The 72,089-nt window shown below is 36.9% G+C and overlaps 2 protein-coding genes and 1 long non-coding RNA gene across 3 annotated transcripts; 1 reads left to right on the forward strand and 2 right to left on the reverse strand.

Annotated features, from left to right (window-relative positions):
- Window positions 1–25,571: 25,571 nt before the first annotated feature.
- LOC112194597 (transcription factor MYB3R-5-like) lies at window positions 25,572–46,742 on the forward strand (the record flags this gene model as incomplete). Its single annotated transcript, XM_024334815.1, has 4 exons — window positions 25,572–25,628; window positions 28,174–28,191; window positions 39,045–39,087; window positions 46,603–46,742. Coding segments are annotated over 4 exons (258 nt in total), but the record flags the coding sequence as incomplete, so codon positions are not given.
- A 4,149-nt stretch (window positions 46,743–50,891) lies between these two features.
- LOC112191623 (glycosyltransferase BC10) lies at window positions 50,892–52,347 on the reverse strand. The gene is made up of 2 exons (XM_024331006.2): window positions 51,682–52,347; window positions 50,892–51,582 (listed from the first exon to the last, which is right to left on the reverse strand). The coding sequence occupies exons 1-2, from the start codon at window positions 52,324–52,326 to the stop codon at window positions 50,938–50,940; spliced, it is 1,290 nt and encodes a 429-aa protein (XP_024186774.1). The 5' UTR covers window positions 52,327–52,347; the 3' UTR covers window positions 50,892–50,937.
- A 13,895-nt stretch (window positions 52,348–66,242) lies between these two features.
- LOC121052092 lies at window positions 66,243–67,595 on the reverse strand. Its single transcript, XR_005807967.1, has 2 exons — window positions 67,560–67,595; window positions 66,243–66,748 (listed from the first exon to the last, which is right to left on the reverse strand). It is a non-coding gene; the product is annotated as an uncharacterized LOC121052092 (long non-coding RNA).
- Between the last annotated feature and the right edge of the window lie 4,494 nt (window positions 67,596–72,089).

The raw sequence follows: 72,089 nt of genomic DNA on the forward strand, positions 1-72,089 counted from the left end.
AGCTGAAATTTAAGAAATTCACTTGCTTCTTTGAATCCTGCTGATGAAAGGACTGCAACTATATATATATATATATATATATATAAAGATATATTTTAATCATGCTGGTAAATAGTTTCTCTCTCTCTCTACTCAAAAGTTTAAAATTTGAGTTTAGTTGTTTTGGGGCGAGAGGAATTTGTTGATGTATTGTTGGAAATCTGAGTTTAATGGAAAAAATATATAGAATGGGATTGTGTGACTACTATTCTCTTGTATTATTTACTGTTGTGGTATTTAATGAATATTGAATTTTTTTTTTTTTGCCTAGTTTTGCAATTATTCCCCATTAGGGAGGGGGAAGCCAAAAGAAATAAAAATTCTCCCAATGGGCACACATAGCTAAAGTGTCCCCAATAGGTGTAGTGTATTTGTACAAATATATGGTATTTATACTATATTTGTAGTTTGAGAAACCATGGGTCCCACTTTGTTATTTAGGGACACATAAGTTATTTGTTCCATTTAGCAATAGGAACATTAACAATAGGCACAAATGACGGTGTCCCCTTTGCATCAATGGGTACACATATATGTCCTTATAGGCACCAATAGGCACACATATGATGTGTCCCCTTAGGTCCTTTTTCTAGTAGTGATCTTCTAAGGGGATCAATCAAAGAACTTAAACATAAAGCATCAATTCAAATAATGAATAAGCAGTCATCATAAAGAAACTATAAATCCATCAATAAAACATCAAAGTACATAAACAATCATGATAGGGCATCATCCTAACCATAGAAAAGGTTTAACAAAAGATAACTAAGTAAAACATAGGAAAAACATAAAAAGAATGGAAAGGAAAAAGAAAGGGAAAGATGGATGAGTCGTCTCCGCTCCATAGGCATTTACATTGTGCTCCCGAGACTCCTTCTCATGTAAATTCGTGCTCTCTTATATAGGGAAGATTTCTGCTCTTCTTTGGCTTCATGTTTCCTTGTAAAACTTGGGTTTAGATACCTTTCTTCATTTGGAATGGGAAAACCTTGAAATATTTCTTGTAGAAGTAGGAATAAGTTCATCATTGAATCCTCATCTGAATTGACTTACTTGAAACATTACGATTGCCGATCTTGTGCCATGTAACTTGAGTTCTCCAAGAATGGTTGTAAATTCCTGAGCAGATTTCCTCTTCTGAACTATCTTTACTCACATAATCATAACTTTCTCCAAAAGTATCGAAATTGAGATCCGTAAAATTCTACAGAAAGTAGACATCCATAGCTTTCCAATGATATAGGGCTCATTGTCTGATTCGATCTAGTACTTTCTGTCATGCCCCGAATTTTGAATAAAGAAAATTCAAATCCGAAACGCAAGAACAAACACAAGAAAACACACCTAGAAAATTTTTCATTAAAACTAAGCAACAAACAAACTGAACTCACAATGTCAACACCGACTCGTTCTCTAGAGTCAAATATCACATCACCAAGTGTTTACAAATTAAACCAAATAATAATTCAATAAGTAAACGCACCCACCACAACTCACTACACAGCGGAAGACTTAAAACTAAGAGTACCACTCGACGTCCACGCTATCCAACATACACCTCAGCTTCGATGACCATTAATCGATATTCTAACCTGCACAAAAACCCCTACACCATAGAATAGTGCACCGGGATTGAACAAAACAAACCCGGTAAGCTTTTCAGCCCGTATGAGTAAACTCAATTAAAGTGACTCACGTCACGCATGTTTATAATTTCTCAATTCGTGAGATGAATTAACGCAACAATATTTAATTCCACAACACAACCAAACATCAAGTTCATATCATATCATATCATCACAATGACAAATCACACTCACTTCCTTTCAACATAAAGCATTTGTCAAAATGATGACCTCACAACTCATTTCCCAATCACTACAGATCACAACCCACAACTGTACCCATAATAAGAATTAAGCAAAATCACAACCCAATTCCGTGGAGATTCAATTGAAGGAAGAAAGGAGAAGAAAGTGCGCAAACTGACAAAAAATGGGTCAACGCCGGATTCTGGACATTTCCGGCCGAGTTGGCTGGCCGAGAACATGTGTGGAGGACAAGGAAGAGCTTACTAAGGTTAGAGACTTTAGGTGAGAAGACTTTAGGTCTAGGTTATTTTGAAATTCAAATTTTGAAAGATGACAAATGGTCCCATTCTAACACCTTACACCTTTGTCTCCCATTTATTACATTGTTCCCCTACACAATGACATGTTCACCCTTAATTTTTCTCCTCCATCAAAATACCTATGGGCTTTCTAGGTCATTTATATGTGGAGTTAAAGCTAGATCCACATTTGCGCTTACACATTTGTCAATCACATCTAGCCCTTCATTTCCTTTGATCTCCACCCTTCATTCATTACTTTTGGCCTATAAAAACACCCTTCCCTCACTTTGGACTTCTTTCATGTCTTCCTTCATCCATTTCATCTCCTTTCTCTATCCATTTCCTCTCCATTTTCCATAATTCTTCATCATGTAGTTCATATTTCTTAGCTTTTGTGTAGAGAAAAGTGTATAGCTTCTTGGGTTTTGTTCTAAAACTGAAGAGTCTATACATCTTTGATCAATCACACCCTAGTTTCCCTATATACAAGCCTTTTTCTTCATAGCTTCTAAGAGTTTTGTGGATTTGTATGGAAATTTGGGTTTGAGAAAACCGAAATTTCCATACTTTGTCTCACTAGTTTTGCATCAAGGAGAGCTAGTTTGGTAACCAACCATTTTCTCCACTATTCCTCTTTTTTGCTTGATGTTATTATGTTTATGGGTTTGATGTATGTAACTATGGGTTGTAAGTAGAATAAATTTAGGCTAGGCCTTAGCCCTAGCCAAACTCATGTATAAAATAGTGTGGATGCCATGTTTTTTATGAATATGCATGTTTTAAATCCTTTAGCTACTTTACTTTAATGCTTTCTTACATGTGTTTTTTGATTTGTCACCTAGAAGCATATTGCAGGAATTAATGAAATTGGAAACTTAAGCTTGACATTCTTTTGTAACCGACGAGCATGTGTAGCTAATAGGATGGTGATCTAGCTTATTCTTACAGGAAGAACTAGATTGCTTGGGTCCTTACCTTAAAATTAATGCTTGTGCCATGAGTTTAAGAGTCGAGATTCCTTAGGCTTTACGACATCAAAACCCTTTTATGTTTTTGCGAATGTAAATGGGACTAAGGTTGTGTCTAGCTTTGCTCTAGCGACATGGTTAGGTTGCATGATTAGTTGGTATCTCGCTTTCTCTAGCAAAAACCTAGGGGGAATTTATCAAAGCATGTTGTTATTAGAAAATAGGTTACATTATATGCATAAGGGACGCAAGGTGCAAAAACCTATGCTCTTATTTATCTCATTGATCGAAATCTCTTCTTTTTTTTTATTAGCTTAGTTTATTTTTGTGCAACTTATTTTACTTTATAGAAATTAAAATCAACAAAGCCGATTCACAACTTTACTATTGTAAATATCATTATTGATAGTTTTGGTTTCCAAAGGGCCGAGACTATTAATTTGTAAAAAGATAGACTCACATGTGTTTTCTAGGTTTTATTTTCACGGTAATCTAGTTAGGGTAGAGTTACTCAATCCCTTGGGTACGATACTCTTACTTTTCCCTTTTACTAAAACTTGACCTCCATACTTGGGAGTAGGAGATATCATTTTTGAACATATTTTTCTACTCAATGATGTCCCCAACAATAAAAAAAAAACAATAATTGTTCCAAAAAAAATACAAAATAACAATTAGGGGTTCAAGATTTGGGGTTTAGGGTTTAGGGTTTGAGGTTTGGGTTTGGGTTTGGGGTTTGAATTAAAAATAAAAAACAAAAAAAGATTTAAGTTTGCTGCCACTAAAATTCTTCCTGCTGCGTCAAATATTTGATCATCCTGGCCATATCCCTAAAATTGTGGATCCTCTACACACTACTCTTCTACTACCTCTACCGATGAAACTCCAATAAACCTAAAAGATCTAAAATTTCACGGCTTCTCTTTCATCGCCTATCATACTCTCTCTCTCTGTCTCTCTCTCTCTCTCTCTCTCTCTCGTAATTCTCTCTCTCTCTCTCGTAATTCTTCTTTTTCCCCTCTTATTCTCTGTCTCTTAACTTCTTATTCTTCTATATCTTCTGGTTAATCCTCGCTCTAATCCTCTTGGTCTTTCTTTGCAAGGGTTTCTCCATTCCAGATCTGCTCGGAAACAAAAATTGAAAGAAGTTTGGCAGTTGGGCAATAGTAGTAGAGCCTTGTTTCGATTCTATGATTGGTTTTGTTAAGGATTTGAGATGAGTGAGTTCTCTTTTCTTTACATTTTGACCTAAATCTGGTTTTGGGTGTCTAGGTCCAAGGCGGTGGGGTTTTGGGATCTTGGAGTAAATTTGGGGCCCTGTTTAGGTTTTTTGGTTTTAGGGGATAGCATTTGAGAGTTTTTGTTATGTATCTATTATGTTTGTGTTTCTAGTTTGTTGATTTTAGAGGTAATGTTGGTACTGCATATAAGTATATTGTTTCTATCCTACATTTAGGACAAGGAGAGATTACCATATGATTGTTCCTTTATTCTTGTCTCTTGGTGTTGGAGGTGAAAAATTCCGTAAAGGAGTTTGACCCAACAATTAATGCGGACTGGAGCGGGAGCTGACCGGGAACAATCGAGAAGCTTCTCTCGAGCGTTGACCTAGAGTTTGACCGTCAGCTCGGGGAGAAGGGGGGTACCTGCAGAAAACTCTCCGATGCCTAAGTCAGTACGTTTCTTAATTGTGGAGTAGAGATAGTCAGAATCAGATGGATTACCTCGATGTCGAGCAGCCTATTTATAGGTGTACTTCGGCGTGGGCTGCAAGTAAACTTGCACAGCAAGTCACAGCGACTTGAGTGGCACACCACCATTAAGGCCATATTCACTCCTGCAATAACCGTCACTTATTGGCGGCCATGATTGCCATACTGAATGTCGCATTTATCGTCATATTTACAGCTACATCAATTGTTGCATTTACTGTTGCCATTACTTCTCTTTAATTGCCTTGATTGCAGGGTCAAATTTATTGACCACCCCCACAATGCCCCCAAATTTTCTCCTTGGGAATTCATCCCAAGAGAAAATTTCCAAAGCACAAATTTCTCTATGGGCTCCACATCTTTATACTTCTTTTTGGGCATCCTTCTTTGAAATTCATCTAGGCCTTCCTCGTGTTGAAGATGTAGAGGCTCGTATAAGAAGATCCTCGTTCCTTGTTTAGAGTCGGCATCTCATCTCGTCGACGACGCCGACGTCGACGTGCCCAAATCAGGACTTAGATCCGCCTTTGTCTTGCAGCCATTCTAGTGTCAAGTCTCCGCGTCATTGACTTGTCTGCTTGTGGAGTCTCTAGTTCCTCGCCCCCAGCGCCAAAGCCTAGTTTCTAGTCTCGCCTGCGTTCGGTGCCCCCACTGCGCTACCTCGTTCCTAAGCCGTGCCCCCAGCGCAGTTCAAACCAGACTCCGAGCCTGAGGTACCCTGCTGTGAAACTCTTCCTCTTTTCCCTTCGTAGTCACCTAACATTCTGTGACGTCGGCCTCGACGTCATGACATCTCCTTCACAATGACCACGATGTCGACGTCGACGTAGGCGTTGATGATGTCTTCTTTAATGTTTGCGGCGTCAACCTCGACGGTGGTGACTTTTCCTCAATAACCTCGACACCAGCCTCGACGTCGGTGACATCCTTCTCAATAACTACGATGCCATCCTCGACGTCGATGATGTCGCTCTCAATAATCTAGGCGCTAACCTCGACGTCGGCGACGTTTTTCTCAATAACCTCTGCGTCAACCTCGACGTCGACGACGTCTTTCGCATAACCTTAGTGTCGACTTCTACGTTGGCGTCTCGTCGTCTGCGTCTCGTTGTCAGAGTAGGCATTTTTCTCAATAACCTCACCTCAGCGCCGACCTCGACCTCGATGTCGGTGTCAACCTCGACGTTCGCGTCTCGATCTCGATGTTGCTGACATCTTTCTTAATGCCTTTAGTGCCAATCTCTATACTGGTGTTCACTTCGACGAGGGTGCCTTGACGTTGAGGGCGTCAACCTCGGGTCGGCGAAGGAGTCCACTTTGATGAAGGCATGGGCGTCTCAACGTCGGTGTAGGTGTCCACTTCGACAAGGGTGCCTCAACGTCGGCGTCCATTTCGATAAGGTTGCCTTGATGTCGGGGTCCATTTCGACAAGGGTGCCTCCAAATCGAAGTCTATTTCGACGAGGGTGTCTCGAAATCAAAATCTATTTCGACGAGGGTGCCTCGAAATTGACTCTATTTCGGCGAGGATGCCTCGAAATCGAAGTCTATTTCGACGAGGGTGTCTCGAAATCGACTCTCCTATGCGCCCCGAAATTGGCGTCTATTTGGGCGATGATGCCTCGAAATCGGCGTCTATTTCGACGAGGATGCTCCGAAATCGGGGTCTATTTCGGCGAGCTCGCCTCGAAATCGGGGTCTATTTCAGCGAGGTCGGCTCGAAATCGGGGTCTATTTCGGCGAGGCCGCCTCGAAATTGGGGTCTATTTCATCGAGGTCGCCTCAAAATCGAAGTCTATTTCGACGAGGGTGTCTCGAAATCGACTCTCCTATGCACCCCAAAATCGGAGTCTATTTCAGCGATGATGCCTCGAAATTGGCGTCTATTTCGACTAGGTTGCCTCGAAATCGAAGTCTATTTCGGTGAGGTCGCCTCGAAATCTGAGTCTATTTCGGCGAGGGCGTCTCGAAATCGGAGTCTATTTCGGCAAGGCCGCCTCGAAATCAGAGTCTATTTCAGCGAGGCCACCTCGAAATCAGAGTCTATGTTTACGAGGAAGCCTCGTAATATTCGAAATCATCAATCTTAACGTCAGACTACGTAACGACGTCGGCCCTCGCAACGACCGTCATGGCTTCGATACATACTCCGTAATCTTCGAAATCATCAATCTTAACGTCAAACTACCTAACGACGTCGGCCCTCACAACGACTGTGATGGCTTCGATACATACTCCGTATTCCTTTCTCCTATTAGCCCCCCTGTTTTTCTTAGCTGTGCACGCAAACGCTCAGAAAGAAAAACAAAACAAACGTAAAATATTCGAGACAGGGAGCCAAGAAAAACAATAAAAGAATCGAAACCAAACCAGAATGGAGGATCTATCTGTCTCGCATTGCGTCTTAACAACATCTGGGGATAGGATTGCCCCCAATTCTTGGACAGGACCGGTTACACACCCCATATCCTGCATGATTAAAATCTGTCACGCCATCCCACCCCCGCCTGCAACGAGGGTGTGGTCCATCATCCCACCCCCGCCTTCAGCGAGGGGTGAGGCACGCCATCCCACCCCGCCTGCAGCGAGGGTGTGGTCCATCATCCTACCCCCGCCCTCGGCGAGGGGTGAGGCCCGCCATCCCACCCTCGCCTGCAGCGACGGCGTGGTCCATCATCCCACCCCCGCCCTCGGCGAGGGGTGAGGCATGCCATCCCACCCTGGCCTGCAGTGAGGGCGTGGTCCATCATCCCACCCCCGCCCTCAGCGAGGGGTGAGGCACGCCATCCCACCCCCGCCTGCAGTGAGGGTGTGGTCCTTCATCCCACCCCCGCCCTCGGCGAGGGGTGAGGCACGCCATCCCACCACCGCCTGTAGCGAGGGCGTGGTCCATCATCCCACCCCCGCCCGCAACGAGGGTGTGGTCCATCATCCCACCCTCGCCGCCGGCGAGGGTGAGGTACGGCATCCTCCCCGAAGCATTAAGGTAACTGTCCTACTCGAGGAACCAGGTCCTATAAATCAAATGTTATTGTCCTACTCGAGGAACCAGTTTCGAACCATTAAGGCAACTGTCCTACTCGAAGAACCAGCTCCTATGAATCAAATCAACTGTCCTACTCGAGGAACCAGTTCCGAACCATTTAGGCAACTGTCCTACTCGAGGAACCAGCTCCTACGAATCAAACGTAACTGTCCTACTCGAGGAACCAGTTTCGAACCATTAAGGCAACTGTCCTACTCGAGGAACCAGCTCCTATGAATCAAATCAATTGTCTTACTTGAGGAACCAGTTTCTACAAATTGAATGCAACTGTCCTACTCGAGGAACCAGTCCCAGTGATACTATTCACGCAAAAAATACAAAATACATAATTTCAATAGTCTCTTGAATGAGATATCAACACGCGCAAAAATCACTTAAACTCTTTTATGCTTCTTACCTGAGTTTTACGAGTTGTGCCATCTTTTGATCAAAATGAAGTCACCATATTATCGTACCTTCTCCATTACTCGAGATGAATTTCGATGCGTGGACTTTTCCATGAACCCTCTGATTGCCTTAATTTATATCATTTTATACTGAAGGAGTTTACCAGCCTTCATTGCTGTAACGATTGCTGGTCACACTCCCTGACACTAGGGGTCATCATTTGGCCCGCGGGCCTAAAAGCCCATGGGCGCCCGCCCGGCCCAGTGGGCAAAAGCCCGGCCCGGCCCGCAGAAAAGCCCATCTCGGCCCTGCCCATTGGGCACGAGGCAGGGCTAGGGCGGAGGGTTCAAAGCCCAGGCCCGGCCCGCGGCCCGGCCCATTATATGCCCATTAAAGCCCGCCCGGCCCGGCCTTATAAGCCCGCCCAAAAGCCCATTCAATTTTTGTATTAATATATTTTTATGTAGTTATATTGAACTAATTATTGCATTAGGCCATATGTTTTTTTAATTTTGTATTTTATTTTGTTCAATAATTAACATATCATCATTTTTTCATAGGTTTTTGTATTTTTTTAACAAAATATTATGACATATAAATATAATGGGCTCGGCCCTGCCCACCCAAAAAAGCCCGGCCCGGCCAGGCCCTAAAAAGCCCGTAAGGCCCTGGGCCTTGATTTTTAAGAGAAGCCCGGCCCGGCCCGGCCCGAAAAATAAAAAAAATATGTCTTGGCCCGGCCCGGGCCCATTAATTTTGGGCAGGGCCGGCCCTGCTCTGCCCATTGACGACCCCTACCTGACACTTATATATTCCGTGCCCCCTTGTCTCGTGGAGCGGGCAGTATCGACTTCTTTCAACCTCGTCACTAGCCTTTGGTTGGGGGGCGGCTTTTCAAATATTCCTTCATGACTGTGTCTTTTGTATATGGTCACGGGGTGAATCGTAAACCATTCTTCAAGGGGATAATCTTGAGGCTTCCCTCCTTTATCACTCTAAATGTCATTCTTTGTGTTATTCCATTCAACTTCTCTCGAGGTGACAACGGCAGTGAGTTGGGCTTCGCGTGCTTCTTTGGCTTTTTCAATTCTGATCTCCCCCTGAACCCTTGTGATAACGTCATCCATGTCTTTCGGCGGATCCCGCAACAAACTTTTGTATAATGGTGTCCCCAAAAGCAACCCCTCTTGGAAGGCGATCGCAGCAAACTGGAGATCACAGTTAACATGGCGCATTTCGGCTTTAAACCTTTCGAAAAATTTCCCTACTTTTTCTCCCAGCTTTTGCTTGGTACTAAACAGAGTCGCCATATCCTTCTTTTGCTTGTGATTGCAGAAGTATTGTGCAATGAAAGCGCGGCTCAATGTGTCGAAATCTAGTATGGAATGCGGCTTGAGGTCTTGAAACCATGTTGACGCCGGCCCCGTGAGACTAGAAGGGAAGATCTTGCACATTAGTTTCTCGTCGGTTGTCTCGATGGACATCTGTTGCTTGTACCCCTTGATATGGTCTACCGGATCGGTCGTTCCGTCGTATTTGTGGAATAACGGCGTGGTAAACCGGCGGGGTTTTGCCGTGTTTAAAATGTCGTCGGTAAACGGCTATTTACCAACGTCTCTTGCGATTTATGCCGCCAGCTCTCGAGGGCCAGCTCGTTTGCATGCATCAATCATTTTTTCCATCTTTTCGCGCCACGATTCATTGCGCGCCCTTTTGGATTGGCCTACTCCAGCTCCGTTCTGCCTCCCATTTTCCATGCCTCCCACCCCCTCGACGAGGGGTCCACCAGAGATTCCTCCCACTACGCCGCTGGAGCCTGCGTTTGCTACTCCGTTGTTAGTTAGATGGAGGTCGCCGACGGCGTCGTCGTCTGACGAATCACTGTCGAGTTGTAGGAACCTTTCAAGTTTTCGTCGTCGACGAGCCTCGCGGTCCTGCTTTTCCCTCCTCAATTGCTCGAGTTCCTGCCTTAGCCCTTGCATTTCATCAGCCGGAGGCAAGTTCAGGTCGCCGATGGGACTTGGGATGGACCCGTTCAGAGGCTGGCGGGTAGGAATTTCGTCACTACCAGTCCTCAGTGACAGAAATGGAATCCCGTCAAGGGCAGCTCCCGCCATCACTTTTTAGGAAAAAGTGTTTCCCATAGACGGCGCTGGTGTCGCTTTTAGGAAGCGACCAATTTAACCCTGAAATGTCATTAGTAGTATAAAGTAAATAGGGATCGTTCTATTCCGGGGATTGAGGGTACACCTGTCATTATCAAACAATTAAACAATTAAAATTAAAACAAAGTATAATATTTACAAAAATATAACAAAATATATACATATTTACGAAATTAGGGGGATTTTTGGTTTTGATTTTCGGAAATTAAACTAAGTAAAGAAAATAATTAAAAACGCAAAAACATAAAAATATAAATGGAATGTAAGAACAAAGATCAAAGTCGAAACTCATGATTAAAATTGATTCAAGTTCATCATTGTTCATCATAGTCATGCAAGAGGAGTTGATCATGTGAAACGTTCAAAAGCAAACAATTTCCCATATTTTACTTTCAATGCTAATTAACCTAAGCGAAAGCACCTAGATTAATTCTATCAAACATGCAATCAAGCCCTAGAAAGCTAGTCAATCATGTCATGATTAATGCATTAAGCACCTAGAAAGGCTATCAACTCAAATGTGCAACTTAGTATGAAAAAGTCCACCTAATTGCAATCTTCTTTGATTAAATTCGGTTTTTGTACAAAACCTTTACTACTTATCGATTCAAGAACACAAAACCAAAAAGTTGATCCATGTTCTCAAATTCGTAGCAACAATCACATAAGAACCCTAAATGTTTCGAACCATTCAAGATAATCATACAAAAGATTTCTATCATGCAAATTTAATCAAACACTCACACAAAAGCAACCATAAATCGCAATATATGAATCTGAAAATTAACAATTCATCATAAAATTTCAGAAAACAATACTTGTTCATACATATGTGTCAACTAAGGCATAACCAATGAAAATACAAAGCAAAGGTACAAGGAGAATCGGATTACACCGTGATGAAGATGAGATGAATGAAGTGATGATGTGGTCTCTTGAATTTCGAAAGCAATCTTCAAGGTGGAGGGTGGATGGTGTGCACGGCTTGTCTTCTTCTTCCTTGGCCTTGCTTGCACTTCGTGGTTGCCCTAGAGGATGGAGAAGAACACGGCTAAGCTAGAGAGAGTTTTCTGATTTTTTTCTCAAAGTATAAACGTAAAGAATGGAACTCCTGAACGTTGAGAGAAGAGATGAATATATAGGGGACGGCTTCCTTTGTTCTCCAAGCCGTGTAACCCTAATGAAACTCACGGCACAATGATATAACTCCACATAATTTCCTCCAATGCTTGCTTGCCACATAAGCCCTATGAGGTGGTGCAACCAATCACAAAATTCCAATATAAATTCCCTAAATAATCTTGCCGAAATATAAAGAGATATTTTCTGATTTCCTTCACCAATTTCGGCAACAATATATTTAGAGAATAAAGGGGGACGAACCTAGACTCCTTTGAGAGCTTTTTGTGTTCAACACATATTCTTTTCCTTTAAAAGCTCCCTAAGAAATCTCCACGAAATATCTCTTGAATTTCTGATTTTCCACACGGCAAAACCCTAGTTTCTCTCTTCATTATCCCTTGGCCGAATTCTCTAGGGTTTCTCTTTTATTTTGCACGGCCTCCCCTTGTTTTCCTCTTGGCTTGGACGGCTAGGAGTCTCTAGGGTTTTATCTCTTGATTTATTTCCATAAAAATAACCCTAGAAAATCTCCTTTTAATTTCTGATTTTCTTGGACGCCACCTCCTTGTTTATCTCTTGAAAATTCACGGCAACAACAACTTAAAGGGTTAGGGTTTGCGTCACAAACCCTAATGTCACGGGCTTTGATGGGCCTTTATCCAATTTGCCGAAAATCCAAAGAGTTCTTGGGCCTCGTTGCTTCATCTTCAAGCCTTCTCATTTTCCAACGCAAAACACATTATTTTTCCATTTCTTTTCATGGTTGCGTTGGAAACTTCATTGGTGGGCCTTTCCTCCTTTTCGCAGGGTTTCCTGGTTGGACCAGGAAAGCTTATTTCTTCATTTCTGCTCAAATGTGTGGGCCATTTTCTCTCATGTTCGTTCGTCTTGATGTTCGCAAGCTCCTCTTTCCATTCGTGCGTTCATTTCCACTTTCTAGCTCGGAGGTCCTGAAAATAGAAACTAGTAAGAAAAATAGAAACTTTCCTAAAATGAAAAGTGGCAACTTTCCTAAACTGAAAATGGGAAACTTTCTAAAAAATGAAAAATAGAAACTACTGAAAATGGAAACTTACTAAAAATGATAAATAGAAACTACAAAAATAGAAACTTTCTACAAATAGGAACTTTCCCAATCAAAGAATGGAAACTTTCCTAAACAGAGTTTTATTAAGGAAATAACGCAGAAAATGTAGGGAAATGCAGTTAAAATGTCGCATTAAAATGCTCCTATCAAATTCCCCCACACTTAGCTTTTGCTAGTCCCTTAGCAAAATCACACTAAGACTCAACGAAAATCAAAGACTTGACACAAAACAGACTCTATAGCCCTTCAACTTTTTGTCTCAGCAATCTCTTACTTTCACAACACCAAGATTAGCACTTCACCAAGAATAAATGTTTAGGCATTCGAGAGTTAATTGAAACACATAATCTTCACATACACAAGTAGGACTTGGTTGTAACAATGGTGATGGGTTCTGTTAAGCATGTTTCAAACAAGTTTGATTCAAATCCTCACAAGGTATATCCACTCTTTCTTCTCTCAGAATTCAGGGCAATGCTTAAAAGCTTATACACTCAAGTATATGTGAAAGATAGCAAGTATATCACATAATGTAAGAAACGAAAGCACATGTATAATTTTCTTTAAAAGATCTCATGAAGGATATCAACTACTTGCACAGATGGACCCAAGCCATAGGTTCAACTCTTGTAACTCATCTCCACATCAAGGGCTGTCCCATCTTAAGGATCAAGAAGGTCTTCTTAAAGGTTGTAATGGGGCCAAGGCTCAAGGTTTTAAGAAATGAAGGGTAAGGATTTATCAAAGTGTCCTAAAAACCTAGCAGAGCACATGTAGATGTAGAGACCTCAAGAAATCCACCAAGGCATTGCAAAAACGTCACTTTCCCTAGAGGTAACATAAAAGGGGCCTAATGTCTTCATGTTGGGCCCAATCTTCATTGTAAACTTCCCTTGAACTCTAGTGAAATGGACAAAGGCCAAATTTTTCTTTAGTGGGCCTTCATTTCAAAGCAGACTCCAAAATCACTAAGTATGGGGGACTAAAATCCATAAATATTTCTTTCTTTTCTTTTCTAGCCGTTCATTCTTTTCTTTTCATTTTTCACGGCTTTCACATATTTTTTTCTTTATGGACAAGTCTACCCCCACACTTGAACTTTCACCTCTTCTCAATTTTCATCCTTAGCACCAAACCCACGTAGTATGTCTCGAAAGATAGCTCCACTAAGTTCTTAGAACAAAGGGTAGGGTTGTAACTATACTAAGCTTCATGGTTAAGGATTTTAGGGTGATGAACGAAAAGGCTTAATGTAGGCTCAAAGGGGCTTATCTAGGGGAGTCCCACGACGGGCACAATTGGGGACACAAGTTCATATGGCAATGGTGGTAATTCCTAGGGTGCCTCTATCCTTTCCAGAATCAGGGCCATGTATTAACAAACGTCTCAACAAGCACAAGAGCGAATTCTAGCATTCTCTAGTCCATCAAACTTAATCTATGGCAAGTAGTCAATCAAATGAAAGAATAATGAGATCATCAAAACATCGCCAAGAAATTAAGAATATATATTTCATTTTCACTCCAAGAAAAAGGGACATGGCTCAAATATCTCACATGGGCTTTATGAATCAAAACTTATCTTAACATGCTCATATTTTCTGTACCAAAGTTTCGAAATCCATATCCACTACAAGGCACATATTTTTCATATATCTCAATTAACCAAAGAATACCATGTTTAAAAATCATCTCAATCTTGTGATCCTCTTTTAGTCATGATTTCAGAGATATAGAATCATCCTAGACAGTTGAAAGGGCATCCTAAGACTCAAAACAAAAACAAAAGCACCGAAATTTTTTTTTTTAAATTTTTGACATTTTTCAATTTTTTTGTATTTTTCAATATATACGACTCAAAATAAAAGACTAAAAATATAAATCCCTTCCCCCACACTTAAATATTGCATTGTCCTCAATGTAATCAATTAAAAGCATGCAATGAAACACTTAAGTATATAGGAAAAAGATTTACGAAAATACTGACTAAGTACAAAGAGAATTTGAGGAGTAAAAGGGAAAAATAAAACAAATCTGCGTTGATGACTCCTCCACAGCAACTTCTGAATTGGGTTGCCTCCCAAGCAGCGCTTAATGTTTATAGTCTTTCAGCCTAGACTTGTACCTCCATTTAATCCTCAGGGTTTGGAACGTTTTGGAGGGGTACAACCTCCACTTCATGTTCCACAAATGCCTCATAGTAAGGCTTCAAGCGGTGGCCATTCACCTTGAACTCGTTATTTGTATGTTCACTCTTTATCTGCACAGCTCCATGAGGAAACACATGAGTGATAACAAAAGGCCCAATCCAACGAGAACGAAGCTTACCTGGGAAGAGTTTGAGACGAGAATGGAAAAGAAGAACTTTTTGACCCACAACAAAAGTCTTCCTTCAAATCATTTTGTCATGGAATGCCTTAGTCTTGTCCTTGTAAATCTTAGCACTTTCGAAGGCATCATTCCTAATCTCCTCTAACTCTTGCAATTGCAACTTCCTATGAAGCCCAGCTACATCCATATCCATGTTGAACTGCTTCACAGCCCACCAAGCTTTGTGCTCCAACTCCACAGGTAAATGGCAAGGTTTGCCATAGATAATTCGATATGGTGACATACCTATGGGAGTTTTGTATGCAGTTCTGTAGGCCCACAAAGCATCCTCTAGACGCAAGGACCAGTCCTTCCTGTTGGGGTTCACAGTCTTCTCCAATATCCCCTTAATCTGACGATTAGAGACCTCAGCCTGCCCACTAGTTTGTGGGTGATAAGGTGTAGAAACCTTATGTGTGACATCATATCTCTTCAAGAGAGCCTCAATCGTCCGATTGCAAAAATGGGATCCTCCATCACTAATGAGAACTCTAGGCATTCCAAACCTGCTAAAGATGTTAGACTTGATAAAATCTGCAACAACCTTAGAGTCATTAGTTCTAGTGGCCTTTGCTTCCACCCATTTGGAAACATAGTCCACTGCAAGTAAGATATAGAGAAACCCAAAAGATGAAGGGAAAGGTCCCATGAAATCTATACCCCAGACATCAAATATTTCAACAGTTATTATATTGGACAATGGCATTTGATCTCTAGGACCTAGATTTCCTGTTCTTTGGCACTTATCACAAGTTAAACAATAGGCATGTGCATCGCTAAATAATGTTGGCCAATAGAACCCAGACTCTAGCACCTTAAACGCAGTCTTCTTAGACCCAAAGTGTCCCCCACATGCTTTAGAGTGGCAAAAAGAAAGTATAGCATTATGTTCATGTTCAGGCACACATCTCCTAATCAATTGATCAGAGCAATACTTCCACAAATAAGGTTCATCCCAAACATATTGCTTAACAGTTTTCTTAAGCCTATCCCTATGAGCACGTGACATGGTATCAGGAATCTTTCTAGACACAATATAATTCACAATGTCTGCATACCATGGTTCACTTACCTGAAGTCCAAAGAGTTGCTCGTCTGGAAATGTCTCCACCAGAGGGAGATAATCTTCTGCATGCACTAAGCGACTCAAGTGGTCAGCTACCACGTTCTCACTACCCTTCTTGTCCTTGATTTCCACGTCGAATTCTTGCAAGAGTAGGATCCATCTGATGAGCCTTGGTTTCGCCTCCTTCTTGGTCATCAAGTATTTCAAAGCTGCATGATCAGTAAAGATAGTAACTTTGGTACCAAGTAAATAAGAGCGAAACTTCTCAAGGGCAAAGACAACTGCAAGGAGCTCTTTCTCTGTGGTGGAGTAGTTCATTTGTGCATCATTGAGAGTCCTTGAGGCGTAGTAGATGGCATAGGGTAGCTTTTCCTTCCTTTGTCCCAAAACGGCTCCAACTGCGTAGTCAGAGGCATCACACATTAACTCAAAGGGCAAGGACCAGTCTGGAGGTAACATGATGGGGGCAGATGTCAACAACTCCTTAAGCTTGTCAAAAGCTTCTTGACACTCCTTGTCAAAGTGAAAGGGCACATCCTTCTGGAGTAGTTGACATAAGGGTCTCGAAATTTTAGAGAAGTCCTTGATGAACCTCCTGTAAAAACCTGCATGACCAAGGAAAGAACGAATCTCTCTCACAGAAGTGGGAGAGGGTAAGTGACGCACAATATCAACCTTGGCTTTATCAACCTCTATACCCCTAGCAGAGACAATATGTCCTAGAACTATTCCTTGTTTAACCATAAAATGGCATTTTTCCCAGTTTAAGACAAGGTTAGTTTCCATGCAACGTTTCAGAATTATCTCCAGATTATTAAGACAATCATCAAAATTCTTTCCAAAAACTGAAAAGTCATCCATGAATACCTCTATGATTTTCTCAATATAATCTGAAAAGATACTTACCATACACCTCTGAAAGGTACCTGGAGCGTTGCAAAGTCCGAAGGGCATACGTCTATAGGCAAACGTTCCAAAGGGGCAAGTGAAGGTTGTCTTCTCTTGATCTTCATTTGCAATTGCAATCTGGTTGTAACCAGAGTATCCATCCAGGAAGCAGTAGTAGTCATGTCCAGCTAGGCGCTCAAGCATCTGGTCAATGAATGGCAGAGGAAAGTGGTCTTTCCTTGTGGTTGCGTTGAGCCTCCTATAGTCAATGCATACTCTGTGGCCTGTTACTGTCCTTTGGGGCACCAGTTCGTTATCAGCATTCTTTACCACAGTGATCCCAGACTTCTTGGGCACGACCTGAACTGGAGAGACCCACTTGGAGTCAGAAATAGGGTAGATTACCCCACAATCAAGGAGTTTGATAACCTCCTTCTTCACTACTTCCATCATTGGAGGGTTGAGACGACGTTGAGCCTCTCTAGTAGGTTTAGACCCCTCCTCCAGAAGTATCCTCTGGACGCAAGTTGTAGGGCTGATTCCCTTGATGTCCGCCAATGTCCATCCTATGGCGGTCTTGTGTTGCTTCAACATTTCCACCAACTTCTCTTCTTGTGGAGTCGTTAGTGCAGAGGACACAATCACTGGTAAGGTCTCCTTGTCCCCTAAGTAGACATACTTCAAATGGTCTGGAAGAGGTTTTAGCTCCAGTTCTGGGGCCTGGACCACTGAAGGTAACGTCTTGTTAGTGGATAACTGAATGGACAAGGGAGACACAGACTTACCTATAAAGGGTGATGCCTCAAGGAAGGAGACGTTTTCAATGATTTTCTCCTCACAAGTGTCTTTCAACTTGTCCTCTGAGATGGTGACGCCTTCCCTTGTATAGCCTACCCCACTCTCAAGGGTAGTGACTAGGGTATCCTCATGCATAACATCAAACATTTTCTGCGCAAGGTCATCCAAAATGTCAGCAGAAAAACAATCATTAACCTCTAGGGGATACCTCATGGCTTCAAAGATGTTAAAGCCAATAATGTCACCATCGAACTCCATTGTAAGAGAGCCTTCATACACATCAATCTTCGTCCTAGCTGTCCTTAAGAAAGGACGTCCCAAAAGCAATGGAGTGGAACTTACAGGGGAGTCCTCCATTTCCAGTACATAAAAATCAGCTGGGAAGATAAGATGGTTAACCTGTACAAGCACATCCTCCAACAAACCTCTAGGGTATGCATTGGATCTGTCAGCTAACTGAATGATAACATTGTCAGATTTAAGTTCCCCTAGACCTAGGGTTTCATAAACAGAGTAGGGCATAACATTAACAGATGCACCTAGGTCTAGCATGGCATTCTTAAATCTAGAGTTACCAATAGTACAAGGAATGGTAAAGCTTCCAGGATCCTTACACTTTGGAGGGATCTTCCTCTGAATTAGGGCAGAGACATTCTCACTTACCTTTACCACCTCCTTTTCACGGTTTACTCTCCTAGTAGTGCAAAGCTCTTTGAGGAACTTGGCATACTTAGGGACTTGCTTGATGGCCTCTAGGAGGGGTAGGTTTACTTGCACCTTCTTGAAAGTTTCCAAGATAGCTTGGTCACTTTCATCCTTCTTAGATTGGGCAAACCTGCGTGGGAAGGGCATGCAAGAAGAAGAAGGGTTAGCAATAACCGAATTCGATAAGTTAGAATTATTACCTTTGATTTCCGGTTTTGCCTTTAAAGATGAGGATGCCTTGGTCTCTTCCTTTGACGTTGCAGGGTCCTTCTCAATACCCAACTTGGTGGGTTCTTGGTCTTCCTCAATCTCTATGCTCATTTGGACCTTCTTGGGTTGCTTGGGTGGATCCACAAATGGTCTTCCACTCCTCGTAGTCACAACTGATGCATTCTCCACATTACCCTTAGGGTTAGGTATTGTGCCACTAGGAAGCTTCCCAGTCTCATGAATCTTGCTCATGAAGTCCACAACTTGGCCCATCTGTTTCTTAAGATCTGCAATATCCTTAGTGTGGGTCTGTTGTCCTTGAATCAAAGCTTGAGTAGAGTTTGTCAAGGCCTGGGTGGAACTAGTCAAGGCTTCCAACGTTTTGTCATAGTGAGACATTGAAGGTCCTGAGTTCTGTTGAGGAGGAGGCATGTAGGGCCTTTGAAAAGATGATCCTTGGAATGAAGGCCCTTGAGGACGTTGGAAGTTCCCACCAAGAGGATTCTGAACGTTATCATTGTTGGTCCACTTGAAGTTGGGATGGTCCCTCCATCCTGGGTTGTACGTATTGGAGTAAGGGTCATGTCTAGGACGTTGAGGTCCTCCTTGGTATCCTCCTTGATATCCTCCAATAGCATTTGCAGATTCCCATCCTCCATTCTCATTAAGTTGAGGGCACTGATCTGTAACATGCCCTTGCATAGAGCATACCCCACAAGCTATTGTTGCACTTGGTCCCTTGGAACTTACCACTTGATTCATGAGTAGAGTAAGCTTATTCAGTTGGTCCTCAATTGCAGTATTCTTGCTCATCTCATGCACCCTACGAGTAGAGTGTCCTACCCCCTCATATTGTTGAGAGTTCAAGGCACGATTAGCTATCAGCTCCTTCCCAACTGTAGGGGACTTATCCACAAAAGCTCCTCTAGCTGCAGCATCCAACATTTGCCTTTCCAAGGGTAAGAGTCCTTCATAGAAACATGTGAGTAGGGTCTCATCCTTCATCTGATGTTGAGGACATTGTGCAAGTAAGGAATTGAACCTCTCATAGTAAGCAGCATAGGACTCATCATGGGCTTGCTCTATTCCACTGAGCTTCTTCCTAAGTGTGATGACCTTAGAAGCTGGGAAGTATTTCTCCAAGAAGGCCTTTCTCATTGTCTCCCATGAAGTGATACGTCCTGCAGGAAGTTCATATAGCCAATCCTTGGCTCTATCAGCTAGAGAGAATGGAAATGCTCTCATCTTCAGAAGGTTCTCATCTGCCCCTTGTGGTTGCATGTTTGCACAAACAGATTGAAATTCTCGAACATGCTTGTTAGCATCCTCCATATTAAGTCCATGGAAGATAGGGAGCTTGTGCAACAAACCACTTTTTAGCTCAAACTCTGCTTGTCTTCCAGCTGCAGGGGGAGGGTATACTATGCCTGTAGGGGGTCCTCCTTCAACAGTTGCGGTGGAGAGTTCCCTAATAGATGCTATTCTCTCTTCTTCAGCTTCTTCAGGTGGTGGTGAAGGTGGTGGTGTAGAGTTGGACGAAATCACAGGTGAAGGTGAACGTGAAGGAGGAGATGGACTTGGTGTAGGTGATGTAGACTCCTCAGAAAAGTAAGTCCGCTTCCCTTGCTCGTTAAATGTGTACTCTTTGTATGTTGAAGGGGAAGGGCTTGTATGCTCAAGAAGTGAAGGACCTTTCAAGCGAGCGAGCCTTGCTTCAATTTCCTTTAGTGTAGAGGATCTAGAAGGCTCGGTCATTCATAGGAATCCTGAACATCATCAAAATTCAAAGAAGTTAGCAAAGTATAAAGTGAGTTAATTACAAATTAGTGATTTTTACATCAACCTTACTATTCACGAGTCACTATTCACAAGTTACTATTCACGACTTTACTATTTATGATTTATACAAGTATAAAGAGAAGTATAAATTACAAACTATCCACAATCTTTTCACAAATAAACCACAAAAGAAATTTATACAAGTATAAAATGTACAAAACAACACAATTTACAAGTGGAGGTTATGTTCAAGTATCTTATTATCTTTACAAAATAAAGTTAATATCTCAATTGATTACAAGTTGTAAGTCGAGCCCAATAGAAACCACTACTATTGGTGAGCTACGATCTAGGGATAGTCGCCTAGACATAAGTCACTTTCCTTTGTTTCAGAAGGCTAGATGGCCAGATTAAGAGGTAAGTGAGAGGGAGGACTCATTTTGGTGACACTACGGAGGCTACTCCCTCATTGAGGTTTAGGCCCCTATTGGCTACTCCCACATTGTGGTTTACGCACGGTCTATAGTATCTCTGAGATCCAATTGAACCCATCACCCAGGGTCTCAACCTAAGACACCACCTATATGCCCCTTACTCAGCTTGAAAAGAACTCATGTGTTAGACAGTTCTCCAAATGCTAATAAAAGCCGCCCTCAACCTCATAAGACCTCAGAAAGGCACTAATGAAGGGTTAAGGCCAATATTAACAAAAGGGCCCTTATCTACTCATACGATTTTACACACTTATAATAAATCAAGAATTTAACAATATTTATAATTAATTCTTTACATTTCCTTTGTTTAACAAGATTAGACACCATTTACACAAAACTTTCACACAAACAAACAAAACGTCACTATTCACATCTAATTATCTTCTTTTTTTTTTTTTTATGAAATTAAGTAAAATTACTTCTATTCTTTCCTTTTCTTTACAATTATTTTCAACACTTAGGTACGGGAACAGGGAGTCTCGATGTGCAATGGGACTGAAACAGCTACCCTTCTCAAGACTATGTTTAATCCAATATACCTTAGTGAATCACAATATTTTCATTTGTTATATATATCATTGATTTCAAATTAAATTCCAAGCGGTAATTCAAGAGGACGTGCGGCCCAAGTATAGTCGTCAAGACACTAAGTCCCTCCTACATCCTTTGGGCAACCTTACTGAAATGGCCAGGTAGGGGAGGACGAACACAAGAGGTAGGATCCATTTTGGCATAGGCTACTCCCTCATTGAGGTTTACGCCCATTTGTAAGCACTTCTGAATCCAAGAACCAGTCATGAGCGTTGTCCCCTTCCTAGACACCATCCCACATAGGCTATACTTACTTGGATATAAAAGGTCCTAAGTGTGAAGACAGTTCAATGAATGTTAATAAAGGCCGCCCTCAACCTTAAGGGACCTGGACTAGGTACCAATAAGGGGTTTAGGCCAATATTAATAAACACGACTTCACCTATTCCATCTTTAATTTACAACCTACAATTAAAATTCGTATTCAACAATATAAATAACAACCTAAGTAATTAATTAACTAAATTTCGACAATTACAAAATAAACAAGTAAAATTTTTTTTTTTTTTTTTTCGGTCACAATATAAACAAAACACATATTATTCACAAAGTGACAAATGATTTTTCAATCCCCGGCAACGGCGCCAAAAATTGGTGTCGCTTTTAGGAAGCGACCAATTTAACCCTGAAATGTCATTAGTAGTATAAAGTAAATAGGGATCGTTCTATTCCGGGGATTGAGGGTACACCTGTCATTATCAAACAATTAAACAATTAAAATTAAAACAAAGTATAATATTTACAAAAATATAACAAAATATATACATATTTACGAAATTAGGGGGATTTTTGGTTTTGATTTTCGGAAATTAAACTAAGTAAAGAAAATAATTAAAAACGCAAAAACATAAAAATATAAATGGAATGTAAGAACAAAGATCAAAGTCGAAACTCATGATTAAAATTGATTCAAGTTCATCATTGTTCATCATAGTCATGCAAGAGGAGTTGATCATGTGAAACGTTCAAAAGCAAACAATTTCCCATATTTTACTTTCAATGCTAATTAACCTAAGCGAAAGCACCTAGATTAATTCTATCAAACATGCAATCAAGCCCTAGAAAGCTAGTCAATCATGTCATGATTAATGCATTAAGCACCTAGAAAGGCTATCAACTCAAATGTGCAACTTAGTATGAAAAAGTCCACCTAATTGCAATCTTCTTTGATTAAATTCGGTTTTTGTACAAAACCTTTACTACTTATCGATTCAAGAACACAAAACCAAAAAGTTGATCCATGTTCTCAAATTCGTAGCAACAATCACATAAGAACCCTAAATGTTTCGAACCATTCAAGATAATCATACAAAAGATTTCTATCATGCAAATTTAATCAAACACTCACACAAAAGCAACCATAAATCGCAATATATGAATCTGAAAATTAACAATTCATCATAAAATTTCAGAAAACAATACTTGTTCATACATATGTGTCAACTAAGGCATAACCAACGAAAATACAAAGCAAAGGTACAAGGAGAATCGGATTACACCGTGATGAAGATGAGATGAATGAAGTGATGATGTGGTCTCTTGAATTTCGAAAGCAATCTTCAAGGTGGAGGGTGGATGGTGTGCACGGCTTGTCTTCTTCTTCCTTGGCCTTGCTTGCACTTCGTGGTTGCCCTAGAGGATGGAGAAGAACACGGCTAAGCTAGAGAGAGTTTTCTGATTTTTTTCTCAAAGTATAAACGTAAAGAATGGAACTCCTGAACGTTGAGAGAAGAGATGAATATATAGGGGACGGCTTCCTTTGTTCTCCAAGCCGTGTAACCCTAATGAAACTCACGGCACAATGATATAACTCCACATAATTTCCTCCAATGCTTGCTTGCCACATAAGCCCTATGAGGTGGTGCAACCAATCACAAAATTCCAATATAAATTCCCTAAATAATCTTGCCGAAATATAAAGAGATATTTTCTGATTTCCTTCACCAATTTCGGCAACAATATATTTAGAGAATAAAGGGGGACGAACCTAGACTCCTTTGAGAGCTTTTTGTGTTCAACACATATTCTTTTCCTTTAAAAGCTCCCTAAGAAATCTCCACGAAATATCTCTTGAATTTCTGATTTTCCACACGGCAAAACCCTAGTTTCTCTCTTCATTATCCCTTGGCCGAATTCTCTAGGGTTTCTCTTTTATTTTGCACGGCCTCCCCTTGTTTTCCTCTTGGCTTGGACGGCTAGGAGTCTCTAGGGTTTTATCTCTTGATTTATTTCCATAAAAATAACCCTAGAAAATCTCCTTTTAATTTCTGATTTTCTTGGACGCCACCTCCTTTTTTATCTCTTGAAAATTCACGGCAACAACAACTTAAAGGGTTAGGGTTTGCGTCACAAACCCTAATGTCACGGGCTTTGATGGGCCTTTATCCAATTTGCCGAAAATCCAAAGAGTTCTTGGGCCTCGTTGCTTCATCTTCAAGCCTTCTCATTTTCCAACGCAAAACACATTATTTTTCCATTTCTTTTTCATGGTTGCGTTGGAAACTTCATTGGTGGGCCTTTCCTCCTTTTCGCAGGGTTTCCTGGTTGGACCAGGAAAGCTTATTTCTTCATTTCTGCTCAAATGTGTGGGCCATTTTCTCTCATGTTCGTTCGTCTTGATGTTCGCAAGCTCCTCTTTCCATTCGTGCGTTCATTTCCACTTTCTAGCTCGGAGGTCCTGAAAATAGAAACTAGTAAGAAAAATAGAAACTTTCCTAAAATGAAAAGTGGCAACTTTCCTAAACTGAAAATGGGAAACTTTCTAAAAAATGAAAAATAGAAACTACTGAAAATGGAAACTTACTAAAAATGATAAATAGAAACTACAAAAATAGAAACTTTCTACAAATAGGAACTTTCCCAATCAAAGAATGGAAACTTTCCTAAACAGAGTTTTATTAAGGAAATAACGCAGAAAATGTAGGGAAATGCAGTTAAAATGTCGCATTAAAATGCTCCTATCAGGCGCCACTTGTTGGAGGTGAAAAATTCCGTAAAGGAGTTTGACCCTACAATTAATGCGGACTGGAGCGGGAGCTGACCGGGAACAATCGAGAAGCTTCTCTCGAGCGTTGACCTGGAGTTTGACCGTCAACTCGGGGAGAAGGGGGGTACCTGCAGAAAACTCTCCGATGCCTAAGTCAGTACGTTTCTTAATTGTGGAGTAGAGATAGTCAGAATCAGATGGATTACCTCGATGTCGAGCAGCCTATTTATAGGTGTACTTCGGCGTGGGCTGCAAGTAAACTTGCACAGCAAGTCACAGCGACTTGAGCGGCACACCACCATTAAGGCCTTATTCACTCCTGCAATAACCGTCACTTATTGGCGGCCATGATTGCCATACTGAATGTCGCATTTATCGTCATATTTACAGCTACATCAATTGTTGCATTTACTGTTGCCATTACTTCTCTTTAATTGCCTTGATTGCAGGGTCAAATTTATTGACCACCCCCACACTTGGTAAATTGAAAGTTGAAATAATTGGAGTGATGTTATTTTCTTTTGGAGTTTTTTCTTGTGAAAGGAATTTTACCATGACATTCTTTTCTTCTTTGTTGAAGACTATTGAACTTAACTGCTTAGAACTTAATGTCAGAGACCGAAACTAGAAGAAAGATAAGGAACTAAAAGGAATTTGGGATTTTGGTGATTGTTTTGTAGCAGGGAAGAAGTGAAGTTCCAATAGAGGAGTATTGCCTTGTGAATAAGCAATCCATGGCTGCATTGAGCCCGATTCTGAAGGAAATGAGAGTCCTGTCCTTAAGTCCCTGTCCCCGGGGATTGGCAGCAGCCCAACAGAGGCTTCTCCAGTTAACAAGTACTATCCTTCGAGTCCTTAATAGCTGCCATTTTAGTTGTAAATTTGTTTTAATCCTGTTAGTTATATGCATTGGATCTTTGGATTTTTGTATAGTGGAGAATCCATGTGCTACTTTAATTTGCCTCATGACTATTTTCCTTTTGCTTTTCTATTTTTCGTCAATGCTATGGGAAGTCAGTGAGCTGAATTATGTGTAAACTTTACTTTGCAGGAGGATTACTGGTCCTATTAGGCGAGCAAAGGGTGGTTGGACTCCACGGGAGGTTAGCATTTCATCTTTAGGCATCTGTTCACTTGTTTGTATTAACTGCTAGGAACACGAATGTTTTCCCGTATTTACCAAGCATATTGAGGGACAGGTCCATTACTGTTAGTCATTAAGTCATCTAAAATGGAATGGCTTGACACTGTCATGTAGTGTAGAATTAATGGTTTTATTACTTGCGGTATTAATAATGTGCAACAAAGTATCTGAGAGTACTATGGTCAATGGCTTTAGCTTATGATATGATAGCATTGACCCATTTTATATGTACTGATACGCTCAAAGCAAGCATATAATTTAACCCTAGAAATATCATTAGTAGTATAAGCAAGTAGGGATCGTTCTATTCTGGGGATTGAGGGTACACTTGTCAATGTAAGACAATTTAAACAATTAAAATAAAACAAAGTATAATATTCACACATATAAACACTATTCATGAAATTAGGGGGTTTTAGGTTTTGGTTTTCGAAAATTAAAAGAAAGAATAAAAACTAAGTATACAAGAATGAAATGTAAGAAACAATGATTAAAACCAAGTTCATGATTAAATTCGAATTAACCTTATAGTTGTTCTTCCAAGTCATGTGAAAAGAGTTGATCATGTGAAACATTAGAAAGCAAACGATTTCCCATATTTTACTTTCAACGCTAATTAATCTAAGCGAAAGCACAAAGACTAATCCTATCAAACATGCATTCAAGCTCTAGAAAGCTAGACAATCATACATATTCAACGCATGAAGTACATAGAAAGGCTATCAACTCAAGTGTACGACTTAGTATGAAAAAGTTCATCTAATTGCAATCCTCTTCAATTAAATTCGACCTTTGTCCAAAGCCTTTACTACTTTTGATTTAAGTTCATAACACAAAAAGTTGAATCATGTTCTTAAATCTAGCACCACTCATACATAAACCCTAAAAGTTTCGAACCAATTAAGATTAACATACAAGAGATATCAATTAAGCAAATTCAATCGAACAATCACACATAAGCAACGTTGGAATCACAAAATAAGAATCGAAATCTTCATTCAATCATAGAATTTCAGAATTTAAACGTTATTCAAACATCAATGTTAACTAGAACAATCTTTAACGAAATCAAACAAGGAGAATCAAAAGTGATTACAAGAAAGAAGGTTGAATTACACCGTGAATGGAGATGGTGATGTAAAACTCGAATGATGAACTAATGAAACTCGAAAGCAAGCTTCAAAATGGCACGGCTTCAAGGTGGAATGATGGAGATGACACGGCTTCTTCTTGCTTCTTCCTCCCATGCTTGAAAACGCAGAAGATGAACTAGAGAATGGAGAGAGCTTTCGCGTAGAGAGAATTTTCTGAATTATGTGGTGACATTGAGACGTCTAGGGTGCATAGTATATATAGGGAACGGCAATGCTTGGCCTCCAAGTCGTGTATTTTCTGTTTATTTCCCAAGGAATTAATTTAATAATTCCACATAGCTTCCACCAATGAGAAATTGCCAAGTAAGCCCTAGTGTGTCATCCAACCAATCACAAAACTCCAAGATGATTCCCTAATATATTCTTGCCGAAATTCCTTGAATATATTTCTGATTTTCTTCTCATATTTCGGCCAAAATATCCTTAGGGTTTCTAGGAATGCATCTAGACGCCATTTGAACCTTTTCTTGATTTCTTTCCTTAAACTCCACCCTAGAAAATCTCTTGGCGTAATCTTTTATTTTCTTCTTGATTTTTCATGCCACTTTCTCTCTTCCTTTTGGTTTTCACGGCAAAGCATCCCTAGGGTTTAGGTTGTGCGTCACAAACCCTAATTTCATGGGCTTTCATGGGCCTTGATCCATTTTGCCGAAAATCCAACTCAAATCCATAGAGTTCTTGGGCCTTGTTGCTTCAACTTCAAGCCTTTTCATCCTCCAACATCAAGACACTTCAATTTTCCATTTCTTTTTCATGGTTGCGTTGGAAACTTACTTGGTAAGCCTTCCTCCATTTCGCAGGGTTTCCTGGTTGGAACAGGAAAGCTTATTTCTTCATTTCTGCTCAATTGTGTGGCCCTTTTCGTCTCATATTCTCTCGTCTTGATGTTCACAAGCTCCTCTTTCCATTCGTGAATTCATTTCCACTTTTTAGCTCGGAGGTCCTGAAAATAGACACTATTACTGAAAATAGAAACTTTCCTAAAACGAAAAATAGAATTTTTCTAAAAATGAAAAATAGAAACTTACTAAAAATGAAAAATAGAAACTTACTAAGATTGAAAAATAGAAACTTTCCTAAACTAAGAATGGAAACTTGCCAAAAATGAGAAATAGAAACTACAGAAATGGAAACTTTCTACAATAAGGAACTTTCCCAATCAAAGAATGGAAACTTTCCCAAACAGGGATTTTTCAAGGAAATGGCGCAGAAAATGTAGGGAAAAACAGTTAAAACGTCGCATTAAAATGCTCCTATCATGTACTACTGTTAAACATGCTGTATTTGTTTTCTTTTTCAAACCTCCTGTGAGATATTATAGTAATTTGCAACATGTTGGATTGGCTACAGGACGATACATTGAGGAATGTGATCAGAGCACAAAGTGTGACATTTTTAATATGTATTTTCCCTCATTTGGCTAAGTTATTCTCTTAAAATTAATAATTATAACATAGTTTATGTTTTTAGGTATTTCAAGGACTGAACTGGAGAAAACAGGCGAAAAAGAGCAGAAATGAGCATAAATTAAGGACAAGTCATTTTAGAAACTTTCCTCTTTCATTTTAGGAAATATTTCCTATTTTGTTTTAGGAAACTTTCTTCATTTGAACTTTTCTATTTCTGATTTTTATATTTTAATGAGAGTCCATCACATTAAGAACTCTTGACTGATGAATTCAAGGAAAACTTAAAACAAAAATCATGAAGAATTCAAGGAGATAAAAGGGAGTGTTTATAATCAATATTTATTCTTGATTATCTTATTTACTATTGATTATAACACTAATTAAATTCTGATTTTTCTTGATTGTAGGAGTTCATTATGTGCACAATTGGAAGAAGAAATTAGTGCAAATCAAAGGAGAGGAATAAGGGATGTATCTGGTCACTATTCAAGGAATATACAATGAGTCATTAAGGGGAAAAGAGATCAGAAAAATCAAGACTTTGTCATGAGAAAATCAAGCAAATTTGGAGGAGAAATCATCTCAAGATGATTGGCCAAGATTGCATCACAAGAGATGAGAATTCCACTATAAATAGCAGCCATTCTCTACTCCAAAATCATCACTTCTTCATACAAAATTCAGTTCATTAGCTTAGCTCTCTTCTCTCCAAAACCCTCTCCAAATATTCAGAAAAAGCCTCTGATCGTGAAGAGCTTTAGGACTTCTCCAAGGCTGTTCGTGTTCTTGAAGGCCAAGCCTTGTGTTCTCTTGACGTTCTCCAAGCTTCCTTGAAGATCAAAAAGTGTAATTCATGGCCCTTATTTCTGTTTTCGTACTCTTTAGTATTGAATTTCAGATTTCTTTTATGAGCTTTATTATTGGAATTGGATTTTTGTTGAGAATGAGTTTATGTTAGTAATTTTCAGATTTGTTTCTTTATGTTCTTGATTTGTTTATGATATCTTTATAATCTGATTTTGTGCCATCCTTTTATATCTTTAAGCATATGATTTTGGTTGAACAATTATGTTAATCTGCAGGTTGATAAAGCCAAATTTGTGTTCTGATTCACCTAATCGTTTTAGGGCAGAAATTAAAGTGGTAAAGGCTATGTACAATGGTCGAGATTATATGCTACATGTTTGTGCGTTTGTAACTTCTTATGGATGCATACATGTTTGGATTCAGAATTCTAATTGCACTTAATGATTCATATTTAATGTTGACGGATGCTCTTCAGTATTAACGTGATGTTTTATATGAAATATTTTGAGTTACGGACTTTTCCTAACTTAGGAGATTCAAAAGAAGAATTAAAGTGGTACTCGATCTCTTCAGACTTGTACTTCGAATTCATTTCTGATATTTAGTGTTGGCACGATTTTAGGTTGTTTAGATTGAAATAATTCATTGCATGTCGAGATGGTTTGGAAATTCTGATTTGAGTGTGAAGAAGTCGATCACATGTATATATTTATCTTTTTGTTTTTATTTCATAGGAACTTAGAAACCAAAATTTGAATCCCCCTTTTTTATGGTTGTTTCTTGTGTAAATTTGTAGATAAATACTTGTTAATATTTGTTTTATTAATTACTAATTTAAATTGACCTTTTTGTTTAGGTGTACCCTACAATCCCCGGACTGAACGATCCCTGCTTATCCTATACTAACAACTACATTTTACAGGGTTAAATTGTGTGGCTATTTTAGCCGCATCAATTTTTGGCGCCGTTGCCGGGGATTGTTAAAATCTCTAGCACTTAAAGTGTCATTAATTTTGTTGTTTATATAGAATGTATGCTAAATTTTTGTACTACACTTGTGGAATGGTGACAAATTGCGATTTATGCTAGGCCAAGCTATAATTGTGATTTAGTTTAAGTTTTATGAGTGTTACCAAATTAAGCATGTATTTTATAATTGTTGTGCAATTTGTAGAAGGTTTTTTGTTTTAGCATGTTGTAAATTGTATGTGTTTCACTTAGATTAAGCATGTTGTAAATTGTATATGTTTCACTTAGATTGATATACTTAGGTTGTTTTGAATTTCGTTAAATACTTAATTGTTGTAAGTGTGTTAAAAAAATAAAATAAAATAAAAAAATAAAAAAATAAAATAAAATTTGTTGTGTGAGCAAGGAGAAGAGTCCAGGCTGAAGGACTATAAATATTAAGCGCTGCATGGGAGGCAACCCATTTCAACCGAAGCTGTGGAGGAGCCATCAACGAGAGTTTGACATTTCTATCCCTTCACTTGTTTAGGTTGAATTGTACTTGTGTCTTTTATTTTCGTTTTTGCTTTTTTGTTTTCGTATTTATTATCGTAAATTCCATTCCTATATGCTTAATTGTTCCATTTCATGATTATGATTGATTACATTGAGGACAATGCAATATTTAAGTGTGGGGGAAGGGATTTATACTTTTTTCTTGAGTCATATATATTTAAAATACAAAAAAATTGAAAAATGTGTAAAATTAAAAAATTTCGTTGCTTTTATTTATTGAGTCAAAATGATTTTTGGGTGAAATAACTTCTTCAAAGTAGGCGCATCTGATGGGATATGATGTCTAAGGTCTAGTTTGGATCCGAGAAGTGCTGACAAAGGGTCTCGTCCCCTGTCAAACAAGTGAGCTGAGCTCCGCCAAAATCGGTCCCCTCTTCACCTGGTCATGTTCCAAAGGAGTTACCGAAAGGAGAAAGAAAATAACCCTAGTCCAAAACCTTGTTTTTATTTTTTTTATGTTCTTGTTTTTATTTTATTTTATTTTATTTATTATTATTATTATTTTTGTTTTGTTTTGAGTCTTAGGATGCCCTTAACTGTCTGGGATGATTCAATATCTCTGAAATTATGGCTAAAAGAGGATCACAGATTGAGATGATGTTAAATGTTATTCTTTGGTTAACTGAGATATATAAAAAGCATATGCATGTGTAGTTGATATGGATTTCGTAACCTTGGTACAGAATACGAGCATGTTAAGTTGAGTTTTGATTCATAAAAAAACCGTGTGAGATATTTGAGCCATGTCCCTTTTTCTTGGAGTGATAAATGAAATATATTCTTAATTTCTTGGCGATGTTTTGATGATCTCATTATTCTTCATTTGATTGATTGCTTGCCATAGATTAAGTTTGATGGACTAGAGAATGCTAGAATTCACTCTTGTGCTTGTTGAGACTTTTATCAATACATGTCCCTGATTCTGGAAAGGATAGAGGCACCCTAGGAACTATCACCATAGCCAAATTAACTTGTTTCCATTTGTGCCCGTCGTGGGACCCCCTAGTTTAACCACTTTGAGCCTACATTAAGCTTTTTTTTTCATCACCCTTAAAATCCTTAACTCCTGAACCTTAGTATAGTTACTACCCTACCCTTTGTTCTAAGAACTTAGTGGAGCTATCTTTTGAGATTACTACATGGATTTGGTAGCAAAAATGAAGACTAAGAAGAGGTGAAAGCTCAAGTGTGGGGGTAGACTTGTCCATAAGGAAAGAAAAAAGTATGTGAAAGCCGTGAAAAAGAAAAAATGTGTATGGCTAGAAAAGAAAAAGAAAGAAAAAAAAAAATTTGTTTATGGATTTTAGTCCCCCATACTTGGTGAGTTTGGAGATTGTTTTGAATTGAAGGCCCACTATTGAAAGGTTTGGTCTTTGTCCAATTTACGAGAGTTCAAAGGAAGTTTAGAGTGATGACATTAGGCTTTTTATTTTGCCTCTATGGGATGTAACGTTCTGTATGCCTTGGTGGATTTCTAGAAGTCTCTCTACATCAACATGAGCTCTACTAGGTTTTTAGGATACTTTGACATTCCTTAACCTTTGTTTCTTAAAACCTTGAACCTTAGCCCCATTTCAACCCTTTAAAGTCCTTTTTGATCCTTAAGATGGGACAGCCTTTGATCTGTGGAGATGAGTTATAAGAGTTGAACTTATGGCTTGGGTCCATCCGTGCAAGTAGTTGATATCTTTCATGAGATCTTGAAAAATTAAATTCACAAAGTGCTTTTCGCTTCTTATATATGTGAGCTATTTGATTGCCTCAAAATATTTTCTCTCACATATAATTGAGTGTTTATAAGCTTTTAAGCATTGCCTTGATCTGAGTGAAGAAAGAGTGGATATACCTTGTGAGGATATGAATCATACTTGTCTGAAACATGCTGAGCTCCACCCATCACCATTGTTACACCCAAGTCCTACTTATTTATATGTGGATTATATGCTTCAATTAACTCTCGAATATCTAAATATTGATTCTTGATTAAGTGCTAATTTTGATGCCATGAGAGTAAGGATTTATGAGACAAATGTTAAGGGCAAATATAGTCTTTGTGTGTCACTTGTGTAGAGTCTAGTAGTGACGTGTTTGCTTTTGTTGAGTCTTTTGTTTTGATTTTGCTAAGGGACTAGCAAAAGCTAAGTGTGGGGGTATTTGATCAGAGCACAAAGTGTGACATTTTTAATATGTATTTTCCCTCATTTGGCTAAGTTATTCTCTTAAAATTAATAATTATAACATAGTTTATGTTTTTAGGTATTTCAAGGACTGAACTGGAGAAAACAGGCGAAAAAGAGCAGAAATGAGCATAAATTAAGGACAAGTCATTTTAGAAACTTTCCTCTTTCATTTTAGGAAATATTTCCTATTTTGTTTTAGGAAACTTTCTTCATTTGAACTTTTCTATTTCTGATTTTTATATTTTAATGAGAGTCCATCACATTAAGAACTCTTGACTGATGAATTCAAGGAAAACTTAAAACAAAAATCATGAAGAATTCAAGGAGATAAAAGGGAGTGTTTATAATCAATATTTATTCTTGATTATCTTATTTACTATTGATTATAACACTAATTAAATTCTGATTTTTCTTGATTGTAGGAGTTCATTATGTGCACAATTGGAAGAAGAAATTAGTGCAAATCAAAGGAGAGGAATAAGGGATGTATCTGGTCACTATTCAAGGAATATACAATGAGTCATTAAGGGGAAAAGAGATCAGAAAAATCAAGACTTTGTCATGAGAAAATCAAGCAAATTTGGAGGAGAAATCATCTCAAGATGATTGGCCAAGATTGCATCACAAGAGATGAGAATTCCACTATAAATAGCAGCCATTCTCTACTCCAAAATCATCACTTCTTCATACAAAATTCAGTTCATTAGCTTAGCTCTCTTCTCTCCAAAACCCTCTCCAAATATTCAGAAAAAGCCTCTGATCGTGAAGAGCTTTAGGACTTCTCCAAGGCTGTTCGTGTTCTTGAAGGCCAAGCCTTGTGTTCTCTTGACGTTCTCCAAGCTTCCTTGAAGATCAAAAAGTGTAATTCATGGCCCTTATTTCTGTTTTCGTACTCTTTAGTATTGAATTTCAGATTTCTTTTATGAGCTTTATTATTGGAATTGGATTTTTGTTGAGAATGAGTTTATGTTAGTAATTTTCAGATTTGTTTCTTTATGTTCTTGATTTGTTTATGATATCTTTATAATCTGATTTTGTGCCATCCTTTTATATCTTTAAGCATATGATTTTGGTTGAACAATTATGTTAATCTGCAGGTTGATAAAGCCAAATTTGTGTTCTGATTCACCTAATCGTTTTAGGGCAGAAATTAAAGTGGTAAAGGCTATGTACAATGGTCGAGATTATATGCTACATGTTTGTGCGTTTGTAACTTCTTATGGATGCATACATGTTTGGATTCAGAATTCTAATTGCACTTAATGATTCATATTTAATGTTGACGGATGCTCTTCAGTATTAACGTGATGTTTTATATGAAATATTTTGAGTTACGGACTTTTCCTAACTTAGGAGATTCAAAAGAAGAATTAAAGTGGTACTCGATCTCTTCAGACTTGTACTTCGAATTCATTTCTGATATTTAGTGTTGGCACGATTTTAGGTTGTTTAGATTGAAATAATTCATTGCATGTCGAGATGGTTTGGAAATTCTGATTTGAGTGTGAAGAAGTCGATCACATGTATATATTTATCTTTTTGTTTTTATTTCATAGGAACTTAGAAACCAAAATTTGAATCCCCCTTTTTTATGGTTGTTTCTTGTGTAAATTTGTAGATAAATACTTGTTAATATTTGTTTTATTAATTACTAATTTAAATTGACCTTTTTGTTTAGGTGTACCCTACAATCCCCGGACTGAACGATCCCTGCTTATCCTATACTAACAACTACATTTTACAGGGTTAAATTGTGTGGCTATTTTAGCCGCATCAATTTTTGGCGCCGTTGCCGGGGATTGTTAAAATCTCTAGCACTTAAAGTGTCATTAATTTTGTTGTTTATATAGAATGTATGCTAAATTTTTGTACTACACTTGTGGAATGGTGACAAATTGCGATTTATGCTAGGCCAAGCTATAATTGTGATTTAGTTTAAGTTTTATGAGTGTTACCAAATTAAGCATGTATTTTATAATTGTTGTGCAATTTGTAGAAGGTTTTTTGTTTTAGCATGTTGTAAATTGTATGTGTTTCACTTAGATTAAGCATGTTGTAAATTGTATATGTTTCACTTAGATTGATATACTTAGGTTGTTTTGAATTTCGTTAAATACTTAATTGTTGTAAGTGTGTTAAAAAAATAAAATAAAATAAAAAAATAAAAAAATAAAATAAAATTTGTTGTGTGAGCAAGGAGAAGAGTCCAGGCTGAAGGACTATAAATATTAAGCGCTGCATGGGAGGCAACCCATTTCAACCGAAGCTGTGGAGGAGCCATCAACGAGAGTTTGACATTTCTATCCCTTCACTTGTTTAGGTTGAATTGTACTTGTGTCTTTTATTTTCGTTTTTGCTTTTTTGTTTTCGTATTTATTATCGTAAATTCCATTCCTATATGCTTAATTGTTCCATTTCATGATTATGATTGATTACATTGAGGACAATGCAATATTTAAGTGTGGGGGAAGGGATTTATACTTTTTTCTTGAGTCATATATATTTAAAATACAAAAAAATTGAAAAATGTGTAAAATTAAAAAATTTCGTTGCTTTTATTTATTGAGTCAAAATGATTTTTGGGTGAAATAACTTCTTCAAAGTAGGCGCATCTGATGGGATATGATGTCTAAGGTCTAGTTTGGATCCGAGAAGTGCTGACAAAGGGTCTCGTCCCCTGTCAAACAAGTGAGCTGAGCTCCGCCAAAATCGGTCCCCTCTTCACCTGGTCATGTTCCAAAGGAGTTACCGAAAGGAGAAAGAAAATAACCCTAGTCCAAAACCTTGTTTTTATTTTTTTATGTTCTTGTTTTTATTTTATTTTATTTTATTTATTATTATTATTATTTTTGTTTTGTTTTGAGTCTTAGGATGCCCTTAACTGTCTGGGATGATTCAATATCTCTGAAATTATGGCTAAAAGAGGATCACAGATTGAGATGATGTTAAATGTTATTCTTTGGTTAACTGAGATATATAAAAAGCATATGCATGTGTAGTTGATATGGATTTCGTAACCTTGGTACAGAATACGAGCATGTTAAGTTGAGTTTTGATTCATAAAAAAACCGTGTGAGATATTTGAGCCATGTCCCTTTTTCTTGGAGTGATAAATGAAATATATTCTTAATTTCTTGGCGATGTTTTGATGATCTCATTATTCTTCATTTGATTGATTGCTTGCCATAGATTAAGTTTGATGGACTAGAGAATGCTAGAATTCACTCTTGTGCTTGTTGAGACTTTTATCAATACATGTCCCTGATTCTGGAAAGGATAGAGGCACCCTAGGAACTATCACCATAGCCAAATTAACTTGTTTCCATTTGTGCCCGTCGTGGGACCCCCTAGTTTAACCACTTTGAGCCTACATTAAGCTTTTTTTTTCATCACCCTTAAAATCCTTAACTCCTGAACCTTAGTATAGTTACTACCCTACCCTTTGTTCTAAGAACTTAGTGGAGCTATCTTTTGAGATTACTACATGGATTTGGTAGCAAAAATGAAGACTAAGAAGAGGTGAAAGCTCAAGTGTGGGGGTAGACTTGTCCATAAGGAAAGAAAAAAGTATGTGAAAGCCGTGAAAAAGAAAAAATGTGTATGGCTAGAAAAGAAAAAGAAAGAAAAAAAAAATTTGTTTATGGATTTTAGTCCCCCATACTTGGTGAGTTTGGAGATTGTTTTGAATTGAAGGCCCACTATTGAAAGGTTTGGTCTTTGTCCAATTTACGAGAGTTCAAAGGAAGTTTAGAGTGATGACATTAGGCTTTTTATTTTGCCTCTATGGGATGTAACGTTCTGTATGCCTTGGTGGATTTCTAGAAGTCTCTCTACATCAACATGAGCTCTACTAGGTTTTTAGGATACTTTGACATTCCTTAACCTTTGTTTCTTAAAACCTTGAACCTTAGCCCCATTTCAACCCTTTAAAGTCCTTTTTGATCCTTAAGATGGGACAGCCTTTGATCTGTGGAGATGAGTTATAAGAGTTGAACTTATGGCTTGGGTCCATCCGTGCAAGTAGTTGATATCTTTCATGAGATCTTGAAAAATTAAATTCACAAAGTGCTTTTCGCTTCTTATATATGTGAGCTATTTGATTGCCTCAAAATATTTTCTCTCACATATAATTGAGTGTTTATAAGCTTTTAAGCATTGCCTTGATCTGAGTGAAGAAAGAGTGGATATACCTTGTGAGGATATGAATCATACTTGTCTGAAACATGCTGAGCTCCACCCATCACCATTGTTACACCCAAGTCCTACTTATTTATATGTGGATTATATGCTTCAATTAACTCTCGAATATCTAAATATTGATTCTTGATTAAGTGCTAATTTTGATGCCATGAGAGTAAGGATTTATGAGACAAATGTTAAGGGCAAATATAGTCTTTGTGTGTCACTTGTGTAGAGTCTAGTAGTGACGTGTTTGCTTTTGTTGAGTCTTTTGTTTTGATTTTGCTAAGGGACTAGCAAAAGCTAAGTGTGGGGGTATTTGATCAGAGCACAAAGTGTGACATTTTTAATATGTATTTTCCCTCATTTGGCTAAGTTATTCTCTTAAAATTAATAATTATAACATAGTTTATGTTTTTAGGTATTTCAAGGACTGAACTGGAGAAAACAGGCGAAAAAGAGCAGAAATGAGCATAAATTAAGGACAAGTCATTTTAGAAACTTTCCTCTTTCATTTTAGGAAATATTTCCTATTTTGTTTTAGGAAACTTTCTTCATTTGAACTTTTCTATTTCTGATTTTTATATTTTAATGAGAGTCCATCACATTAAGAACTCTTGACTGATGAATTCAAGGAAAACTTAAAACAAAAATCATGAAGAATTCAAGGAGATAAAAGGGAGTGTTTATAATCAATATTTATTCTTGATTATCTTATTTACTATTGATTATAACACTAATTAAATTCTGATTTTTCTTGATTGTAGGAGTTCATTATGTGCACAATTGGAAGAAGAAATTAGTGCAAATCAAAGGAGAGGAATAAGGGATGTATCTGGTCACTATTCAAGGAATATACAATGAGTCATTAAGGGGAAAAGAGATCAGAAAAATCAAGACTTTGTCATGAGAAAATCAAGCAAATTTGGAGGAGAAATCATCTCAAGATGATTGGCCAAGATTGCATCACAAGAGATGAGAATTCCACTATAAATAGCAGCCATTCTCTACTCCAAAATCATCACTTCTTCATACAAAATTCAGTTCATTAGCTTAGCTCTCTTCTCTCCAAAACCCTCTCCAAATATTCAGAAAAAGCCTCTGATCGTGAAGAGCTTTAGGACTTCTCCAAGGCTGTTCGTGTTCTTGAAGGCCAAGCCTTGTGTTCTCTTGACGTTCTCCAAGCTTCCTTGAAGATCAAAAAGTGTAATTCATGGCCCTTATTTCTGTTTTCGTACTCTTTAGTATTGAATTTCAGATTTCTTTTATGAGCTTTATTATTGGAATTGGATTTTTGTTGAGAATGAGTTTATGTTAGTAATTTTCAGATTTGTTTCTTTATGTTCTTGATTTGTTTATGATATCTTTATAATCTGATTTTGTGCCATCCTTTTATATCTTTAAGCATATGATTTTGGTTGAACAATTATGTTAATCTGCAGGTTGATAAAGCCAAATTTGTGTTCTGATTCACCTAATCGTTTTAGGGCAGAAATTAAAGTGGTAAAGGCTATGTACAATGGTCGAGATTATATGCTACATGTTTGTGCGTTTGTAACTTCTTATGGATGCATACATGTTTGGATTCAGAATTCTAATTGCACTTAATGATTCATATTTAATGTTGACGGATGCTCTTCAGTATTAACGTGATGTTTTATATGAAATATTTTGAGTTACGGACTTTTCCTAACTTAGGAGATTCAAAAGAAGAATTAAAGTGGTACTCGATCTCTTCAGACTTGTACTTCGAATTCATTTCTGATATTTAGTGTTGGCACGATTTTAGGTTGTTTAGATTGAAATAATTCATTGCATGTCGAGATGGTTTGGAAATTCTGATTTGAGTGTGAAGAAGTCGATCACATGTATATATTTATCTTTTTGTTTTTATTTCATAGGAACTTAGAAACCAAAATTTGAATCCCCCTTTTTTATGGTTGTTTCTTGTGTAAATTTGTAGATAAATACTTGTTAATATTTGTTTTATTAATTACTAATTTAAATTGACCTTTTTGTTTAGGTGTACCCTACAATCCCCGGACTGAACGATCCCTGCTTATCCTATACTAACAACTACATTTTACAGGGTTAAATTGTGTGGCTATTTTAGCCGCATCAGAATGCAGTTGCAAAGTTTAAGGGGAAGAACTGGAAGAAAATAGGTTTGTCTTTGTTTATTCAAGGACAAAATACTGTTTACTCCCTATACTTATAGGGTCTCGACGTTTCAATTTCACCTGAAAAGTCCCTGAACTTTCCAATTTCACCAAAAAAGTCCCTACCGTCAATTTTCAATTAAAAAGTCTGTTATCTTGCTGACGTGACACTATTTCAACAGTAAAATGACTATTTTACCCTTACTGACCCAAAAAAAAAAAACTCTCTTTTCTCTTTTTTTCTTTTTTAACTCTTTTTTCTCTATTTTTTTTTAATTTGTTCTTTTTTATTCCTACTTTTTTTTTAACTCTTTTTTCAATATTTTTTTAATTTGTTCTCCATTTTTTTTTCCTACTCTTTTTTCTTTTTAATTTGTTCTTCTTTTTTTTTTTAACTCTCTTTTCTCTTTTTTTTTTAAACTCTCTTTTCTCTTTTTTTTTTATTTGTTCTCTCTTTTTTTTAACCCTCTTTTCTCTTTTTTTTTTTATTTGTTCTCTTTTTTTTATATATATATTTCTTTCTCTTTTCTTTTTACCTCTTCTTCCTCTTCCTCCTCTCTGCTCTTCGGCCTTCTTTTCCTCCTCCCTGATTGCAACTCCAGTTTTCGGCCAGGCCTAGAAACCGGAATGGTCGGGTTCTCTTCCCTTCAGATTCCGGTCCCTTCGTGGTGTCGGAGCTATATCAGAAGCTTTCTCTCGATGTCAATAACGTTTCTTTGGTGTTGGTTTGCTGAGATGATGAGCCAATAGAGATTCGAAGAGGATAAGATATTTGAGTTTTCCTTTAGAGAGAAATGTTTGAACAGTTTTGGCACCAAAGAAAGGGAGGTGGAAGGTGAATTGATTTGATTTGGGTGTGCTCCGATTTGGTTTGGAACAGCTGTATGGAGAGGGGTGATTAGGAGAGGTGGTGATGCTTGCTGGCATGACGGGGATGATGGATGGATGGTGGAATGGCCAGCACTTGCTTGGAGCGGCAGGCACGCCAACGGTGATTAGGAGAGGTGGTGATGCTCGCCGAAAACTAGAGCTGCGATCAGGGAGGAGGAAAAGAAGGCCGAAGAGCAGAGAGGAGGAAGAGGAAGAAGAGCTAAACAGAAAAGAGAAAGAAATAAAAAAATAAAAACAAAAAAGAGAGAACAAATAAAAAAAAGAGGAAAAAGGTCTTTTTAAAAAAAGAGAAAAAAGAGTCAAAGAAAAAAGAGTAGGAAAAAAAAGAGAACAAATTAAAAAAAAAAAAGAGAGAAAAGAGGGTTAAAAGAAAGAGAGAACAAATATAAAAAAAGAGAAAAGAGAGTTAAAAAAAAAAAGAAAGAGAAAAGACAGTTAAAAAAAAGAGAGAGAAAAAATAGAGTAGGAAAAAAAAAGAACAAATTAAAAAGAAAAAAGAGTAGGAAAAAAAAACAGAGAATAAATAAAAAAAAATAGAGAAAAAGAGTTAAAAAAAGTAGGAATAAAAAAGAACAAATTTAAAAAATAGAGAAAAAAGAGTTAAAAAAGAAAAAAGAGAAAAGATAGTAATTTTTTTTTTTTGGGTCAGTAAGGGTAAAATAGTCATTTACTGTTGAAATAGTGCCACGTCAGCAAGATAACAGACTTTTTAACTGAAAATTGACGGCAGAGACTTTTTTAGTGAAATTGGAAAGTTCAGGGACTTTTTAGGTGAAATTGAAACGTCAGGGACTGAAACGTCGAGACCCTATAAGTATAGGGAGTAAACAATATTTTGTCCTTTATTCAATCATGCTTATGATTTATGTTAGTGTTTGCCCAGACAGACAGAAAGCAGCTTAAGTGGAGATTGTAGTTACTAATTTCTGAAAATACAAAGACAGAATGTGCTTTTTAGAAAATGGGGATTGCAATGCACGGATCATTCCTTACTGGGCAGCAGAAACCAAGATTAACAAACAGAACACTAGATTTTGGTTACACAGTGAAAACCTCAAATATGAGATTAAAAACACTGCGGGGCTCTTACTCTTGAGAACCCTGATAGGAGCATTTTAATGTGATGTTTTAATAGTTATTTCCTCATATTTTACTTAGTTATTTCCTTAAATAAAACAATTTTAATTTAGTTTCTATTTTCTAGGTACATTGGAGAAAATGACAAAGAAATGAGCTTAAAGACACATGAGAAGGATGTGAGACGTTAGAAGTGACAAAGGCAAGGCACAAGGATGCAGAAATGAGCTGAAATGAAGAAATGATGTTTTCCTGGTCCGACTAGGAATCCCAGTCAAAGTAGGAATCCTGATGAGGCTAGGAAACCTGAGGGCACTAGAAGACCATGTGGCTTCAAGATGACTCAAAACTCAAGATTCTTCTAGAATACTTGGGAATTTTCGGCAAAATGAAGAACCCTAGATATTATAGGTCTTAGAGGTAAAATGAGTAATTTTGGGGGATAAATAAATGATTTGTCATGAAAATAAAAGAAGATTCTGGAAAGTGACGTTTTGAACTTATCCTGGAGAAATTCAAGGGATTACAACAAGCAGAACGGTTGAAAACAGGTCCAGATACATTCCTTGATATCCACATTCATTCTTGGCCGAAATTGAGGAGATAAATCAGAAAATAATCATGTAATTAATGCAGAAATAATCTCCTTAGAATCAAGGTGATAATTTGAAGACTTTTAATTGGTTGGATGACATAGCAGAGCTAACGTGGCATTATTTGATTGGTTGAAGCTGTGTGCCATAAGCAAATAATTCCTAGGAAATTAATAGAATATTCATGAAGACTTGGAGACTAAGTTGCCATCCTCCTATAAATAGGAGCATCATTGACACCACTTCACACACCAATTCTTTCATTCTTTCTAAACACCAAAAATTCTCTCCATTCTGTAGTCTTTAGAAGCTCTGCGTTTCAAGCAAGGAGGAGAAGAAGCCATGCAATACATTAAGATCCTAGCCGTCACCCACCCTTGTGTCGTCCCTAGAAGATTGCTTGCTTCCAAGGATCTTCAAGTTCTTCGTTTCAAGGCTTTGTCATTCATCTTTCAAGGTGTATTTCATACTTTCTTTTGTTTTCCTTTGTTTGATTCGTAGAGTTATGAATTCTAGTTAACATGACGTTAAGGGCAAAGTTTAAAGCCCGTTTATATGTTTTGAAATAAAGTTGCAATTTCTTTATATGTTGATTTTTATGTTGCTTATGTAAGATTGCTTAATTGATTTTGAATTACAGAAAACTTTTATATGTATGTGTTTTTTGGTGGCCAACTTAGGATATGTGCATGTAATTGAATCATAAACTTAAACCTAGCACCAATTATACATAAACCCTAAAATGTTTCAAACCACTTAGAATAAACATATCAATCAAGCAAATTTAATTGAACAATCTCACAAAAGCAACGTAGAATCATAATCATAAGAATCGAAAACTTCATTTAATCATAAGAATTCGGATTCAAACCTTGTTCAAACATTGATGTTAACTAGAACAAATTCATACGAATCAAACAAGGGAAAATCAAAAGTGATTACAAGAAAGAGGGTTGAATTACACCGTGAATGGAGATGGTGATGAAGAACTTGAACGTTTGACTCTTGAATCTTGGAAGTAAGCTTTAATACTCACGGCTTCAAGGTGAATTATGGAGGGGTGCTCACGGCTTCTTCTTCCTTCCTCCTCCCTTGCTTGAAATCACAGAAGATGAACTAGAGAATGGAGAGAGCTTTCACGTTATGGAGTAATTTTCTCAATTGCATATTATATTGAACGTCTAGGGAGAGGGAGTATATATAGGGAATGGAAAAGTACTCTCCAAGCTTCTTGATTCTTCTATTATTTTCCAAGGAATTATCAGAAAATGCCACATAACTCCAACCAATTGAAATTTGCCATGTAAGCCCTATTGTGTTGTCCAACCAATCAAAACTCTCTAAAATAAGTCCATATATATTATTGCCGAAATATCTATGAATTATTTCTGATTTTCTTCACAAATTTCGGCAACAATATCTTTAGAGAAAATAGGGGACAAATCTAGACTTGTTTTGAACCTTTTCTTATTGCACACACTTCTTCTTTCCTTAAAACTCTCCCTTGAATATCTCTTTGCGTAATCTTTTATTTTCTTCTTGATTTTCATGCCATCTCCTTCTTTTACTCTTGCCATTTCACGGCAAACCCTCATAATATGTCTCTTTGCATCACAAACCCTAAAATCCAATGGGCTTTTATCCATTTTGCCGAAAATCCAAGTTAATCTATAGAGTTCTTGGGCCATCTTGCGTCATTTACAAGTCATGTTGTCTCCAACGTCATTTTCTTCATTATTTCGATCAGGTTTCTTGGTTGGCTCCGGAATCTTGCTTGATACAGTTTCCTCTTTTGAATAGGGTTTCCTGGTTGGAACAGGAAAGCTTCATTTCTTCATTTCTGCTCATTTGTGCAGCCCTTTGCCTCATGTCTTAACTCCTCTCAACGTTGGCTAGCTCCTCTTTCCTTTCTTGAGTTCATTTCCACTTCTTTGCTCCAAGGACCTGAAAATAGAAACTATTACTAAAAATAGAAACTTTCCTAAAAAGAAAATAGAAACTTTCTAAAAATGAAAAATAGAAACTTCCTAAAAGTGAGAAATGGAAACTTTCCTAAACTAAAATGGAAACTTGCTAAAAACAGGAAAAAGAAACTTTCCTAAACTAAAAGGATTCATTTAAGGAAATAACTAAGTAAATACGAGGAAATAATAGTTAAAATGTCGCATTAAAATGCTCCTATCACAGAACTTACCGAAAAGCTTTTCTGATGTGATTGGATGACTTCACGAGGTTCTGGTCTTATAGCCAATTCTGTGGCAGACTTGTTGTCACTAGAGCTTTGTGACTGACTTGATGAACTCTCACCTTCTACACTTTTTAAAATGCCAAAGGTTAGCATGACTCGCCATTATATCCTAATCCTTCTTTATTACAATGAGCTTTTCCAAATCCAATCATTTTAAGACTTTTTCAGACTCTATAGAGAACTTGTTAAAGCTTTCCTTGACCCTTGATAATTCTTTCTGCAATTTCTCATTTTCAAGGGTTAGAGAAACATTTAAAGAAGAATGAGCCTTAATTTCAACCTTCAAAACTTTGATTTTGTTAGTAATCTCATCATGCTCCTTGTCCCAGTCTTGAGACTTGACCTTACCCTGCAAAACTTTAATCTTATCAACAAGATCACTACGTTCTTTTTCCCATTCTTTCAAAGATATTTCAAATTTTTGCTCAATTTTTTCTTTCTCACCTCTTAAGGATTCGACTTCCTCTTCAAGTTTATGATTTTTTCTAAGAACAACTCTTGAGGCATTATACAATTGCTTGCATTTTTCATTTGTTTCTTCATCAAGAGTGTCATCTCAGAATCAAAGGAGGAAGTAAGAGCAAGATTTACCTCTTCGCCATCGGATTGAGAGCCTTCAACACTGTCACTCCAAGTAGACTTTAAAGTCTTGTTTCCACGCAAATTATACCTCTTGTTGCCTCAATCGGCAGCACGATGTCCAATTCCACTACACTCAAAACATTTAGGCTTGTTAGGAAAAAATTTCGAAGAGTTTTGTTTTTTTTTTAAATTTTGAGCTCTTTTGTCAACAAAGCTAAATCCACAGACTCATCAGCAATATAATCTTTCTTTTTAATGGAAGAGAAAGCAATATTTTTTACCTTTTTCTCGGGCTTGATCTTCATCTCAAAGGTTTTGAGATTACCTATAAGTTCGTCAAGAGAATAGCTGTCCAGGTCTTGAGTCTCCTCTATAGCTGTCTCTTTGGATTGAAACTTTGATGAAAGAGACCTAAGAATTTTCTTGACAATCTGATGCTCTTCAAAAGGATCACCAAGACTGTAACACTGACTTATCATATTCAAAAGACGAGTATAAAAGTCATCTATTGATTCATCCTCCCCCATTTGCATGTTCTCAAACTCCAAGACAAAACTCTGAAGCTTCTGACCTCTAACCTTTTTATTTCCTTCATAAGTGACTTGAAGAAAATCATATTACTGTTCAGCTATGTCACAATGGCTAATTCTCACCCTCTCCTTCTTGGATAAAGCTGTATATAAGAATTCCGTACCTTGAAATCACAACTTCTATTCCAAACCTCCTCTTCTGTCCATTCCTTCCTAGGCTTAAGAACTCTTGCAGATGTCCCTTCTACTTTCTTTGAGTCTTCAGCCTTGGTGGGGTGTTCCCATCCAGTCTCAACTATATTCCACATATTTTCACCCTGAAAGTAGAGGAATATCCTCATCATGATCTTCCATTGTAAGTAATCTTCACCATCAAACAAAGGGGGGCAATTTATCGAACTGGAGGCTATGTTATATTCACGTTTCATCCTTGACCACAGATCAACTAAAAATATTTAGAACCTGCTCTGATGCCAAGTGAAAATACAAGGATAGAATGTGTTTTCTGAAAAATGGGGATTGCAATGAACTAATCAATCCTTACTGGGCAGCAGAAACCAAAATTAACAAATAGAACGCCAGATTTTGGTTACGAAATGAAAACCTCAAATATGAGATTAAAAACACTGCGGGGCTCTTAATCTTGAGAACCCAAAATAAGAATTAACTTATGATAAAGGATATGTTCTTTACAAACTTGAATAGCACTAGTTCGACTACAATGATTAGACAAAAACTAATCCAAAATTTGTCTTCCGTCTCGAACTCTTTCTTCACTTGAACGATCACCAAATATCGCTCTCCTTTCTTCACAGCTTCTCTACTGATCTCAAGATAATTTATGCATATGAAAACATGATCAAGAACACTTATACATGGACCAAGTGTTTTGACTCGTGTGAAGACTCAATCTTAAGCAAGCAAGCAAGAATCACAAAACATTCTTGCGTTCCAGGTCCTCTTTATATGCCATCTATTTTTCCAAGCTCTATGAATAGCTGCCGCACAAACCAAACAATCAAAACAGCCTTTTTACCCTAATCCCCTTCTACAAGGAAAAACAATTCTGTTTGTGTTAACAAAATATAAACAATTAAGGACACCAAATCCTAAAATACTTAGGAAATCAATAATACAATTTGGCACACAGAAAAATATCTTTAAATGAATAAAAGATTTTAAACCCATTAAACCCCAAAGATACTTTTCCTTTTTGTATGGAATGCCAACACACCAAGTTGATCAAAACTTGTACCTACAACTTCAGTAGGTATTGGGTTTTTAGGTGGCAATTAGTTTGCTCAGACATGCTTAACAAATGTAATCTTTTAGTATTGGAGACCTTGATGAACTAAAACTAAATATATCTTTGGTTGAACAATAAGTACCATTCAGGACCTAGACACTCTAAGCAAGCTAGCAACCTAGATTGGAAAATATTAGTGTTCATCCAATTGTTTATTTGTATGGTACATGTTTCTCGTGAATTACCAAAAGAGGGAGACTGTATGAAAACACACACTCAAACACACGAACAGAAACCTAGTCTTCTTGTATTATCCAGTTTATTACTTTTGGTGATAGTATATTGTGTATGCAGCTCAATATTTTCCAGATATATCAGAAGTACAATGTCTACATTGGTGGCAGAAGTTTCTAAATCCAGAACTGTATGAAGCTTCTAAACCCAGATCTAATTCAAACAACGGGTTTACATGCACTTGGTCTTCCAGTCGATAGACTTGTGCAAGCCGTTGATTCAGTTTTGGTATGGTTCCCATTTCTCATTATTTGTGTTTATTAGCTAAACTACAGTTCATAGTGTTACTCAATATACTTTCTTGTGTATCTTCATATTATATTGTAGTCATGATAAAGAAAGAAAAATGACAGAAAATGGCAGCAAACACTTTACATCCTGAGTCTTCTACCCGAAAACATTCCCAATGAATCAAAATATGATGACGAAGAGGTGGACGATGTTAGTTTAGTAACAAATTGAATAAGCACTTTTAGTTTAGTATTTTCTCCCATACTATTTCTATTGTTATAGATGATGTTATTTTTCCTATGTATTAAGACTATGCAGTTTGCATTCAATCAATTATTCAAATCTTCATTATGTATCTTTTTGGTGATGGAATTCTGCAAGTATACAAGATGGATGTGATACAGTGTATGGAAGAAGAGGGGTTGTCATTCCCACGAGGATATTAGTTTAACTCATAATATGAAAACCTAAGTTAACTAAACTAACAAACACACAAAACAAGAAACACAAATCAACTAAAACAAACAATGACTCAAATTAGGACTTAAGATTTTCACGGTATTGAAAGAGTTTATGATAATGGGAAAATAACTTGAAAACATAAACTTGAAAAGTAAATCTAAATAAATTGAAATTGAAAATAGTCTATAATGATTAAAAGTTAGAATGTGATGATGATGAACCTATGGTGTCGGAATCAACCACAAGCAATTTTATCTACGTTTTGAACCCAATGGATTCTTTTGTTTCTCCAGATGATAATTACCGTATCTAAGTCCTTCTCAAGTACTCTAGACTATAGTTTTCCTTAAGTGCATGATTCTCTCCCTCTCGGGTAAAGGTCATATATCCTAACTATGCGGTTTATCCTTCTCAGGTATAAATTTAACATGCAGGACTCATTATGCTTTAGAAAACAAGGGAATCAAGCAAATCATTATTCTTTCTCAAGTAATAATGTAATTTACAATTCTTAATCACATGAAGCTAATTTGAATTATATTGTAGCTATGCCTCAAATTCATCTTCTGATAACTAGATACAAAACCCTAAAGGTCGCGAATCAATAGAACTTTAACATAAGCAACAATTCAAGCAGAGATTAAGAATTCATCCCGAAAAGAAACTAATAATCCATCAATTGAATATCAAAACATGTAAACAATCATGCTAGGGCCTCATCCTAGCCCTAGAAAAGGAGTGTAGAAAAATAAAACTAAATAAAACATAGGAAAAACATGAAAAGAATGGAAAGGGAAAAGAAGGGGAAGATGGGTGAGTCGTCTCTGCTCCTTAGGCATCTTCAATGTGCTCCAGAGATGCCCCCCTCATGTAAAATTAGTGCTCCCTTATATAGGGAAGATTTCTACTCATCTTTGGCTTCAAGTTTCCTTGCAAAACTTGAGATTAGATTCCTTTCTTGATTTGGAATGGGAAAAGCTTGAAATATCTTCAGTAGAAGTAGGAATACATGTATTCTTGAATCCTCATCTGAATTAACTTCCTTGAAACATTAGGATTGATGATCTTGTGTCACGGAACTTGAGCTCTACACGAATGTTTGTAAATTCCTGAGCAGGTTTCCGGTCTGACCTATCTTGATTCAAACAATCATAACTTTTTCCAGAAGTATCGAAATCAAGATCCGTAAAATTCTACAGAAAGTAGACATCCGTAGCTTTCCAATAATATAAGTCTCATTGTCTAATTCGATCTAGTACTTTCCCAGTAATTCGGAGAATTTTGATGTTCTGCAAGGGCAGATTCCCAGTCTCAGATTGCATATTGCCTTTCAATCCTAGTTAGATCATTTGGCTTCTTTTCTTCTTTTTATGAAACAAACCTACAAAAACTTAAAAGATGTAAATGAATCATAAATAAAGGGAACTAAACATAAAAATCAAGATTACGAGGCATAGAAATATAGGATAATATGAGCACATCATTTGGTTCTTCATATTCTAGAAAAAAAATATTCAATTTGATAAACCATATTCGTCTGTCAAAGTCATTTGTATAAACGTAAATGGTTATTCCAACAAAGCAAATATGTCATCGAAAATACTCAAATAGTAATTCCCACCCAAAGTAGTTAGTCGGAAATATTTATTCCGACGAAGCTGTTAGTCGAAAATATGTCGTAAGTTTTCCGACGACTTTTGTGGTCGGAAATACGTGGGAAAGAGTTATTCCAACGAAACATGTGGTCGAAATTCTGTTGTCGGAAATGGATACTCCGACAAAAAGTGTGGTCACAACTAATTCGTTAGAAACAAAATTATTTCCGATGGAAAACTTTTATTCCGTCGACTTTTTTTGGACGAAATAAACATTAATTCCGACCAAAATCCAACGGCCATTTCTGTCGGAAATAGCCAAGAATTTCCGACGGTTGGTCGGAAGAAAATTATTTCCTCCCAAGGCATTTCCGATGACGACTTTTTTGTCTGAATTTTTGACAAAAAAAAACCCCATTTCCGACCATTTTTCGTGGTCGAAAATTACCATCTATGTTGTAGTGAGGAGCCGTCGCCGAGAAGGAGAAGATTAGAAGAAGAAAAAGAATAAGAGTAGAAGACGGAGGGGGAGAGAGAGATAGTGAGATACCTGGAGGCGGAGCTTGGAGACTGGAGAGCAGGAGAGGAGGAGACGGGTTGCTGGACAAACCAACCCCGAGTTCAGCAGTGACCGATGAGACTTGAAAGGCTGGAGCCTGGACGTGGAGCTCAGAGACTGGAGCGCTGACTTTCACATAGTTTTTTTTTTTTCCTCTCAGTGTAAAAAGTAAAGTTACAAAGAGTCACTTCTATGACAACCAAATTCTAATAGATCAAAATTAATAATTAATGGCATGAAGAACAGAAAGTGGAAGAGAGGTTCTCATGCTTGAGATACTTGTAGTATGGTCAGAACCTGACAATTGCATCTGCACAAGGTTTGCCTCGCCAAATATAATTAATGTTTATTAACTGAAATTTAGAAGCGAGCTGAAGTTGTTTGAATCAATTCAAAATAATTTTTAAATGTATAGATGTAGTTATAATGAAATTCTGTTTATTCATCAAAGGAATTTCTATTAATATATTTGTCAGGGCATGAAACTTTTGTCAAACAATAAATAATATCATGATCGCTTGATGTATATACATCTTACGATATGCTCTAATGCTCGAGCCAAGTAGTTAAGTTCATATATATATCATTTGGAGGCTCGTGAGACATTTTCCTTCTAGATATAACACTATTATATATATATATATATATATAAATATCCAGGCCTTTTTAGTGAGGGCTCCCTTTTTTTAGTCATTTTAAGGGATCGCTAATTAGACCCATTTTTCGATCACATATTCGCATTTCACATCTTAACCGTTCAATTTTGAGGTATATATGAGTAGATTATCTATGCAAATTTTCAATCAATAAGACATCCATAACTGCGATTTACAATTATGAACACGAACGGTTCAGGTTGGATAGATTCCGTTCATCCATTGATTTAATCTAATTTGATACATTAACAATCATCAATTTGGTTGAAAATTTGCAGAAATGATCTATACATTAGGACCTAAAAACTGAACTGTTAAGATGTCGAAATATGATCAAAAAGTAAGTCCCACAAGAAATCCCTTAAAATGGCAAAATAAAATAAAGTATCCTTAGTTGAGGCCGGTGATATTTCAGAAGAATTCAATGAAAAGATAATCCTCATATTACAGAAAAGAAAAAAGAAAAAGAAAAAGGGAAATTCTAGTGTTGTGGTGGGTATCTCATACCCACATTTACAAAAGTGAGAACAAATTTTGTTGTTAAAGTTGTAATTTGAGTCATATTTTGTGTAATCTTAGTTCTAATAATGGTAATTACACCTCTTACGACATTTACAAGTTTTTGAACAAATTCGTTGTCAATGTTGTAATCTTAGTTCTGATAATGGTAATTACACCTTTTACGACATTTTTACAAGTTTTTGAACAAATTAGTTGTCAATGTTGTAATTTTTGTTTAACTATATGTAAATAGTGTAAATGAATATGGTAACTTTTGTTCTCAATGTTGTAATTTTGGTTCAAATACTTGTAAATTTTTGTTCAAATAGTTGTAAATGAGGGTATCTCATACCCACCAGTACACTAGCTTGTCTCAAAGAAAAGCGGACTTCTAGGGATCAAAGCCAAGCAGCAGTGGAGCAACTCGTAACAAAGGCTCCAGAGCATTAGGCAAAAACTTCCTACCAAATAAGAAACATAATGAAGTAGTATTGCCGTTGTATTTGCACTGCGATCCGAACCGAATTCCATTCAAAAACTCATCTGTAATATCAGGCCATCCAAATTTCCCAGGATGAGGACCACCCCTTGACCAATCCACCCATGTAATGCTCCTCTCAGAGTTGAGATCAGCGTACAACATGTTGACGAGTGTTGGAATATAATGCTCATCGATATAACAAGGAGGGTGGCAGTATTGTTGAAAGATGGGGTAGTATTTCTGATCGGAGACAATGTGGATGGCCAGGTCTCGGTGCACTTCAAACCATTGAGATCCTTTCCGCCAATCTGTGATGTTTATTTGGGGCCACATTTGAGGGTTGTAGCGCCCTCGACCAGGCTTCCTCGGGTCATCGAATACGCTTAGAAAGCTCTTATTTGAGTTTACAAGGTAGTCATAAGTTGTCGTGAAGTTAAACAAGGGAATGCACGATTCGGAAAGCAATACAAATCTTTGATTTGACAAGTCAAGCAGTGCATTTGCTAGTAGCCGTCGCTCTGCATCCAACATTGAGGAAGTTCCCCAGTAAACGGCCTGCAAGTAAGTACACGCATATACATATAAATTAGTTCTTAACCTAAAATATTGCGAGCAATTAGTAATCAAGCACTAATGAATCTATTAACTAGGCACCTGGCTATTAATTCTTCGACCATGGAAGACAGAAGTTTGAGGCTGCGATTCATTAAAAGAAGGGTGCGCATGCACATAGATAGAGTATAGACCCTCGTGTCCCTCAAAAAATTTGTCCCATAAGGGAGCCAAAGGTAGAGGCCCTTTTGTCAAGAACATGAAAGCCACTTTCGGAACACAGTTATAAGGCGAATCAACTTGAGGGGCCATGGATGCTCTCCAAAGTAACTCCTCGTCGCTCATGTTGTGTACTAACAGCTTTTGTTCTTTCAAAGAAACACTAGTGCTGAGACTGCTACTGTAATTAACTAACACTGATGATGATGTTGCATTAATTGTTGAGAAAGACAGTACCAGAAGCGGCGGTGGCGGTGGCGGTGGAGGTGGAGGAGTAGGTGGTAATTTCGGTGGAGGCGGAGGTTGTGATGGGGGTGATGGTTTTAGCGGAGTGTTAATAAAATTATTAATGGAGTTGAGAGATGCTTGAAAAGTGACTAATGAGTAACTCTGGAAATATAAGGTAGCCAGGATGCCGAGTGACAAACCAATAACAAAGAAGAGGAAATGCAGGACGTAATTGAATTGAAACGCCCGATGATGTTGCTCACTAGCACTGCTGCTGCTGCACAATATCGCTGCCATCATTAATATCGATCGATCTGAATTGAAACAATTAATTTGTATGAGGAGGAGCCAACTGATACATGGAAATAGTACTACGTACTCTAGCCTCAAGGTTAGCTGCATATATATAATGTAAGCTTGAACGTGAAGCTTGAAAGTGGACTTTCTCATTAGTTGTCATTATTCCTAGTTGTGTCATATAGTAATAGACACCTTCAAAGTGAAGCTAGCTATCTAGTACGTACGCTTTTGAAGCAAGCAAGGCTCCATCGTTTTTCCTGCGCTTAAGTTGACAATTCATCCACGAACATATTTGTATGACTGAGATATTAGAATGCTTGGCTCGGCGTGAAAGATGCCATGCATGCCATGCCAGCGAGGGGAATCAAAGCACAAACAAAGTGAAAAGAAGTTAAAGAAAGCATATTACTGTTTGGTCGGTCAAAGTCACACACATGCTTGCTAATAAGCTACAAGTCAAATGGCTTTTGGGTCTTGCTCCAACGTTTATCATAAACAATGCAAATGAAACTGCCAGACCCAGAAACAAGGCTAAGATTTAGGCAAGTATACTTGTTGTAGCATCTTAATTAATTTCATACTACTTCAATTCTTTTTTCTGGCAAGTTCCATTGACCAGATTAGAGTATAAGTAGGTTAATCTCCTAGTAATTACTTGCCGATTACACATAATTAACAACTACTTTACGAACAATTCAGCTAGCTAGCTATCAGTTTGTTTTTGACTTTTATATATAATTTGTTTCTAATTGCTTAAAGTATGATGAAACAATCATGTATTAAGTATTAACATGCATGTGCAAGTTTTTGTTGGGATTAGAGCATCTGCAGTGGTATTTTTTTTTCCCACCAAATTTGTTGGGAAATATAGATGAACATTAAATAATGAACTACTTTTAACCGGACTATATTTTTTTTGATATACGAAAAGACTATAAATTATAATTGAAACCCTTTAGGGAAACCACAGTATACAATATCAAATAATAAGGCACTAGAAGCTTCTCTAGGAACCATAAGCGCCATCATCACTACTACAGAAAACTATTTTAGAAAATTACTCATAAGTGTCATATTGATACTTTAATTTGCCACAAGGCCACCTAACATTTTTTGTCATTATAAGGCCACTTGAGAACTCAAATTTTTCCCTCCCTAACGATTTTACCCTTCTACCTATTAACTAACCGCACCACCGATGCCAATTGCAGATCAATATCTCTCTCTCTCTCTCTCTCTCTCTCTCTCTCTCTCTCTCTCTCTCTCTCTCTCTCTCTCTCTCTCTCTCTCTCTCTCTCTCAGAGTTCAAATTCCAAAACCTAGACACGGAATAGACCTCCTCCATCCGATGGTGTCGTTCTGGTATATATGAAGAACTTCGACAACACTAACGGCAGCAAAGCTCCGATCATCTCTCCGACGAAAATGAATGGCGGTCCAAGAAGATGAAGAACCTCGAGCTTCCGATACCAAGCCTGGCGGCCAGGAGCTCAAAATCGAAGCATATTCGCTCTCCTCGAGCCGTACTCCAATATTTCGTAGTCTCAATGTCCGAAAGGCATCTGAATCAGAGAATGGTTGAGCTGTGCTTTGTACTCGATTTGAGAGATTCCACCGTCGCCGACTGGGTGCAAATCAGAGTTGCTCGAAGATCTGATAGGCCTGTGCTTCATCTTCAAAAATTTGATCACCTCCTCCGATTGTACTCCCATCACCGTCATCGACACCTCATCCAGGTTAGTTGTACTTATCAATTTCTAATGTAAATCCCTATGCAACTGTAAACGGGGCTCTGTTTGATTTTGATTTTATGGATGTGTGAATTATTATCATGGAGATTAGTAGTAAGTGCAGCGAAGAACAGAAGCGAGCTGATGCAGTGATGCTAATGTACGCCTATGATCAGTCAATGACGCTTACTCGTATCTCTAGCTTCTGGCTCCCTGAGCTTCGTCGGTTTTGCTTAGCTGATACCTAATTCGGTGGTTAGGTTCATAGTTAACATGATTCGAAATGGTTTAGGTGAATGTACTAGTAGTTTTGGTTGGATGCAAGTTGGATTTGAGAGACGAGCATGATTCGATGAGCAAGAGCAGGTGATGACACCAATCATGCAGCAATATAGGGAAATTGAGACTTGCATCGAGTGTTCTGCTGCTACTTTTAGATTTTGTATTCAGATTTTGTGCAAGAGCCTGAAGACTGAACAACAATTTGCTTGTGTTTAGGTTCCTGATGTATTCTATTATGCTCAAAAGGCAAGTCTTAATCCAACATGGCCTTTATTTGATTAAGAAACATAGTCTCTGCAACCCCGTTGTGTTAGTGATTAATTTGCTACTGCTCCAGAAAGGTAAATTCATCAATTACACTTTATTTATTAGTTTGATGTGGTATACATTGTGTTGGATTTCATAGGTAGTTCTGTTGTCTTCCATACCCCTAGAAAAAAAGTACAATGAATGGTTACCAGCGTTTGGTAGTGAGCATTGAATTTGCAAGTAACTACTGTGATCTATGAAAGATAGGTTTTGCCATTTTTTGGTACTAGTACTTATGCTGGTGTGCAACCACTATCAAAACATAAATCGGGTGAAGCTATGGTATGTTAATATTTCTCATACATCAACTATTTTTATCACTTTAAGGACTCATGTTACCACTTTGAGGACTAATATTACTATTTTGATGACTCATATGGTAAATTAAGAAAATTTATCACTTTAAGGCAAGGTTCTAAAAAACGCTAGGCGCTAGTCGGGCAGAAGGTCGGGGACTAGGCGGTTTTAAAAATAAAAAATTATAACATATAATTATATAAATAAAAATATAAAAGGTATTATAATGTTTGAAAATAGTAAAAATACTCAAAATATATATAAAATGTTCAACAACAATGAGATAATGAGTTCTTAATAATAATAAAAAATTACAAATTTGATTCTTCCACCTCCGACATTGCATTAGATGCCGAGGAAGATGTAGTACCTGACATTGCCCTAAATAAATAAAAAGAGTATTCATTATTCAACATTCAACAGCCATTTGACCATTTCTATATGTGCAATTCAGTTTACCAAAACTGAGCCTAATTCAAAAACTTAAATGAATTACCAAAAACTCAAAAAGTCCATAACAGAACATAATTAAAAACTGAGCATAGGCAATAATCAATCACTAATCATGCAAAATAGATGAATCAATTGATTCAATTCCTATTCACAGAGGTCAAAACAGATGCAATTCAATTAATCAACTAATTTAATTCCCATCCAAAATAGATATAGAGGCCAAATATCTTCATCTCAAAACAATGCAGTAAGCAAAGTCCAAAATAGCTCCAACAATCATGAATCAGAAACACCACAGTCCAAAATCCAAAACTTGAGTATTAGATACACAACTACAATTTAATCAAGTTTATAACATTCACCGAGTTTGCAGAATGCCAGAATCACTTCAATTATGACTCAAATAAGTGAAATCACTCAATGCCCAGCAACTTAACAAGACTCACCGAGCTTGCAGAGACACCGAATCCAAAACCCAGAAATCGAGCTTGAAGAATCACCAATTGAACCTAGAAATCAAGCTTGAAGAATGAAGAATCACCAAGCTTTGAGGTTGAAGAATCACCGAGGTTGAAGCCTTGAACCCAGAAATTCAACCCAAAATCAAACCCAGAAAGCCCTGAAAAGTGTGAACCCAGAAATTGTGAGATTGTGAGACTAAATCCCAGAAATTCGATTGAGAGTAAAACCTAGAAAGACTGAGAATCGAGTTTACCTGCGAGTTGGAGAGCTAAAGAGCTGGCCGGAGAGAGACTGAGAATCAAGTTAATCGACTGATCGAGAGAATGCATGTCGGATAGAGAGAGAGTGACTGGCCGACGGCCGACGGAACGTGCAGAAAAGAGAGAGAGAGAGAGAGAGAGAGAGAGAGAGAGCGACAGAGTGTTTCGTGTTTTGAGTTTTGACTTTCAACCCATAAAATAGGGTTCTCTCACCTCTCTTCGCATTTTGGTTAAGAGAAAAAAAAAAAAAAAAAAAAGCGCCCAGCCCCACCTAGGCGGCCGACTTTATCCCCAGCACCTAGCTCGCTCGACTAGGGGGAAATCGGAACAGAACTGACGCGCCTAGGCCGATTTTTAGAACTCTACTTTAAGGACTCATGTTATCACTTTGAGGACTAATATTACTATTTTGAGGACTAATATTACTATTTTGAGGACTTATTTTACCACTTTTTAGGCAATTGTATGCATGTCATACGTTAACACATTGTAGAATTTTCCCAAAACATATTGATTATCTTGTTAGATTGATAGGTAAATGTGACAGAAATAGGAGCGTGAAGTGTGAATCATCACTCATTTTTCTTTTTATTTCTAATTATGAGCTCATTGTGTCCTTTTTTTAATCGAGAGACTGAAGTGCCAAATAGAATTTTAATTTGTGTTTTTTTTAATCGAGATATTGAAGTGCCAAATAGAACTTCAATTTATGTGTTGCTACTCTTTCTTTGCTATTCGCTAATGATTTGGTTTTTTATGTTTTCATTTTTATTGATTTTAAGTGAATAGCTCTCTATAATAGTTATAGTGGGTTTTTAACACAATGATAGTAGTTTTTTTTGTACTATGTTAGTATCTTTTCGACGTGATGTCAGTAGATTTTTTTGTTTTCATTTTATTTGATTTCAAGTCAGTAGCTCTCTATAATTGTTATAGTGACTTTTCAATACATTGATATTAGCTCTCCGTCTAATTTACTATCTTTTCAAGCGAGTAGCTTTTTGGTTTTCATTTTGATTGATTTCAAATCTGTGACTCTCCATAAGTGTTACAGTGGCTTTTTAACACATTGATAGTAGCTTTCTATCATACATTAGTATCTTTTTAAACTGTTGTCAGTATCTTTTTTTTGTTTTCATTTTGATTAATTGAAGTCAGTAGCACTCCATAACTATTATAATGAGTTTTCAATACAATGATAGTAGCTTTCTATCCCTATGTTAGTATCTTTAGAATCTGTTGTCAGTAACTTTTTTGTTTTCAGTAGCTTTTTTGTTTTCATTTTGATTGATTCTATGTGGTCATTTTTCAATAACTTATCAAATTGGAAAAACATAATTATGAATGAAATTCAATTTTCTTTTTGTTATGATTTCGCATCTCTTAACATTTCTTGTTTGAGATTTGTGTTATACTATCAACATGGATAATCAGCAGGTTTTTTGTGACCTGTATGTCAGTAGCTTTTTATTACTGGTCCAGTAGCTTTGCATGTGTGTTTTAGTAGCTTTCTTTACTTATGTCAGTAGCTTTTTAGATTGCTTATTTTTTTATTATCTAGTTGATAAAGAGTACCACATTTGCGGCGTAGCAATACATTGTTGTTTTTAGTTTTTATTTCAAATACTAATATTTTGTTGCATCTTTGTTCTTGTAGAATTCTTCCCCTTTGCATTTGTAGCGGTAGATTCTGAAACTCATGTGAATTTGGATATTGAAGTCTTCACTAGTCAAGAGATAATTCGGCTAACCAAGAAATGTGGAAGTGAAGTCTCATGCTAAAGGTGGCAAAATTATGACTATGGGATTAGGACGTCACCATTGAAAAATGATAATAGCATTATAACATTGACAATAGCTTTATACAACTATTTTAATAGATTTTCACAACGATATTAGTGGTTTTTTACAACTATGGAAGTAGCTTTTTACATAGTTATATCATTGTTGAACCATTGATACTTTTTGTATCATTGAATATGATTTCTTTTCTTGATTGTAGTAGCATTTTTATTTTGATTGTATCATTTACATTTCTATAGCTTTGTTAGTCTCTGAGAATAGCTTTCTCAATCTCTAGGAGTAGTTTTTGTTCTACTTGGTTATTGCTTTTGGCATTGACGAGAGTAACTTTTAGTGGTGGTGAGAGGAGCTTTTGTTACTGATAAGAGTTGTTTTTTGATATTTATGACTGTAGTGTTTATTGCTTATGAGACTAGATTTTGATAGGAGCACAAAGTGTGACATTTTTAATATGTATTTTTCCTCATTTGCCTAAGTTATTCTCTTAAAATTAATAATTATAATATAGTTTGTGTTTTTAGCTACTTCATGGTCAAAAATGGAGAAAACGAGTGAAAAAGAGCAGAAATGAGCATAAATTAAGGACAAGTCATTTTAGAAACTTTCCTCTTTCATTTTAGGAAATATTTCCTATTTTGTTTTAGGAAACTTTCTTCATTTGAACTTTTCTATTTCTGATTTTCCTATTTTAATGAGAGTCCATTCCATTAAAAACTCTTGAGTGATGAAATCAAGAAAAATTGAAGGATTAATGAGGAAGAATTCAAGGAGATAAAATGGATTGTTTTTAATCAATATTTATTCCTAATTATCTGATTTCTTATTGATTATAAACTCTAATTAAAATCTGATTTTTCTTGATTGTAGGAGTTTTTTGTGTGCACAATTCTTGGAAGAAATTAGTGCAAATCAAAGGAGAAGAATAAGGGATGTATCTGGTCGCTATTCAAGGCATATACAATGAGCCATTAAGGGGAAAAGAAATCAGAAAATTCATGACTTTGTCAAGAGAAAATCAAGCAAATTTGGAGGAGAAATCATCTCAAGATGATTGGCCATGATTGCATCATAAGAGAGGAGAATCCCACTATAAATAGCAGTCATTCTCTACTCTAAAATCATCACTTCCTGACCAAGATCACTTCCTAGCTAAAAATTATTCCATAGCTCTGCCCAATTCACTTCTCAAACCTCCATCACATACAAGACCGTGACCATCATCCTTCCATCAATCTACGAGTTCTTAGGCGCTGAGTCAAGGACGCTCCACCACCATAGCAGAGACGAGTTCAAAATTATATTCACAAAGTGCTTTTCGTTTCTTATATATGTGAGATATTTGATTGCCTCAAAATATTTTCTCTCACATATAATTTCAGTGATTATAAGCTTTTAAGCATTGCCCTGCTCTGAGAGAAGATAGAGTGGATATAGCTTGTGAGGATATGAATCATACTTGTCTAAAACATGCTGAGCTCCACCCATCACCATTGTTACACCCAAGTCCTACTTATTTATATGTGGATTATATGCTTCAATTAACTCTCGAATATCTAAATATTGATTCTTGATTAAGTGCTAATTTTGATGCCATGAGAGTAAGGATTTATGAGACAAATGTTAAGGGTAATATAGTGTTTGTGTGTCATTTGTGTAGAGTCTAGCAGTGACGTGTTTGTTTTGATTGAGTCTTTTGTTTTGATTTTGCTAAGGGACTAGCAAAAGCTAAGTGTGGGGGAATTTGATATGAGCACAAAGTGTGACATTTTTAATATGTATTTTTCCTCATCTGATTAAGTTATTCTCTTAAAATTAATAATTATAATATAGTTTGTGTTTTTAGCTACTTCATGGTCGAAAATGGAGAAAACGAGTGAAAAAGAGCAGAAATGAGCATAAATTAAGGACAAGTCATTTTAGAAACTTTCCTCTTTCATTTTAGGAAATATTTCCTATTTTGTTTTAGGAAACTTTCTTCATTTGAACTTTTCTATTTCTGATTTTCCTATTTTAATGAGAGTCCATCCCATTAAAAACTCTTGAGTGATGAAATCAAGAAAAATTGAAGGATTAATGAGGAAGAATTCAAGGAGATAAAATGGATTGTTTTTAATCAATATTTATTCCTAATTATCTGATTTCTTATTGATTATAAACTCTAATTAAAATCTGATTTTTCTTGATTGTAGGAGTTTTTTGTGTGCACAATTCTTGGAAGAAATTAGTGCAAATCAAAGGAGAAGAATAAGGGATGTATCTGGTCGCTATTCAAGGCATATACAATGAGCCATTAAGGGGAAAAGAAATCAGAAAATTCATGACTTTGTCAAGAGAAAATCAAGCAAATTTGGAGGAGAAATCATCTCAAGATGATTGGCCATGATTGCATCATAAGAGAGGAGAATCCCACTATAAATAGCAGTCATTCTCTACTCTAAAATCATCACTTCCTGACCAAGATCACTTCCTAGCTAAAAATTATTCCATAGCTCTGCCCAATTCACTTCTCAAACCTCCATCACATACAAGACCGTGACCATCATCCTTCCATCAATCTACGAGTTCTTAGGCGCTGAGTCAAGGACGCTCCACCACCATAGCAGAGACGAGTTCATCACCTTGTTGCTAAGCCGTTGAGGAAAGCTTCAAAAGTGTAACTATGACTCTACTTATAATTATTGTTTCGGTTTTGTATGTTTGGATTTGTGAGTTGTGTAATTGGAGACATGAGATTTTCAGAATATTTTTATTAATATTTTTGAGATTTTCAGTTTATTATTGAGTTAATTTTGAGAATTCTTTGATGATGCATGTTATAATCTTGTGCCCTTTTAGGTGTTTAGGTAATTTTCAGAGTTAGGTTAATAAGTTTGCATGCTAGAATCACACTGAGTATTCATGTGTGTTTGCTTAATTTGCCAAGAGTAATTATTATTTGTTAGGACGCTGAGTTAAACAAGTAGTAATTAGTTCTAAAGAGTGGTAAAAATCATGCTTTAATGATTAAACGATTCTGGAAATTACGTGTTAATTGTTATGAGTAATGGTTAATTTGCACGTGTGAGCTGATTCAAAGAACGGATCAAATAAATGGATTGGACCTTGACAGCTTTTCATTTGGGCTCTTATCTAGCATTTAAGATGGGCACGTTTTAGTAGCATGTTGAAATGAATTTTCTGTTTTTATACTTAATAATTTTCAGAGTGGTAGTGGTCTAGGTTAGGGAAGTCGATCATTGTAAATAGTTTTATTTGTTTGTTTTTATTTTAAGTAGATTAGAACCAAATTTCAAAACCCCCCATTTTTATTCTTTTATTTGTTAATTGACCTTTTAGTGTAGGTGTACCCTACAATCCCCGGACTGAACGATCCCTGCTTATCCTATCCTGACAACTACATTTTGCAGGGTTAAATTGTGAGGCTATTTCAGCCCCATCAAATTTTAGTATTGGTGACAATAACTTTTGTTGGTAAGGATAGTAGTTTTTGTTGTTGGTGATAGTAACTTTTGTAACCTTACTAGAGGTTGCCGGAAATCTCATCAGAGTAGCTTTTGTTGCTAGCTATAGTAGTTTTTGGTGCTAGTGACAGTACCTTTTGTGGTCGCCGGAGGTCAGCAGGAAGTTGGCCGGAGGTCGGCCGGAAGTTCGCCGGAAGTTGGTCGGAGACCTGCTGGAGTTGACTGGAGACCTCACCGGAGAGGAGAGAGAGAATGATTGTTGACCTTTTACTCTAGTGACATTTATGTAAATATGTTGGTTTTTATATTCAAAATATAACACCCTTTTTAATCTAGTGGCCTTATGAGGGAAAAAATTAGTTTGTGGCCTTGTGACTAAAAAAAATTCAAAGATGCACTTATATATAATTAACTCAAACCAATTTGGGGATACCCACTAATTTTTTTTAAGGACGTTTTTTTACACACGATGTCCTTGTATATATGTTACGACGTCAACAGCACGCTAGCACTACAAAAGAAAAAACAGGAGATGTTGCGCGAGGGCAAAAGCGTCTACTAAAACACTAGACATTCGATCCACTCCATGCGCAATCTATTTTCCCCAAAATTGTTTTTGGGCATCTTCGTGTTCCCTCTCAGATGCAAACCCTTCTCTTTCACCTACCCTCAGTTTCATTATCAAATTTTCACTTGGTCCTATCAATAAGCAATTTTCTACTCTTTCCACCTCAGTGCATCGACCATCACTGTTCTCTCATCACTCAGCAAAGCCCTAATCTTTTTCCCTGCCATCCAAAATCCGGAGTCTAATAGCTGAGGAGTGGAATCCTTAGTCAATCAAAGATAAAAATTCAAGTAGAGTTTCTGTTTTGAATTGGTTTTTGTGTAAATTTCTTTCTTGTTGATGATTTTAGATCACTAGATCTTAATCTATCTCTAATGGGTCAGTTAAGGTTTCAAAGAACACTCGAAGATAGCTTCCCCCTCTCTCTCTCTCTCTCACATGGCCGATCTCATCTTTACCCAAGACTCAATTGGTCTCTGTTGTGGTTCTTCGTCTCGCTTAGATTGATAGTGAGGGAGGTTGTTGATCGGCAAACAGGTCTCAATTTCCGTTTGTTTCCAGCTTGGAAGCATAAAAGGTAACTGCTTGATGTTAATTTTTGGGTCAATTTTGTTGGGTACGGTTTTTTGGGATTATTCAATTAAGGGTTTTGTGTAAAATTTCATCAGCATGAGCTTTGTTTCTCAGATTGTATCTGAATAGCAAGGCTCTGATTTTTGGTGTGGGTGGGGGCTTTTAATTAGCTAGGTGTGTTCTTCGTTCTTTCTTTTGTTAAAGGATCATCGAATTTCATATATATAGATCTGTATCTATGAATCCGTCATGAGTAATTTTTTTTTGCTTTCTGCCCATGCAGAATTAGAGTCAAGGGGAAGAGTAACATTTGGGTCTAGGTTTTGATCAGGTAGCAACTATACTTATCTAATTGGGTGTGATTTTTTTTTTCCTTCTGTTCTTGCAGAACTGGACAATAACTTTATAGGATTGTGGTGCTCTTTTGTAACAATATCTCTCTATTTGAAGCTATGATGAAATTCAGCTTTGTTTTTTATTCTCTGCCACTGGATTTCAGTTATATTGAGCTATTGGATTTTGTGTTTTATTGTTGTTGTGATTGTCGAAGGTTTGGTTAGAAGCTGAGTTTTTTTTTTGTGGTCTGAGTCTTGGTCCCTTTGCGTCCGGTATGATTTTTTGTTTTCGAAGAATAACTTGAATTCACTGACAGTGGAGGAGGTAATATGTTCGATGTATTGAAGTCATTGAATTTAGCTCCTTTCGATCTGACTTAGTGGAAGCCTATCTCAAACTAAGGGGCAGAAAAAAGAGCTACATTCTTGCCATAGCTGCATTTTGGATATTTCTGCTCAAGTTTGTGATCACCTTTGAATTATGCATCAATTGTTTTGAACCAAAGAACATGCACGGATGTGATGTAGTTTGCATAAAATCTGACACTAAAAATATTGTATTATACCTCAAACTAAGAACACTGAAGCATATTTGAAACTAGGAATCTATTAAGGGGATACAGGTATGTTTTTTTTTCCCCTCTTTTCAGAGTTATTGTATCTTCTGCTAATGATTATTGCTGGGATTTTAGTTTGCTCCTTAATGTCATATTAAAAGGTCAATTATAGTACTAAGCTCTTAAAATCTGATTTGCGTGTCTCCTAGACTACAAGGCATAGTACAAATCAAAAAAAAAAAAAAAAGCTAATATGTAACTCATACTCTTTACTTCTTATTTTGTCTCAGGCAGTGCAAACTTCACCAAGAGTGTTGCAACGTAGAACGCCAAATTTGAGGTAATTCCTTTGTCTCCATTACCCATTAGGTACTTGCTAATTAATTCTCTTGCTTGATGTGGGTTTATATCTGAATTTGTATAATTTTTTTTTTTACTTTGTGTTTCTATGAATGTGAACGAGCTTACAGATGAAAAAAGAGTGAACAGCAATTGATGTGAATTTGAAAGAAATGAAGATTAGAATTTGCTAAAAACAGTGTATGTTATGAATTATATGATTGTCATTATAACAAAGTATTTGTTTATTTACAGGTGCACTACATGACATTCTGCGAATGTTATATAAGTTGAAATCAGTTTTGTAGATGAAAAACCTAAATTCAGTTTTATCCAGTTCTGCGAATGTTATATCACTCATATTCCAGTAGCATCGCGCGGGTGTACTTTCTAGTTTAAATATACATGTTTAGTTGCAATTGGTACCTTGGTAGCTGTCATCATCTTCATGTTTTGGTTTTGTATATTGCATTAAACTTGAAAATTTAGATCATTTAACTCTTGAGTCTGTTTGTGGCATTTAAGGTGCACAAGGTGTTGTTACTGCTATGATGTACTTTACCTTATTACAACCCTGCACGCGCATCCCAGCTATCCTCTACTATAAGAAAATGTTACTGGTAATTTTGCTTCTATCTTGTGTGATTTGTAGAGGCTAATATGCAAATAGTTAAAAAGTTAATTAACCTTTCTTTTTAAGTTCCTTTTTTATTTTTTATTTTTTTTATAAGAATTAGGCCTTGTTCATTGTGATTTTATTCTGTCAATATTGATCTTGAGATAACCTAGCAGCTCTGAACTAGTAGGGAGCCTCATTTTTCCTACTTTGCATGACCAGCTGCCTCATTTTTCCTACTTTGCATGACCCACAGCCTCATTTTTCCTACTTTGGATGACCACTTCAACTTGTTATTTGTAGCTACACACTTCAACTTTGTTAAACTTGTATTTTTGTCATTTGTATCAGATGGTGAGTGAAGAAGATATTGAAGATGAGGTCAAGTATGTATGTCTATTGTCATCTAGGATTACATAAGATTAGAACTTATAACTTATTAGTTACTGGAATGTGCTTGGTGGTCATGTATATTATAACGAGTAATAGTTAGTCAGTTACAATGACATTTGTTTTGGGATTGTAAAGATGATTTGTATGTAAATGTCTTCTCTTTGTTTCAAGGACAATTTTTTGTTGTGTTATATAATAGATATAATGCCGTTTTTTAGCATCCTAATATATATTAGATGACCTTTTTGTTAAATTTAAGGACACTTAAAAAGTGTCCTAATATACATTAGAGGACACTTTTCTAATGTCCTTAAAGACATTAGAGGACACTTTTCTAGTGTCCTTAAAGACATTATACGACATTTTTTTTTTAGATTAGAGGACGTTTTTCTAGCGTCCTTATAAACATTAGAGGACGTTTTTCGAACGTCCTTGTAAGTGACTTACAATGACTCATTGATAGATGACATTTTTTTTTTTGACGTCATCTAAAATTTTTCATGACGTTTTTCAAACGTCTTTAAAGGCATTTTATGTAGAAGTGCATTAAGATAATGACCTAAGTTGGCTATAGCATTCACAACAAAGTTTGCCTCTCTAAAGATATGTTTTAAAGTAATTATAGAGAAGAATGAAGTAGCAAGATTCCTAATGTCTTGCATAATCTTGATTAGCCTCCAGAGAGGGTTAACGACCCTAATTACAGCATCAATAACTAGTTTTGAGTCACCCTCCACTTCAATCTTCCTGTAACATTACTCTCATACACTGGCAAGGCTATTTCTGAGTGATGTGGCTTCTGCTACTGGTATTGTTGTGCTTTCGGAGCTTTTAGCAACTGCATATAGACGTTTACTATTGCAATCTCGAATGATAAAACCCTCAGCAGCTGAATTCCTGTAAACATAACCATCAAAGTTGATTTTCATAGAACTACTAGGAGGAGACTTCTTTCACACAATAATGGTTGTTGGTTGGTTTTGAATATTTTCCCCTCCTATAGTTGGACTGGCATTCAAAATATTATTCATTGCCGCACTATAGATGTTGGATTGGCATGGATTCCTCCAAACACAACATCATTTCTTATTTTCCAAATATGCCAGCATGGAGTAAGCAGCTTTGCAAAGAGTGTGCTATCATAAGGTTGTAAGAGGAACATCTCCTTAAAAAAAAATTAATTAATTAATTAAATAAATAAATTTAGGTGACTTCGTCCCAGTCCACTGGGTTACTATATCAGCTAACTGTCAAACTTCTTTAGTAAAGTCACAATAACCAAATAAGTGGTTAGCAATCTCGTTATCAACATCACATAGGGAACAAGAGTTATCACTTATGTAACGTCCCGAACTTAAATTTACCGGTTTGGCGTCAACAAATAAAAAATTTCTAGGGTTTTGGTTTTTTCTCTTCGAAGCTAGAGTTAGAGACTTGTGCTGATAACGTGTAAAAGTAAATGGGAATTGGTCTACTCATTTTACTTCATAGTCCCTGTATATAGGAATAGAATTATAACGGAAATATCAATTACAATAATGATAGTAAATGCTGATTGAGCTGTAATTGCAGTTCCTTAATTCCCTCTTCGTCAGTTACTTTGACGATGACACATAATGTGTTTTTCCTTTAACAAAACCAAAATTTTCTTATAATATTATGGATTTCCAACAATTAGAAAATATACTTTTTTTTTTGCTAGGTTAAAAGTTCAAAAACTATGATAGTTATTATCACTTGACTATCTTGACCTACCCATTTGGATATGCACAGATTGTAAAGTGCAACACTAACAACCACCACAATTCAGATAATAGTTGAAAACTATATTATGAGAACCCAAAAAGAGAGATAAGAGTGGAGTGTCATTCAGACCAATAGTGGTCTTTGATACGCTAAAAATAAGCGCGCAATTTAACCTGCAAAATGTAGTTGTCAGTACAGAATAAGTAGGGATCGTTCTAGCCGGAGATTGAGAGTACACCTGTAATTGTAAAAACAAATAAAAAATTAATACAAGTATAAAGTATTATTTACAAAAATAAAACAAAGAATGAAAATATATACAAGTAAACACAAATAGGGGGTTTTAGAATTATAAAATTAAAAATTAAAATAAATAAAATAAAGAAAATGTAAACACATATACAAGGGTGGAACGCAAGGAACAAATATCAAAACCACATCTATATGAATGAAATCCAATCACAAATCTTATAGTTGATTTTCTATGTCATGAGAAAGAAGTTGACCATGTGAAACGTTAGAAAGCAAACGATTTCCCATTTTTTACTTTCCTTGAATAATTAATCTAAGTGAAAGCACCTAAATTAATCCTATTGAACATGCAATCATAGTCTAGAAAGCTAGCTACTCAAGAACATATTCAATGCATGAAGAACAAAGAAAGGATGTCAACCAAAGTGCACAACCTAGCATGAAAAAGTTCATCTATTTGCAATCCTTCTTAATTGATTTCGACTTTTGCCCAAAGTTTTTACTACTTATGATTTAGGGTCACAAAACTATTAGGTGAATTATTAACCTAAATCTAGCTCCAATTACATGCATATATCCTAAGTTGTCCACCAAAGAACATAAACATGCAAAAGTTTTCTGTAATCCAAAATCAATCAAGCAATCTCACATAAGCAACATATAAATCAACATATAGAATTCGCAACTTTATTTCAAAACATATAAACGGGCTTTAAAGTTTGCCATTAACGTCATGTTAACTAGAATCCAGAACTCTACGAATCAAACAAAAGAAAACAAAAGAAAGTATGAAATACACCGTGAAAGATGAATGACAAAGCCTTGAGACGAAGAACTTGAAGATCCTTGAAAGTAAGCAATCTTCTAGGGACGACACAAGGGTGGATGGCGGCTAGGATCTTGATGTATTGCATGGCTTCTTCTCCTCCTTGGTTGAGACGCAAAGCTTCTGAAGATTAGAGAATGGAGAGAATTTTTGGTGTTTAGAATTATGGGAGAAGTGGTGTGTCAAGTGGTGCCAATGATTCTCATATTTATAGGAGGATGTCCAAGCCTTCTGGATCCTTCTTTTAATTTCTAGGAATTATCTGCTTGCGCCACATAGCTCCAACCAATCAGATAAATCCACGTCAGCATTCTTGTGTCATCCAACCAATGAGAAACCTCCAAAATAACACCTTGATTTAAGGGAGATTATTTTTGCATTAATTACATGATTATTTTCTTATTTATCTCCTCAATTTCAACCAGGAATGAATGTGGACATCAAGGAATGTATCTGGACCTATTTTCAACCTTTCTGCTTGTTGTAATCCCTTGAAATTCTCCTTCCTTATCTGTCGAAGTCTCCTTCCTTATCTGTTGAAGTCTCCCTTTGGCCATAATCAGTTTGTGTCTAATACGGACCGAAAATCTAATTTTTAACCATCTTTTCTTGCCAAAAATGACTCCCATTCCATATCACCTTTGTAGAGGACGTTTTGAGCTTGTTCTTGGGCTCTCCTAGTCCACCCAGGTATCCTCTTGTCATCAGGACTCCTAGTCCAATGAGGACTCTTCACATGAAATGTTCTTGAACCTTTCGAAATCTTCTTTTGCTTTCCTAGTTCAACTGGGACTCCTTGTGTCATTAGGATTCCTTTTTTTTGTGCAGGAGTAGGTTTCCTAGTCAGACCAGGAAAACTTCATTTCAGCTCATTTCTGCAGCCCTCGTGCCTTTCCTCTATCATTTCCAACGTTCCCTTGCTTCTCATGTGCCTTTAAGGTCATTTCTTCTCCATTTGCTCCAAAGTGCCTAGAAAATAGAAACTAAATTAAAATTGATTAAGTAAAGGAAAAAACTAAGCAAAATATGGGGAGTTAAATATTAAAATATCGCATTAAAATGCTCCTATCAGTCTTCAAAGAGAAATCTCAACTTTCAATAAAATTAAGTCTATAATGAATGATTTTCTTGATCTTTTTTTACATTCCCATATAGTCGAGTAACATTCAAAATTCAGGTGGAAGCTCTTTAGATGAAAAATTATCTTCTGGCTTTTATGTATTATGATTGATAATACATAATTGATAATACATAATCCATTATGTATTATGGTGATCTCAATTTACCTGTCAGTAGTAGAGATCACTTTTCCTCCGTAGAACAACCTACATGGTAAGTCTCGATAAGATTTAAACTGAAGGATATATTATATGTGGAGAACTGCCCGTAAGGACGATTAACCTAAGTTTACAGTAAAGATGCTTGTCTATCTATAGCTAGCAGTCATTTGCACTTACTGCGCACAATAGAAGAAATTAATAACTTCAAAACCACTGAAGAAATTCAAAGCTAAAGGAGAAGTTGTACCTGCAAACTTTTGTAAATAGAGTTTGGTAGTTGCATATTCAGATCTATACAATACATGTAGAAAGTTAGACATAATTGTGTAGATTCTGGCCCTGTGCATATTAGTTAGTTCAGTGAGTTAACATGAACTATAGAGCTATTTCAACTTGAATTCCAAAAGGGAATATAGAGCTAATTCAACTTGAATTCCAAGAAAGTACTGTAAGGCCAGACCAACATGTTCCTGCAATAATTGATAAGTATTCTAACCGAGGCCCAGTTGCACAAGAAAAAACGTCAACTCGAAAGTAAAGCTTATATCATGATATGTTTAAACACATGATAAATTGAAAAACCTCTAGCATGAATGTAGCTGCCTCCTTGTTCAAGAATGAAATGAGGAAGTTTCATTTTCATTGAAACTTCCTCATTTCACCAAACAATGAAGAAGTTTCATGAGTACACCATAAAATTGAACATGACCATTTTTTTCTATCATTTTGCTGCTATTAATAGAGCATCATTCTAATTAAGCTCAAATACAATCATCTACTCCCCATCAAGGTCTTTTTAAAGATAAATAACCTCACAATACTACAAAAGCATTTATACCCACTTAAATTTTAACTCTTAAATCATAGATTATTATCCTCAGGGTCATAAATCAATAAACTCATTGACAACAAAAAAAGGTCCTCACCTGGCCTTGGATTTACTGTTGTTTGAGAGCTTTGAGAACTAGGCATAGGTTTCTTCAAGAGTGTTGGATCATTGAAATCATATCCCGGGTTGGATCCTCCACTTGCTGAGCAAGGCAAGAGATTGACGGTTCTCTAAGCAAGGGGAGAGAGAGATAGGGGGTTGAGCCCTCGGCATGCAAACACAGAACAAAGTCACCAACCTCTCTCTCTCTCTCACTCTCTATCTATCGATCTCTCTCTCTCTCACTCTAAATCTCTACTCCATCTCTCTCCGATAGTGGACAGGCAGTCGGTGCCACAGAAATTGACCAACTGGAGGGACACTTCCGTAGAAGAGGAGGTAGGAAAGGGGTAGAATAGTCAGGAAGCTATTCATTTCGTTTGTCGTTTTAGTATTGTTATAATTAAACCCAGCCTTATGGCACACCACAATTTTTTTTTTTTTTTAAGAAAGGAAAAAGGAAAATTATATCACAAAACCCCTAGAATAACCTAAACCAAACTGGTCAAGGTTAAAGGCTGATAAAGCAGATAAAGCCAGCTTCTTGGACTAAACTTTGGGGTGAGAGGCATCATGACCCAGACTTGAAATTAATTGCATATAGGATAATCTGATGGGAAATGGAATTGATTTTTTAGTCTGAAGTTTTCGTTGTTGCATTTCATTTTTCAATCTGATAAGATAATCTAAATTTTTCTCACTGCTCTTTCTTTAACTATCGATGGTGGTCATGTTTCATGGTTTATTTGCTTTTGTGATGTTAGGTTGTTGGTGGATTTTGTGTTACTTTGATCTGATACATCCGTGATTGTTTTGGTTACTTTGATCTGATACATCCATGCTTTCTCTGTTGGAGTATTTCCTTGTCTGTAGACGATCTTGTTGTTTCTCTTGTTTGAATTGTGGATTGATGGAGTTGCAATGGATAATTCTGGAGATCTATAATTAGTTCCAAAAGTTTCAAGAGTCATGCTTTTTTTTTTATGGCCTGTTTTGGTCAATTGCCAAATGTGATAGACGGAGAATCTAATAAGTGAATTTGGTTTGATGAGGCTTTACGTTGATGTGCTTTCATTTTAGCAGAGATATGGACTGATTGAAGAGCCCACTTTACTAATGTTTGTCATCGCTTGTCTTTGTAAGCTCTATCAATGAATTAAAAGGCACGCGTTAGGCGTGCCTTGAGGCTTCATATGCGTGAGGCTCATGGAAAAACGCCTCTATTTTACAACTAAGGCGCAGAGGCGCCGAGTCGCCGGAATTTTCTGCAAAACCGCCAGAGTCTTCAAGCTTCTCACAGTCCATTTGCTCTCCAAACTTGATGATTCGATGAACGAAGACTGGAGATGGGACAGCGACACCAAGACGAAGATATTGGCGCTGGTACGACGGCCAGAGATGGCCGGACGGCGAGGTTCCAGCCAGAGCCCCTGAAAGCTTTGTGTATCTACTGGAGAAAAAGAAAGAATATGCCGAAGAAGAAACCGATTAAATCTTTGATTGTTGTTTTTGGTGCACGTGGCATGCACGTGATTGTACTACAGTGATGACCATTTGATTGTTGATGACATGTTTGATAGAGTAGAGTACTATGTGTATGTCGTTATGTAGCAATTTGGGATTTACAAACTGACATTTTTGATTGGATTTACAAGCTACTATCTAGCTTGAGTCTATTGGATATTTTACCATCTGCAATCATATTACCATTAGTTCTTCAATAGGTTGCCTTGCAGAGATAAAATAGATTAATGCAAATAATTTCACAAATGCAGGTCATGTTGTGAGCTTTGTTAATTTTTAGGACCCTATTTTAGTTATGAGCTTTATTAACTTCCAATAATGAACTATGAAATTGAGAGGCCATTAAATCGGTTTCTTGGTATCTAACAATATGATATTTAGCATGTTGGATCAATTTTCTTTCAGTATCTTTATCACATCATGGTCTGTATCTTTATTACATTATGGACTGACTATTGTTATCCACTAGATTACATATGGTTTTAGTACATACTTATTATGCATAGATGATAATTTATAATATTTTTTTTTGTTACAATACATGTTCTATATATAAGGCTAATGATTACATAAATACAGTTATACAACTCATTTATACGTAAGGCTTACGCCTTACGCCTTACGCCATACCCCTCAAGGCAAACGCCTCGGCCTACGCCTCAGTGTTTTAAAACATTGGGCTCTATGATGTACGACTTCTTTATGGGAAATGGTTGGCATGTGGCATCATATCAAGCTATCATCAGCCCCTACAAGTACTCATAATCAA

The sequence above is a fragment of the Rosa chinensis genome, chromosome 3 (genome assembly GCF_002994745.2).
Source record: "Rosa chinensis cultivar Old Blush chromosome 3, RchiOBHm-V2, whole genome shotgun sequence".
NCBI classification, from domain to species: Eukaryota; Viridiplantae; Streptophyta; class Magnoliopsida; order Rosales; family Rosaceae; genus Rosa; species Rosa chinensis.

Excerpts from the sequence above, each read along its gene's own strand:
- LOC112191623 (XM_024331006.2), bottom strand. The coding sequence starts at position 52,326 with ATGATGGCAGCGATATTGTGCAGCAGCAGCAGTGCTAGTGAGCAACAT. Across the intron at positions 51,583-51,681 it reads GTCGAAGAATTAATAGCCAG|GCCGTTTACTGGGGAACTTC; the intron begins GTGCCTAGTTAA and ends ACTTACTTGCAG.